The sequence below is a fragment of the Euwallacea similis genome, chromosome 11 (genome assembly GCF_039881205.1).
Source record: "Euwallacea similis isolate ESF13 chromosome 11, ESF131.1, whole genome shotgun sequence".
NCBI classification, from domain to species: Eukaryota; Metazoa; Arthropoda; class Insecta; order Coleoptera; family Curculionidae; genus Euwallacea; species Euwallacea similis.
Genome location: NC_089619.1, coordinates 4,296,493 through 4,363,195, shown reverse-complemented (window position 1 = coordinate 4,363,195; position 66,703 = coordinate 4,296,493). Strand labels below are relative to the sequence as shown.

The following is a 66,703-nucleotide window of genomic DNA, read 5'->3' as shown; positions in this document are numbered from 1 at the left end:
CGACGAGGAGAAATGATATTCTGCAACCCCAATGGTATTTATTTTATTTATTGCTTATTTATTATGAGAAACAAATACACGTCATTCAATAAGTCTCCGGTGTGACACAAATATGGCAACACTGTTGACAGACCCGTTTGATGTATGTCAACATTTCATGACGTTTTGACAATTAGTTTACGGTTGGTGATTTTAGTGATCAAAAAAGACTTTCGTGTGTTGATTAAACATTCTTTTTTATGGGGAAAAATACTGTTGAAGCTGAACAGGGGCGTGATAGGAGTTCTGGAGACCGCACCAGGTAAATATCAACTATTATTGACTGGCATGCTGAATTTCAACGCGGCCGTACAATCACCGATGGTGTCAAACGCTCTGGTCCCCTAAAATCGACAGTTAGTCCGGAAAACATAAAAAAACCATAAAGTGAAGTTGCGTGAGATAACTGCCACTTTAAAGATATCAGAAGGATGTGTCTCTACAATTTCACACGAAAATTCGATCATTCGTAAGTTGCTTTCGAAGCGAGTGCCGCGTTTGCTCACGCCGGACAAAAAACATCAACGCGTCGACGATTCAGAGCGCTGTTCGGCCGAGATAAAAAAGGATTTCTTTCGATTATCACTCTTCTTTCGAGTATCACTTTTGACGCAGACTGTGTTGATCAATAAAGTCGAATTTCTAAAAAAAAAAATGGTTTTTCTTAGTTAGACCCGGGACTTACCAAACGACGTGTTACGGAGTAAAACAAAACGCAATGTTAAAACTTGTGCGCCTTACAACTTGTTTACGTTACGCTGACCTTACGTTACGCCGTGAATCTATTAACCCGGCTTCGGTATTCGCACGGAATCGTTCGTGATTATTTAAGTTCTCACTGGAATTGAACGTCAAACTTACAGGGGGCCTGTTTGAAGACTTTCTCCAGCGTAATTACATGCGCTACAAAGCGCTGCGGCACTTTGCATGAAGCGCGCCTTCGTATCTTAAGGCAAATATCTCAAAAACCGCCAGAGATAAAGGTGAAATAACGAAAATTATTGGCAATCGGGAACTTCTAATGTGCCCTTGTATAATATAAAAGATGTCCTGGAAATTTTCAAACATTTTTTGTGAGAAAAATGACAGGGCCTGTTGCTTATCATTTGGAAAAATCGATGCATTGCAGTGAACTTGAAAGACATGAGATAAATATAACGCGGATGGCTATTATTATTTATGTCTTACTGTTCGGATAGATCTGTTCACCCTGCGTTGTACTGTGCTGATTTGCGACCGATAATTCGAACGTTGCAGTACCTTACACTGTAAAGTTGTTATCAACTGAGGTTTTAACCGGGTTCTAATTAGGGACCTATCGTTTGAAAAATTGAACTCGCCTCCACGACTGTTCTCTAATTTCATTTAAACATTTGCCTTCTGTGACCTTACAGTACTCCTTGGTATTTTCTAGCCTCAATTCTTTTATTTTCTTCTTAAGTCCTTAAGACCTCACCTCAGATCACCTACACGATTTGTGACGTAAATGAGTAGAATATATTACACACATAGTTATTATGTAAAAAGATTAGGTAGGTCAGAAATTAAACGGACATTTTGTGGAATTAATCTGATCTAATAAATAAAAGAGACAACTATTTTATATTTTTAAAACACCGATAAAAAACTTGTTCGCAATTATACTGTAACATAAAAGCTCACTTCCTTTTTTGATATGTCTGGCATACCAATCGGAAACTTTACGGGTGTTCGTAAAACGTTGTATTATACTAAAGGTGCTTAGTATATCAAAATTTGTAGATCTCACTCGCTATATGACGGCACGAGATCTGCCACTGAAGTGGATGCGTGCTGGCCATGATGCTTTTGGCCACTGCAAGTTAAATTCAATCAACACTTTTCAAGCTGGGGGACATCAAATTTAAATAAGTGTTAATCATTTTGAAACTTATAGTGCTAGTTTTAACTTAAACAATGCCACTATTAATGATTTTGTTTTCAAAATGAAACCCTCCATTTCTAGTGCATTTACCTGACCCCTTTACTCTGCCCTCCCTACTCTCCCCCCTTAGCCAATATTTCAAAAATGATGAAACTTTGTATGAGAATAAATATGGTCATACAAATTCAAAATGATCTCATCTATCTCCAAATGAAAATTTTTCTCGCTCTATCAAACACCCTGTATATTTCCACAAATAAAATGTGTTATTATTTAAATTAAATAAAACAATTAAAACTTTTTTTAAGTAATAAATTAGAATTTTTATGTGTATATATAAATAAGAAAATAGTTTTTAATGAAGAAACAGCAGCTATTTGCACATAGACTTTGAAAAATTTGTAAATTATAAAAATACTATTAAAGCTAGTTAATTTTCTGTTCTATTTTTCCTCTCAATCTGAACAGTATGAGGGTTGTAATTGTAAAGCGCACTCTTAGTTCTTATTGTTACTTATTGAATTTTAAGTAAGCGCAAATGAATACATTCTTTAAGGTCCAAACTATTAAAGTGTTTAATTAAAATTAAAATTAAATTAATTAAAAATTAAATTTGAATATCAAGCTAGAAACCAAGAATTTGATCAATATTTAGACACTATTTTAACGAAGTTTCTATGAAAATTGGCCTGTTAACAGGAGGCAGATAACAGTCAAATATTCTATTCCTACAAGTAATACTGATTTTGACCTACTTATCAAAAAATACTGCGGTTTCAAATGTTGCTATATTGGATACATAAACTAAAATGTTCGAAATGAGTGATCAATATGATTCTGTGAATTGCCAGGAGATGATATGCCCCTGAGAGAGGACCAAAAAAAAATTTTTGTCGATAGATAAGTAAGTAAGTATCACAAGTGAGATGAAAGTAGGTATGGAAAATTTTAAAAAATCATAACAGTCGCGTTATTCTAGTAAAATAGTCAGTATAGTCCTTTAACAAAACTTGAACGAAAATTTAAAAATCGGTTTAAACTTCAAAGGTCGCTTTTTTATAGCCAATTTTGACTGAGGCCGATAAATAGAAAAATCTTTCAAATAGATCGCGAATAAACGTCAGTGGGGATAATTTGACATTAGCCACAAAATATTTGACACTGACACATGCCAATTTGTTTTATGTGTTGTCAAACTCTCTACGGCACACGTGCGGTTCACAACAGATGCTTTGACAATAGCATTTTCACTTTACTGTTCGCTTGTAGCGAAATGTCACAATGATTAATTTAGGATGCACGCAGACAAAGTACTACTCTAGTAACCTGAATGATCGGATATCACCTGAACTAACCCATCTGTATAAGTCACCAGAGAGTTATAAATTCCACAAAAAAAAAAACTTATCGAAGAACTAAGGCATCATCGAACAATACGAAATTTTAAATGAGTTATTGTTTTTGAGGTTCTTAGTTGAAGGAGAAAACGAAGTGGATCTTCATCTGGGTGGTCTCGGAATTGATTGACAACGTGACAGGTGAAATTCAATATGTACTCAATATGAATAGTAACTTGGTTGATTTAAGATTCAATATAATTTTGCATAACAAATAAGTGGCTAATTGATGTTATTTAATAACACATCTTATTTTATTGTCGTTTTCACCGAATAGTCATTTCATTTTTATTCGATTTGCCATCTGCAAAATTATCCATAATTTCAATAATAAAGGTGTCCACCAGATGTAAACAAAATTATTGACATTTATAACATAAAACTTGTAAATGACCACAACGAATGGCGACATTTAAATTGTTGATTCGAGAGCCGAAGAGCTGTAAAATAAAAAATTGAATTAGTCGCATATGAATTTCGCGTTATACGGCCAGGTTGAAAGTCATGAATGGAATCAAGAAATTTATTAGACGTTTATCTTCAGTATATTTTACTTCACGACTATTCCGGAGGGCCGTTTTAGAGTGGTCTTTGTTGCTGAAAGAGAAATTGTCGTAAAACTTATGTGTAATGAAAATATTGATATAGGTTTTAAATTAAATAACCTCAGATAGACATAGAAATACTTATTGCTGATGGAGTATTCCACACCATTGGCTGTTTTGAGAATTCGATAGGGGGCAAAATTTTGGATGCGAAAAAGGAAGAACTAAGCATTGCGGTTAACCTTGTTATTTTTCATGCAAAGCCGCACAAAAGCTCCAAACGCAAGAACAAATTGCTTTAAGAAGTAAAATGGACGACTCTTAAAAAGATAATACTAAGAGTAGTGTATACTTGTGAATTTCAGATCTGCTAGCTACTGAAATCAGATTTCGCTTATATATTCTAACTTCCTTTTTCTCTGCATAAATAGTGAGCGGAGCATGTCAGTGGTAAAATTCGACAAGCGAATTGATGATAAATCGCAACTTACCCCAATATTTCAATCAGTCAAAAATTTATTTAGCACATGTTCATGAAAATTTCACATTTGCTAAATTTCTAATATTATCAATTTGCCAAAGGCCTTTGTTACTGTAATTTATTTCTACAGTGGAAAATGCTTTGTATTCACTACTGTTGCAGTTGAGTTTTTTAATAAATCGAAATAATAAGTATGTAACGGCCGTAAATAAACAATTTGTTCTGTCTTATTAAGATTGTTTATTAAAACGTTCCTATGGAGGTATAGAATAGAATGTGGTTTCAACATAACGCTACACCTGCACATTTTGCCAGTACTGTACAGGATCACTTAAACCAACTTTTTATGGACAATGGATCGGAAGAAGCGGACCTATCCGATGGCCAGCGCGAAGTCCCAATTTAAACCCATTGGATTTTTTACTCTGGGGTTACATCAAGTCGTTGCTGTGTAAAACGTTCGTAGCCACCCAAGAGGAACTGTTGGGAATGGTGATGGTAGCCTCTCTTTCCGTGCAGTAAGATCTTCACATCTTACAACGGGTGCGCGTTTCAATGATTCAAAGAAGAAATTTATGTCATCAGGTTGGGGGTGGTCATTGTGAACATTTATTATATATTTTTTGCGTTACCTTTAATAAAAACGAATTAAATTGCGAAGTCTCTTGGTGCGAACCATCTAACATTACGCTTTTCAACAAAACTGTCTCTGAAGCCAAAACGACGCATTTTCCACTAGGGGTTTCTACGGAAAAATTGTGCACCCCAATGTCCCCTGTAAGTTCCTTAAGTTTGACACAATCTTTTTGAGACGCTCTGTATATCAACTAATAATTACATTTTGATTTGAATAGGTTTATTCTAATCTATAATCGTGTCTACTCGAGCCTGTTTGCCTTCCTGTCAGGGCAAAATTCTACTCTGTAACAATGTTGAATTCATTGCGGTCGCCTTAAGGCTAACCCGTGTAAAAAGATATCAATCGAAGGTCTAATTTAAGCCATTAGGGGTAACAAGTGAAGCCGCATCGCCGATAAGGCCCGTTTCAACAAATTTAAAAAATGGTAGCCGTTACGGAACAGATGAAGATATTCAAATGTCTCTGGCAGTTGCGGCGCACCCACGCGTTGCTTAATTAATCGCAGAACAATGGTACACCTGTTGCTTTTAGACCTTTAGGGAGAAAGTGAACACCTTAACTGTTGGGTGACGTCTCACTATCACGGAATTCTGATGTTTTCAAGGTTTGATGCTCATATGAGATTATGAGAAATGTAAACATAGTTTTCGACCTTTAAACGCGATATTTGAAAATCATACTTTCACTTGCTTTTGCAAAAATCATCCCTGCACTGCAGTTTTACACTTGCAAAATAATCAGCAATATGAAGCAACTTGGCTGGTGATGAACTGCTGAAACTTAAAAAAAACTTTCTCCGCATCCCACTGTTCTTTCGCATACGGTTAAAGCATGTGTCACCACCATCGAGCCTTTACAAAGTGTTCTCCAATGAGTGATGATAACATTTTCTGTCACTAAGGCAACAGTTTCGACGTCGCTTTGTTTGGTGCACCTTTCATTATTATACCAGTACTCACTCGTCGCTGTTCACTTACCCGTCGCTTTAATTAGATGATATCCTCACGATTTCTTTCAAGACCTTCTCCTCACGACGAAGATCCGCAACATGGAGATTCCGACTATGGCTACTCCCGACATCTTGCAGATAGACGAAATGTGCATCCCTTGTAAATCCCCAACAGTGGCACTTCCATTGTTATCAACCTGATCGACTATTTCATGTCCTTCCTCTCATCCTTCCAGGTTGGGTCTCGCTTGAATCCGCGAACTTCCCGAAATATTCCGCTTATTGACATCAACTTGCAGGGTGCTCCGGTAGTTGATAAAGGGATGTTTCAAGAGAATGCCATAGGGGTAATTTAAACACAACTTCTGATATAGAAATACACTCTACACAGTTTCACTCTCTAGAATAGTTTTATAGTATGCATGTGGTCATCAAGAATAATATAAATTTATAATCAAGATAATGAACTTGAAGAATATTGTAAACTATAAACTAATAACAATAATTACTGGACGTGTTTCCGGGTTTCGCGTGAACCCTGCTGCACTACCTGGTTCAGGCATACTGACTGGTCAGTGCCATACTATGCCTCCATAGTATATCAGTTCACACTAATTTAATTTTGTATGCCGCCATTGAAATGCATCAGTATGCTAATAACTAATAATTTTTGTAAAACGTAAACACAAAGGTCAATTTATGTCTCTCATTAAATTCATCATTTTATGTCCCATTGTGTTATAAACCGCTCTTTATGGTACTGTTTTGCTACCATAAACTGATTCATTATGATCCTAGTAGAATAAACAGGCATATGTGTTTATTGTGGAACTGACAATTACTGAATATTAACTTCCGAACATAAATTTCTTTTAACAAGTGATGAAAGTATCTCGTAGATGTTTTAATTTAGGCTCAAATGCTAAATTATTAATAAATTAAACGAAATTGGACATAAAACGTTATGCGGATGTAATGACAATTTATTCAACAATTACTATTCCCAAAATTGGTTTTGTGAAATAAATTTTATGTAATATTGTTTAATGCTACCACTGAAGTGTGCTCAAAAGAGAGCCTTATAAACCTGTTATTGCAAACTTTCCGCCAGTGAGGGCCGGATGCCCTGGACCACGAAGAGATTGCAAATGAGTGAAAGCATTACCTCTATGTCTGAATAAGTCTTTTCTATTTTGTGCACCACTGAATGGAAAGCCATTTCCGTCGACTTCTCCTTATGGTATGCATGTTGATCATGTATACTTTGGTGATGCGGGCCGTCACTTCAGTGTTTCCTCTACTATGGACCTATCAACAACTCTCAAAGCAACGACCTAGGAGAAGTGGACGTACCATTAGTTCTTACAGTCCTGTCTGCTTTTTTTGGTAATATGGTCACGTAGTGGTGACATCAGTGAAAGTGACCTCACTATTTTACATCTTATATATGAAGTGAGTGTGCCGACGTATTACGATCAAAAAGCAAAATGCTGGCAACTCTTCGCTCCATTCAGTCTTTCTGGATCTTGGGTCGGAAGATCATGGCGACGTTGTAGTCGCTTCTTTTCGCTTTCGAGATCAAGATCAGGAACCGATGCTCCCTCGGGACGGGCGGCCTCACCTAAAATTAAGTTAACTTACCGAGTGTGAGGTTCCTTGGGGTCCATCTATTTAAATAAGCGACCCTCGATGATCAGATCAAAATGCGTGGCAAATCTTACTGAATACATAAATTCATGATTAATTGTTCAAACCAAATGTTTACTAAAATCTAAATCGCATGTCGGATCAATGCTATCGTTTGCAAGTTGGGAAGATTTCTAACTTAATATTCAAATATCGAACAATATTTCCTCAATTAAAACCTCGACTATTATTTATGATACAGGCTCGGAATTATAATAACATCTTAAAGTTATGATAAATTTATTCTTTATTAAAATACCATAAAGGTGAAACGCTTTTTAATACCCAAAAACCAGTTGGGTACCGAAATTTGAATAATTTAAAACAAACACGGGCTATTTATTTCTGAAATTTATGAGCTCCCTCTTTTGTAGTAGGTATAATAATCTTGGGGACTAAAAAGGCGATAAAAGATTATGGTCAGTGCTTACGAGGCATGTGAGTCTAATCTTGAATTGTGAATCATTTTTTTAACAATTAATTGACTTTTAGGGCTGAATACATCTATAAATTTCAAGAAAACCGATGAAATGCGAAATATCAATTTGCAAAAATTGTTTAAATTGTAGGGAAGAAGGATCATTTTCTTACATTTATTCAATCAAATAATAAAAGAAAATACTTATTAACACATCACTTAATATATTCTGTTTATTTCTGGTCACTCTCTATAGTTGATATTGTTAACATATGGCTCCATCGTAGGAACAGAATGAGTAGACTGCGAAATGAGGAAGTAAAATCTAGTAATACCACTGAATAGAGTATAATTTTTAAATTTCGCCAGTTCCATTTGCCCAAATACCACTTTTTCCTTGACTACTTTTATTATAAAAGGTGCCTCTGATCATAGTGCCATAAATTCAACCACGTATTCTAGGCTCTAAAATATGCCGAAAACTTCATATAAATATATGTCGAAAGGCATTTTCGATGTACAATATGAAAGGTTGGTTCCTGAGGATGGTTTTCTATTGGTACTTTCGAAATATTTCCAAATAAATTAATGAAACTTTGTATTTCATCATAACTTTTTCTACTTTTTCTGAATCTTTATAAAGAAATTACCACATTTTTCCAAGGCGGGTAATACGGGGGAGTAGTACTTAAAAAGTGCTTAAATTTTTTTGTATTTAACCTTAATGACGACTTTATAGGAAAAATATTAAATTTGAAGATTATTATATAAAAAGATACTCTTATTGAAAGTTGAAATCTCCAACAGTTTTTGAGAAAATTGAGATTAAACAAATCGGTGGATACTTTTATGTTTTATTACTCGGCACATTCTCAAAGTCCCCACCGCTGGCCTGCATACATGTTTGCGGTCTTTTTTTCAAAGAAAACACTGTTCGCGATTGGCCAAATAATTGTTAAAAAGTCTGTTGGACACGATGTCTTAGATCTTTTAGTGTGTCTACTGGAGGACAGTATACATTTGTCCCCAGACAGTAAAACCAAGGGGGTTTAAATCTAGGAGTCTAGGAGGCCAATGAATAGGGGCATCAATTCCCCGACCAATTTATTTGCTACCATTGCATTGGCAAAAAGTTTATTTTAAAAATGGACGTCATTTAAGATAACCCAAATATGCTCTTTCCGATACCGTTATGCAAAATGTCGAAGCATTTCAAATAACAGATCTTTTCGGAATAGAAACGAACTGTGCAAGTGTAAAAATTTCTCAAGCTTTGGGAGCTTCTCACAATTTCCCTATTGGATCGATTTTATTGCCAAGCAATAGACTTTTGTAACCCCCAAGATCTTTGGAGCATCCTAGTTTCGTCGCGATTTATCGACATTTCTGACCTAAATCATAGGACAACTGGTATAAATTTACATATTTAGAATTTTCTAGGTCACTGCTTTCTGACTCTCCCCGTCGGATTGGCTTTACATGGACATCGCGAAAAATCCAAACATTTCTCCTTCGAATGAACTCTTGGGTTATTGCGCAGTTTCATGTATGAATCACATTAGGAAATTAAACTGTGTGCAATCTCGCTAGTTATACAAAACTAGGACTTTCCTAATTGGTTACATAAATGGGTATTTTTCTTATTGTTTTTTATTAATTTAATGAGTTTTATTAATTTATTTTATTAAATTATCACGTCAGCATTTTTCTCATAGCCGTGCTAAATAATTCACTTCCGATTTTTTAACTTTGAGCGGCATATCAGGGAGTACGCTCTACATTCACAACTGTTTGATAAAGAGATTAAGATGCAAAATTATGTTAACCCTATTAGTTTATCGAAGATTATAGCCTTGATCCTATACGCCCAATTCGGTGTACTGGCAGGGTCCCTTCTGAATACAAAACGAATAAAACTGGGTACCCCCTCCCGGTTCGTTCTGCCCCTGCGTTACTCCGACAACTGTTAGCGTTTATACCGAATTTATTACCCAATATTTTCTACCGTATAAGAGGACGGACATTCCAATTTAAAAGCATGATTTAAACAAGCAACAATATCGTTCCTCAACCGAATATTGCACGAAACATTTTGGGCCTCCGCAATCCATCAGACTAATTAGAAACCGAAGCACTTGCCCCCCTGGAGAGTACCCCATGAGGTGGACCTTATTCTGCTTCTATCCACCGACTCAGTTCGTCCGTTTCAACATCACACATGATTCTTTACTGCCGAAATTTATCGGTTTTGCTCTTTCGCAGTAAATGGAGTACTCGGAGCCCTAGTTGATGGATCCTGCCAAGGTGCAGAGTTGAATTCGTTTAATTTCGTTGCTAAACAGCGCAATTTTGGGGTAACTTTTCTTAATTGCGAGGCGTGAATTAAACCATAAGTGGATATAACCGTCATTAAAATGGCTCAATAAATCTCAAAAGAAAACCACACAAGGGGCGAAAAACACATAAACATGGAAATATGAAATTGCCACTTGAAACCTATTATTTATTTTCAAGGGACAATATTTTCCCGGGGGTAAAATATCATGGCGTTGCCACCCCCGCTTAGCGAGCTCAGCGGGTACTAAGTGTGTTTCGAGATCAAAGCTATCGGTTTATGAGTTTTGATTATGGGAACGTGTACACACTTTCCCTTAATTTTCCCCCCTTGTAAGTGCCGTATCAGGAGATCGTTTTATTTTTGTATGGATAGTCTCATGTTTTTTCATGTTCAAGTGTTAATAGCGGTTTAAATTCTGGTTTCGTTCAACAGCTATTTATGTAACTAATTAGAAAATGCATAGTTTTGTGTAATGCGTGGAACTTTGAAGAGGAGCAAAGCACGTTACAGCTATATGCACGAATTGCATAAAATCTTAACTTATCCACCTAACACAAACCCTCAACTTGCTACGAGTCTAGGGTTTCAGGTAGCGAAAATGCCAAATAACCCCATATAGGTGTGCATATATGGGCAGGCTATGTCACTATTTATAGTTTTCGACAAAATTCCCAGGAATTCACAGACGATTAACGAACTCAAGACAATTAAGAATCTTTTTAGAAGTACCTCAGAGTTCCACCCGACGGATCACCTGTGAAACGTGGTACGCCATCAGACGAAATCAAGTATCCAATGCCTTAACTCGGTTGCTCATCAGAATTGCACGAGACCTGCACCATGAGACTTTCAAAAGTGCTACTTGGTTGTACTTGTTGGTGGTCTATGAGGCAGATCAATTTAGGGCAAACAAATGTCGCTCTGGAATATTTCTCCAAGGAGCATTGCTGCAGGTCTCATGTTTCCTGCCTCTCATGCATGCTTGGTGTGAAACCGGGTTCAGTGAAAGGACCTAATACAACTGGTACTCTTAGTAGTCCAAGACGTTGTAAAAGAAGTTCGGGTGTTGTTTCTTTATTGAGTATGTGTTCAATAAAATTTGTTGAGTTGTGTGTCACAAGGCTTGGGAGGTCTCACATCGTCGAATCTTCAAGAGTTGTAACATTATTTTTAAGTTTTATACACGTCACCAAAATACAAAAGTTAATTAAGTTTAATTGATTTATCCATAGAATCTCCTAAAAATCCAGAGAAATTTATTCAAAGAGCCTTTTTGGAGTTGTGCAGTAATGTTTTTATACGATATCGCGCCCCTTTAAAAACACATGTAATGCATTTTATGAAAAATTTTAAACAACAGAAGGGTGGACGTTGGTCATTTTTCCAATTACAACGATTTATAACAGTTTACATTACATTGAATATTAAAAACAAATTATTTTTACCGTTTTGGTAATTGTGCAGTAAGAAATCATAATCTTTACTAAAATATACCGTGTCAAGGAAGTATGTGCGTGGATGATAGGGCCTATTAAGACAGGGTTGTGTTTGTACAAAATTTCCTAACGTTTAAGTAGAAAGAAAAGAATGTTTGGGCAACCCGATGACACGTATTTCTACTTATTGGTTTCATCAGACATGAGTATACGACGTAAGTCCACATCATGGAACATAATATGTATATACCGGAAATTTAATAGTTCATAAGTTTTTTGCATTGCGGTATTAAAGTGAGTAATAAGATAGTGACAGGCAAACTGACAGAGCCATCTAGGGATGAAACACTGTCGAACGAAGTTACTACTACCGCCGCTACTAAATGGCCAAGTGCGGGGAATCACCTTACGGACTAGGGTGTCTTTCCGGAACTGAAAAGGAAAGGGAAGGGGAGAAAATGAGCAATCGATATACAAAGAAGTATAGAAAGGCAAAGGTACGGTTGAGTATCAGTGAGTTAGTTTGTCTTTTTATATATTTTGGTAATAAATTGACGTTCATTAGCTTTAGAGAATGTTCCCGATATTATTCCGGCATCTACATACTATGCAGGAGGCAAAAACGTCGAATTTCCAAGGAGTAGAAGATATTAAATCCGTGAACATTAATGCGAAATCAAAATATTTTAATTGGTAAAAATGGAAATAATACATCAGCTAAAGATGGGCCTGCAAAAAACGCGAGAAATAAATATTTTATCACTTTACCTTTTCTTATTGTTCCTTATTGTCCCTGTCCCTCTAAATACTAACAGCCTCATCAACAAAATGTCGAGATGTTTTTCATGGGCTTCAGGCCCACCTTATGCCAAATAACTCCCATTTAATAGGCCCTCTTTATAAAATATTAAAACGGATTGTTAAAAACTGATACCATTAAATGTTTTACACCGCCTTACCCGCTACCAAGATTGTTACAAATTTAATTTTATCGTCGTTTTGGCTCGCCTCAACCAGAAAAAGAGTAAGCACCTCTCCGAAAATGGACAAGCCACTGCTTGTGGCCCTGTCGCTCCAACTCTCGGCTTTGCAAAGGTATGAGAGTGGCGGTTAAGAGTGTAGGGGGTACTATAAATTTAAGGCTTCATGTTTGCAGATTAATACTCAAAAAAGCAATAAAATCGATCGAAAAAGATACTCTGTTGGACCTGTTGTTTTAAACAGCATTTTCTTGACATTTTAAGTAGGTTCGGCAGATCTTTAATAAGTAGGATACTTTTTTTTATCTTGAGGAAAATCTTGTAAAGACATCCAGTCTGATGTTCTGACCGACTAGTGTGGGATTCACCGGAGCGCTTACTCATTAAAACCTCTGGTTTCCTTTATCTTGCAGTCTACAACGACCCGGATCAGTCGCTGGGGGATAAATCGTCAGTGTCAAGGGGCTTGGTAATTTGGCTATCAGTTGTTTCTAGACCCGGGATCATTTTCTCCCTTGAGTGGTACGCACTCCTTTTTGCTCAACCATCGCAAAAATGGTATTGCTACAATGGTCCCGCTTTGTTTTGCCTTTCCGTTGATGAGGGAAATTGGAGTTAGGTGATCCACGTATTCTTTTAGCACATTTCGCAGCAGTTCGAATAACGGGTATTGGAAAATGCAATATTTTGCTGTATCCACAGTTCTTACAGTCTGGACCCGTTTTCCCTCTTCGGTGGGTCTTGAAGCTACCGTGTCCCCTGAGCGTCTGAGTTTGCACCACGTCCATAGCTCTAGATCAGGGATCAATCGTTTGGTCTACTACCTCCTGTCCATTACTTGTGTCTATCGTGTTTCCTGCTCCTGGATGGTCGTTCGCCTGATCTCCCGCCTATCTGCCTCTGTGGCCCAAGGGAGAGTACTAAGAGTGGTGTGTTCCTCCAGGAGGAGATCGATTGGAGGCAATTCCTGCCAAGACCTGGATTGTCTCTAGGGGTACCATGCGGGCTCGCATCAGGGCTTTCCTTTGAACGCTCCAAAGCATGTGCGTGTACTTTTTAACTGCCACTATACCTCCCCAAATGCGGGCGGATGATGGACTAGATTACCTTGTAGAACATTTGTCGTTTCAAGTAAATCTATCATGGGTATTATCTTCTGAAGCAGGCCTAGCTTTTTTAAGCTACTTTGACAACGATCCATGACGTGCTGGAGAAGGTATACATTTTCTCCGAGTTGAACCCTCAATAAGTAGGAAAGCACAAGATGTTCCTAAGTAACGTAGTGCCTGTCGAAAGGATGATTCTACTGGCAAGCAAAAGACCAAATTTTAATATCGATTAATATTGTGAAATTACTTAGCCAAGAGCCGTCATCGCGAGAACACATTTAGAGAGCCCTCGCACTACAAGGAGAGATAATGATCTTGTTCTACCCAAAGTATCTCTGTAAAAATTTTAATAGGACTGTTATTAGTCTAATGATTGATTAACAGGCAATGGAGGCATTGTTTTAAATGATCACAAACATGCCGAGTAATACTTCATAATTGTTTCGTTCGAAACGAAAAACCATTGTTTTAATCTTCATTTGGGAGATAGGCAAAAACATCTCCATGTTAGTCGGGATAATAATGAAGCAACCGCAAGTCTAGTAGGATGATTATGGACTACATTAAGTCTAGTGTACACATACTAAACCAGATGTTAATGTTTTCCATTGTTAAATATTTTTGTAGCCAGCAGGTGTAAAGACAAGATATGACTACCTTTGCTGACTAATTCAGTGTCCCTTATACACATGCTAATAAGATATGGTGATAAATATGTAACAAAGCAGTATAGTAACCAGGTACCTATATGAATAACAAATATTTATTGTGGTGGGTTATTGAATAAGGCGACAGATTAGTCCTGATGATGTAGTGCAGAAGTCGAGCGCTCTTGTGTTGGCTTTAAAATGCACCCCCACGTCTGCAGAGCTAACTAGAAATAATTTTATTACTGTGAGTTGAAACTTTTTGAATAAAACATGTTGTCATCCCGTGCAAACAGAAATTATGTATACGACAATTATTATCATGGAGAGGATTATTGTTAACATAAACTTACATTTAATAAATATTCAAAAGGGGTCTAGTGGTCAGTTTTTCAAAATTCTATTTTAACACTCGTCGCCCAACGAGAGGGTTAAAATTAATTAGCAAATTATGTTAATGCCGTTCTGTCTGAGCTGAAATTCCGAACATATTTTCCATGTTCGTCATAATTTATTGGGTCCGTTTTAAGGCCGGTGAAACAGGATGATATATCGTTTTGGGTGGTGTGTGTTTGTGTATGTTCTTGGCGATTTTGGATGTAAAAATTATGAGTTTTAGGGCTTATTCATTTTAAACAAAGATGTTATGGGAAATCTTAGTTCGATTAATGTCATTCGTCAGTTAAATATAAATCCTCCTCTAAACCTAAACCAAGCCAAGCTGCTGAAATCTATTTTTTTGGTACTATAATATGTCTTAAGAATGAAAAAAACGATGTAAACAAACCAAAGGCGTCATCGCTAGCTTAATCACCGATGATTGGTCGGTTCTGTCGTCTGAACGATCGATACACCACAAGTGCGACGGCGTTTCACAGGGTTGAACTTGTTCCATTTTGAATGGAGAGTGTTTATTGCGCGCGCATAATCGAATATAAACTAAACTTTTTAACCATTTAATGAACAGGAGGTCGTCATTTTTGAAATACACTAAATACGGCTAAATTCTAGTGCTCATTACCTTAGAATTTGTTTTAAAAAATTTCGGTGTAATATCGGGCTGGCTACGGTCCTGTTCAATACTCTCGTGTTGAACGAATCACGTGCAGGTGACATGTATTTGTTTATATGGATTTTTTATATTCGTAAGACACTCCATATATTGTACATAATGTGTGTGTGTATGTGTAATTATTGCCTCTGTTAACTTCAACATTAAGCTAAAGAATCCGAAACTCTGGGCAATAATCCTCTGAAGAAAACAATCCCTAATGATCTATTCCATTAATGCTGAAAGTCGCAGAATTCCACACGTCAACGGGCGTTTCCCAACTAGGAAGCATCTCAAGAACTTAGTCGTTAAGTTAAAAGTTAAGGCCAACATTTCAATTACCCGATAAGTTTGCCAACAACATAATTTACAGACAAACTCAGAATAGAGTATTGGCCAGTTTCTCCATTTCCTTCGAAACTGTCAATTTTATCAGGACGATATATTGGCTCCTAGAGACTAATGAAGATAACCCAAATGACTGTTTATCCCTTTGCTTTATCATTACTATGTTGTGAATGATATCGTTATACAATTCTTGGAAATAGTTTTATAAGGAGGCAATCCTGACCATTTACTGTGATTCTGCACCAGAAAATGTAATGATATTTTGGCATTCATTTAGTGAATCTTCATTGCACTTAGTGGGATATCTTGTTCACAATTTTGACGATATTCAGAATTTATAAAATGCCAATCGCAATTGTAAATAATGGTACGGAAATATTCATGGCCATGGAGCTTTCCGAAGAACACGCATGGCTGCATTGTTTTATAATTTAGAAACCTTCATCATCGACTTAATTTCCTGAAGACAGTGCTCATAGCTCGCGGAACTTTCTCGAGAAACGCACTCACTTGATTGCCGCCCTCGCTCATGGCTCATGCGGTAAGAGTTCCACTGTTTGCTTGTTGGGTGAATAATTATTACATAACGAGCGAAGAAAGTAACTGTTGACGCATCAGTGAAAACTGTTGCGCGCGAGCTGCAGACGAGAATCACACGAGTGTATTCAGAAATTTTCTTTCAAGCTATATATTTATAATATTTTTCCCATGACCATCGGCCAACACAAACAAAAATTAACATAAAAATGTGTATCTGACCGGAAATTCCACTGGGCTCATGACAGGAGAAATTCGAGACTGCTTAACTTCATGGCTACAGATCTGCGAAGTTTCATAATTATTCATAATATTTGGTTGGACATTACTATATTATTGCCGAATATTAGACTTGAATAAGTTGATTACATGAAAAATTAAATTATTTTTTCAGTTTTTTTATGTTATTTGAACTGATATTACCATCATCAGAAATTAAACATTCTCTGGAAGGAAGATTATGCATAGTTTTAAGTAACTGATAACGATGACTGAACGGCCCTGTACTTAAAAGCAATTTTTTTTAAAACTTGTATGATTATAAAATAATCTAAACTGAATTCCCCTCCAATGTACAGCAAAGGCGCATAAAGGAAAGAACCATATCTGGGATTCAAATCTGCCGAAAAATAATTAAATCTTGTAAAACAGTCAAAGGTGAGCCCAACCGCAGGTGATATATGGCCCAGGTAACCAAATAATGTGCTAAACTCCCAGAAGGACCCAAAAACACCACGGTGGTTTAATTTTACATCAATTTCAACGATTTCGTTCCCAGGTGCGGTCGAAGAAGATACACGTGGCTTCACGATGTTTTCTAAACATTTCTAACATTCCTATCTTGATTGCCATCTACTTAGAACAGTGGGTCGGTTCGAATTTAATTTGGGATGATGCGTTCTGAGACAGCATGTTTTTAAACGTGACAGCTTTTATTGTATCTAGAGGGTGGGTGTTTTAAATGGAAACCATTGATTAACACAACTACTATTATCGATAAAATTAGTTGATTTTATGGCACATCTTGTGTGGTAACAAGAGATTTGACACGGCTATTTCTTATCTCATATGTTTTATTATCCCAGAGCAGAGAGACGAGCTATGGACCAAGAAGATACAGGAGGATGTGACTATCATCTTAGAGCAACTCTTCTTCAGGGTGTTCCAAAAAGGATGTGCCAAACTTAAGGAGGTTATAAGGGACATTGGGGCGAAAAATTTTTGCGTAGAAACCCTTTGCGGAAAATGGGCCGTTTTGGCTCCAGACTCGTTTTTGTTCAAAAACATAATGTCAGCTCGTTGACACCCAAAGACTTCGATATTTAATTCATTTTTACTAAAGATAACGCAAACAAAATTATAATAAAACTTCAAAATGACGGCTCCAATTTTTCAATTCTTTGAATCATTGAATCACTCACCCGTTGTAAAATGTGCGAATCTTGCTGCGCAAAAAGAGAGGTTGCTATTACTCTTCCCAACAATTCCTCTTGGATAACTACAGGAGTTTCATACCCCAACGACTGGATCCAACCCCGGAGGAAAAAATTCATCAGGCTTAAATCGGAACCGCGTGCTGGCCACCTGATAGCTCCGCCCCTTCCGATCCATCTCCCATAAAAACGTGGGTTTAGATGATCTTGCACAATACGGGCAAAATGTGCCGGTGTATCGTCAAATTGGACCACATTCTATTCTGTATCTTCATAGGAACGTTTTAATACGCGTCCTTAATAAAACAGAGGAGCCAAAAAAGTGTTTATTTTGTTTTTTTTAATTTTATTTACTTAAGCCGATTATTGAAGTCTTCTGCACAAAAATGATTCTGAAGCCAAAACGATTCATTTTTGACCAGGAGATTCTATCCATTCATTTCTATGCAAAAATCGTTCACCTCAATGTCCCCTGTAACCTCCTTACGTTTGGCACAATCTTTTTGGGATACTCTATATATTCCCAGCATGAAGCCGAACTCTCTGGAGAATACGCCAAACCCATTTTAATATAGAGACGAATTGGGTTGCCAGAATTGTGAGACTTGAACGATATATCATGTTTATCTTCAAATAATAGTGCAGACAAAATTACAGAAAAAACTTGTTACTCCAATGGGCACTAAATGTAACATTTTTCATTTTGTTTTGAAGTTTTTTTTTATGATGGTTTCCAATAAGTGAACAAAGCTTGGTATTTCCCAGAGCAAATCCATCGGAGGTGGATGAACAATTGTCACCACTGCTGCAGCTGGACTTGTTTGGTATGCTAAGATAAGGTTTAGCGCCAGTCCTATTTACCACCTCTAATAGGTATTTCCTGATGTTTATGACTCTATTCCAGGTTGTCGCTGCAAACAATGTTACTGATTCTATTTAGCTCGCTTTAAATACTTGATGTCCCAATTTTTGGCCATACTCTCATCAGGTCGCTCATTCTTTTTACTGTTTCATTAACGTGGGCTGTCATGCACATATTCCTGTTCGGCAATACTCGCAGAGATTTGCTTCATGATTCGTTTAAGTCCTTGATTGCATTAAATTACATTTATATTTGATTTTTCAATTCTCTACTTAGCTCGCGATTTTTAACTACGACGCATTGAGCCCATTTTATCAACTTTTTCCGAGTAATGTGGAACCCATGCTGAAAAGGTTTTATACTTTGGAACGATTAAAGCAACCAAAATATTCGTCGAGACGTTTCGAATGGAGCCCAAAATAAGACCCACCTCATAAGTTGTATTAATAAATGTATGACGGGGCTCGATTGGAGTAGAGATAGGATGCGTTGGCGCGCGTCTTATGGCTTTAGGCAGACGCCAGACGACATTCCTAAGAACAGGCAATGACCAACGTCATCCCCGTGAAATATGACCTAAAACTCGTCTCAATGGACCTGGTCATAGATCGAAGATTCGTTCACAATCATATGCATTTGTATAAGGCCATAAAGCGAGGGTGCGTAAGTAATAATTTAGTCAATTGCCATGGGATGAATGAATGTAGAGATAGATATAGACATATCTACGTTGTTGGTTTACCAGGTAGTGCGTTAGTATCTAAATTTGCTGGAAGTTTATTTGGTCAACTTGCAAGGCCGCTAGTGGTAACATTAATGTCTTTATTGCTCGATTGTTTCATATTAATTGTCGTTTACCTTTGAAAATGTGCGTAATAAAGGGTGATCACTAAAAAAGCTTCAAGTAAGCATTCAAACATCGGAGGCATGTCTTGGATTAATCCACCTGCTAATCTGTCGTTAGTCAGATATTTGATGGTAAATGGCAAATGACTCAATCAACGCCCTACGTTTGCAGTTCGTCGCCTACTGCGAGGTTTTTTTTCCATAATCACCCGTCATAACCCATCGAAAAACGTCGTAAAACGTCGAAATTTTTAAAATTGATAATTTTTTTATATATTAATGTGGGGACCTTTTTGGCGCCAGACGGCTGCTTCGGCGCCATCTCTCTCTATTCGGGATTTATTTATTGAGCTGCGTCACAATAAAATGAAATCAAATTAATTCGAGTCGAGAGAAGCCTATAAAAAATGTAAGGAATGCTTGTTTTGTCCGTTCCTTATGAGTTTAATGGTTTTTAAAAGGGAGATGTTTTAGAGACTCTTTGACTAATGAAGAATTTGAATTGTGTGCAACTTTCAATGTACTAAGATATGCAGATAGTGGTTAATTCAGTGAATTATTTTTTTACCCAGTTAAGCATAACTTGTTCCTCCACAAACCTCGTAACCCCACGTGTATCAAATAAAAAAATCGAAATTCCGACCACTGCAAAAGGCGCACAGTTTTGGGAGAAAAATTCTACTAGAATTCGTTTTAATATCATATTTATGAATGCCACTTTTCAATCTCAAATTTCGGATTGTGTAGGGTAGAGGTCACCAAACTACGGCCTGCGGGCCAAATTCGGCCCTTAATACTTGGCCATGCGGCTCACGGCAAAAAAAATCACAATTATTCACTATGTTAAGTCTTAATGCCTTATAGAAGAGTATCGAATATTTTAAATCAACAGGCTTTATGTAGAAAAATGGCTGCTTTAACGTATATGATGTCTATCGTCTTTTCTACAGCAAATTTTATAAGAAAACCTGGACTTATCATACATTTTTTTGAACGTATTGAATCTGAGTATGGCGATTTATTGTACCACATTGAATTGCGATGATTGAGCGGCGGAAAAGTTCTAAAGCGCTTGTTTGAGTTACGAAACGAAATTAATATACATATTTATGAAGGAAAAATTAAGGCCAGTTCACGAACTTTCAGGTTCCATATGATCGTGGGATCTAGCATTTTTGACTGACATAACTGAACATCTTCACTAATCATCTAACTCTCTTAATGTAAACTTGCAAAGAACAAGAAAACTCGCGTACGAACTCTTTTTTCGTATTAAATAATTTCAAGCAAAGTTACTTCTTTTCAAGCAACAAGTGCAACAAAATAATTTTTCACGTTTTCAGTGTTGCGAAAACGCACAGAAAATTATATAAAAGACATTTACATTTTCAGCTCAAAGTTGCACTGAAAAATTGTAGTGTTAGTAAATACGCTACATATGCAGTTTAAAAATTTTTGTAAATATGAAAAATCTTCATTTTGTTCTAAAGAGGAAAAATTTGAAGTAGATCCTGATCAGATGGATATGAATATGCAACGAGAATTTATAAACTTGCAATCTAACAATACTCTGAATTCTTTGTTTAAAAATAAAAATTTAATACAGTCTTATTCTTTGTTGCCACAAAATAATTATAGAAATATTAGAAATTTTGCTAGAAAAATTATATCCATCATTGGAACCACTTTCGTCTGTGAACAAAATTTTTTCGGTTTGAAACAAAATCAAAAAATTGACTGGTAGTCATTTCAAAGATTTTTTGCATAGTGGTGCTTCTAAATCGGCACCAAATGTAAATAAAATAATTGAAATATCCACAAAACACACACATCAATCACATTAAATATTTGTCTTTATTTGCATCTTTTTTTTTGTGACAATTTTATATATTTTCATAAATAACAAAAAGTTCATCAAGTCATTTTATCAATATTATTTGCTTATTAAACTTTATATCCGGCCCGCCCACAGTTTTATATATTCACATGCTGCCTTATCTCTAAAAAGTTTGGGGACCCCTGGTCTAGAGGATACTCTTGATTCTCAGCTCCCTAAGGACAATACAGGATAGCGGCTTTAAGGGCGAATATATCAATTCCTTGGCGCGAACATCAACAAGGTAATTTCGTCTTCGTTAAATCGGCTGAAGAGGAATGGAACAATCCAAAGACATTGGGTGCAATTTCATTGTTCCAACAAGTCTTACTAGTATGCATATTATGCATCGTTCTCCAGCCAAATATAAGAAAAAAATTAAGGTCAGGTAATACCAAGCGCGTAATTGGACCTAAATATCGCCAACAATAACAGTAGGTGTTATTAGTGGCGATATCAACATTAAGAAAATAACTTGGTTGGATTATTGGCGAGTCCAATCAAGCAAATTCATACATCATCACTAGAACAATATGTCAATACTGCCAAAAATATTGTTCCTCATCCTAAATCTATGTATGTAAATGTGATCCAGGTAGTTTTTGGTCGAGGTCAGGTCCTACGGGCGCAGGTCACCTCAACGAAAGGAATGCGCCTTATTACCATTATCATTTCATTAACCGATCGCGATCATTTATAACTGGCTGTCACTCCGGAGCAGCATTGTTTCGACTTTCGAGGCCTTCCCGACCTTTTCGTTTTAAATTTGACGCAGAGAAAAACAATCAGTTACACCATGTGAACATGAACGTTTCGTACCGAACAGGTATAATAGAGTTTTTGTCTTTTTAATGCGGCTGCCAGAGTTTGATAAACGGTATGCGAGGCATCCGACGATGGTGACGGATATTTTTAAAACGATATGGACCTGTCACGGAATGAGTTAAATGTGATTAACTATCAATTTCTAGAATACTCCTTTTTGTAACAGGTAGCTAAATCATTTGGTAGGCATGTTTGCCCCACGTAATTTGCTTAGGGCCCGTTTATCGATGTCCTGACAACTCTGCCGAGAAGTTAATTTTCACGGAGATGGAAAAACCTCCAGTGGCTGGCGTTGAACTGGGAATTATCTTGTTGTCAAAGTTGTCACTTTCCTGACAATGAACCTCTCAAAAATTACTTATTTTTGCACCAGAGACGGAAAAGTTAACTTGGCAGCGGAAGGGCACCCATCAGATGAGGGCGTAAAAAGGTCTTATGCCAAAGGCGCAAACCATAATTTTTGCGACGGGGTTCATTAAGTCGGCACAGAATTCCATTATCATTCCCGTTGACCCGTTACATTGACTTTATTTGCTGTTCATTCCAGCACAGTTCTTGTTAAAAAGCTCAACTCCTGGAAGCGTTGTTGGCAAAGATTCAAAAACTGTAGACACCTTCTCGTTGAAAATTTAGCTATAAAGTTGGATTCAGCTTGTAGATCTCTACATGAAACTCATGAATGTGTGCAACTTTACCAACCCGGCATGTTCAATCGTCGTAATCAACGTGTTTGGTCCACTGAAAATCCAGACGAACACTAAAAACGTCGACAACGAACACGTTTCAGCACGAAGGGGATTTGTAATAATGGCGCACTTTACAAGAATACATATGTAAGTTCTTTTTACTGCAGCGAATAAAAACAAAGTTTGCACCAAAGTCCTTCCTACAACTGTATGGCATACAGGGTGTTTCTGAATAGATGGTAAAAATATTAATGGGTAAATCCTGAGCCAAATTTAATAAGACGAAAAGTTCATATAAAGAAATGTTCAAAAATGCTTCATCTTCGATCTATAGAGCGTTAAAAACACTTTTTTTTTCGATTTTTTTAAACGACTTGTTTATGTTTTATCGAAACTTACTGAAAATTTGTACGTATCATGCGCCAAGTGTTTCCTGCAAACGGAAATTTTCGGACTTTGGTTTGATATACGAGGCGATGCAGATTGATGGGTTTTGAGTTCTTATTTATTACATTTTTTTTCATTAGTAGGTGGAGGTTATTTCCAACAGCTGCTATAAAATAAAAACACTATCATATTAAATAAAGTTAACCTCTCGTTTAAGCTTGGTTGATTAACATAATTGCATTTGTAAGAAGCAGTTCCTTATTATCGCGAATATTACCTAAACCATCAATTTAAGCGAAATTTTGCAAGAAACTGAAAAGTGAGAAAACTCAATACATCACCCCGTATATGAAATTAAAGGTCGAAAATTTCCGTATGTAGAAAACACTTGGCGTATGATGTGAACAAATTTTCAGTTTCGATAAAAAAGTAAACAAATAATTGACAAAAAAAAAACGAAAAAAAAGTGTTTTTAACACCCTGTAGATTGACGACGAAGCATTTTTAGACATGTCTTTATATGGACTTTTCGTTTTAAATTTGGTTCAGGTTTCGCCCATTAAAATTTGTACTATCTATTCAGAAATGCCCTGTATATAGAATCGAAGCAGATTTTTTTTCCCGAAACTGGCAAGTATGTTTTATACTTTTGCCTTGGGTATCATCGTAGATGACAAAGAACGAAGAAAGGGATTACACAAATTATAAAATGGAAATAGTGGGTACGAAAGTTTGAGGGAAAAGGACGAAAGTTGTGAACTATGCAACTAATACAAAACCCTCCCGAACAGTAGGTTTAGACAGGTAATTACTGTTTCTACATACATAAAGTAAAATTTACAGTTAGTATTACCACACACATGATCAAAATTGTTGCATATTTATGTATTTCAATTTTGATGTTGTACACTTCTGAATATGGTTACGTTTTCTCGGGCTATTGATGATAGTCGACGATTTTGAACAGCTGTTGTAGCTCTTTTTCGATCTCTTTCCGGACGATCTACAACATCATTTGAGTCGTGATATATATTTTTTTAATTCGCGACACATCACTTTGCGAAACACATACATTTCGAGCAATATCCGTTTGACGACGACTTAGTTGCAAAAAAGTAATTATTTTTATTCTACTAAAATAAGAAATCGCATTTCTGGACATTTTAAAGAACGTTTTTTCATTGGGGTACGCAAACAGTAATTTATAAAATTAAATAAAATTAATAATTTTATTGAATTTTCAAGGAGAGACTAAAACAAGCTTCAACAGCTGCTCAAAATACTCAAGTATCATTAATAACCTGGAAAAACGTAACAATATTCACAAATGCACAAAGTAAAAATTGAAATGCATAAATACGCAACAATTTTGATCAAGCGTGTGTCAGTGTAGCATTAGAAGTTTAACTTAATTTTAAAGGAATTTTTAAATGTAGTTTAAATTATTTACATAATTTATAAGTCAAATTGGGAATGTATGTAGATATGTATTTCATAGAAAGGCCTAATTGATATTATCGTTATAAAGCTATGATAAATACGTATAATATTGAGGAGAAATTTTCATGGCGCGTTGAGATGTGATTTTTTCTTTTGAGTCTTCTGGATTGGTCTTTGGATCTTAGATTTGTGGTTGTAGGTGCTACACTTATCGTTTTATTCACAAATTAGTAGTGAATACATTTACTTGCTCGTACAATAATCTTAACGCTAGGTGACAGCACTTTTTATATATAACCGAGAGTTGTTGATATGGTTTATGTATCATTATTTTTCAAGTGCCAGTATGGCACTTACAGGACCATCTATTTCTTCTCTTAATTAAGACTACCACTGTAATGACATTAATGCAGGTATTATTTGTATTTTGACTGAACACTGAGACTGATACATTCAATTGAAACTAAATAAATACATATTTTTGGTGTGTATTTTTATTATGTAAACTTTTTCAATACTATTAATAAAATTAGTATTCCACATGCTTAGTACTTGGGCTATTTATCGGATTCAACTATACGATTTTAGAGCGGCGGTATACATAAATTTAAAATGGTTACACCCACAAAATGGATAAATGCCCCTAATTAACATATGCATCTTTCTAATACCTGTATCTATTAAGTCGACTCTCTATCAGTTACCTTAATCCGCTAGATTTATTTTCCTAAGGCGAAAGCGTAAATAAAACACTCAAAGTATATCAGTCAAGATTTATTTATTTTTTATTTATAGTAAACTTTTCCCAGTTTGCCAGAAATATACAGAGATCCCTGAAAGTGACAGCTTTATTTACAATAAAATCTTTTTACAATATTTTTTCTTGCAGAACTTCCCTATTTTTAGGTACGAATTTACAAAATTTATAAGTTGTTTATTTTAGTTGTCCGTTGGGGAAATGAACAACGTACGAGGGCCGAATAAGAGGTAAATGTTCGAATAGTTGCCAATCACTTATTGTAATTGAACACTTGCGTCTTATCAGTGCCTTCGTGGGATTTTCGATTTTTAATGCAAGAACATAGAAGCTACATGAAGAAATTCTATTCGATTTTCCAGGCTTTTATCCTATCACCAAAAACACGATAAATAATGCTTCAAATGTTTGGGAACCTACATCTACTAGATCCAAATAATGAAGAATTGAGCTATCACGATAAGTAACACAAAAACTTACGAATTCCAAGCAGCAAAATATGTCTTTGAAGGTCGACAAAGCTTCAAAATAATAACCATTTTTACATTTCTCATACTGATCTAAGGTTTCAATAGAATACCTTTTTTATATAGTTTTTTTTGTTAAATACCTTAATAAATATGTTTTCTATTAAAATACATAATGTTATGCAGGTAGCACTTGCGAGTAAGGTAGTTACTATTATTTTTTAACGTTTGCTTATTTGCCCTTTTATCATTCAATGACAGCTTTGATTGACTGTAATAGGAAGATCTGTTTATCTATAAACAATTTTTGGTGTGGCCTATCGTGATAACTAATTTCTTCATTATTTAAATTTAGTATAGACATGGCGCATGTCCGTATTGCCCACTCCTGCTTAGTAGCCTCGGATGTGTCCAGGCCAACTTGCGTTGTTCACATGCCGCGGCCTGTATCCAGTTCATTTTTATTCTTTCTCTTTTCCTTGAGGGGTTCAGCGTGTGACTGTGATTGATTACTCCGCTTGACCGACTGGTCAGCCCGTTTATTTCCCTCGACTCTCTTGCAACCCGAAACCCAACCTGGAGTTACTTTCTTTGTGTCTATCGGTTCCTGAGGGTGTCATTTGATTTTTGGAGGAGACTCTCGACTCATCCCGTTATCGCGCGTATCTCGTAGGGCCGCAAGACAGTCAGAATAGATGTAAATCTCCCGTTCCATTCCATATCTAACAGTCTTCATGTGGCAACTTCAGGTAGGTATAGCGTAGATTTCGCCTTAGATCTTAGTTATCCGGTCTTCCAAGGGAAAGAATTAGCCCTTTTCACGGCCAGTTCTGTCTACCCCGACTCCCGATGACTGGGTATTAATTCTTTATGATCCCTCAGTACACAAATCTGACTCTCATGCTATGGCAAGTGAAAAAAATCCACTTTCAGTTCTCTTCTCGTATTGCACTTTTTTTTCACGTGGATTTTCCAGGTTAGCATGTGGTCGATGGTCATCTCCCAAATACTTAACGTGAGGCTTCAGTAATAGGAGGTTTCCATATAGTGTTTATTTGCCTGAATTTGGTGCTCGTTTTCCCTTTGGCTATAAAGGACCAACTTTGACTTGTCAGCATTGACAGACAGCCACGTTTCGATACTCCATTGTTCTATTATTGTTCTACAAGTCATTTTCATTCAGTTGTCAGTACTACTGACAAACTTGTCTAGTATGTCATATTCGCGGTGATTAGTCTGGTGACCAGCCACCACTAACAGGGATTTTATTTTGGCGGTCTCCTAGACATGCCGGGATATTAAAGAGCCGATTTGACCTGCTTGGGTGAGGTGTCCCTACTGGAGTAGGGTGCTCCAGTTGGTCGAATAAGTCGGTTGCAGGGCAACTGAAGGCCCCCCCCCCCTCACTCTAGCTGGTCGGATAGGTCAACCAGTGTAAAAACCAAAATTGTGGCATGGCTGTTTAGAGAATTTGAAATAATATATCACTTGACCCATGTTAACTGTTTAAAAAGAGAAGGGGTTGCTACCCTTATGATATTGTCTATTGTGAGAACTTTTTTATTCCCCCTTCATTGTAAGATTGAAGTGCCTCAGCATTTTTAACTTTAGTTTGCGCTTCTGGAAGTCTGAGGTTGGCAAGTTTTAAAAATACACACAGTATAAAACGCTCACTGCAAGTAAATTTCAGAGAGGAGGAAAAGCATCGACAGAAATTTTTTTAAAAATCAGACATTTGCGTGAGAATAAATTCTTAAAAAGAGAATTTGTGCTGAGAAAACCAGAGCGAAAAAAATTGAAGAGGAGAAAAAACCAAATTGAAAGTGTGAGAAAATTTTAGAACGAGAAAGTCGAACAGTATTTTTAATTATGTTTAACTTAATTAAATAACTCACGAATTTATTGAATTAAGAAAACAATATGCACAGCAGAGTAAAGTGACAATATTAATGCTAATCAGATTTAAATACAAAAATTTTTTGAATATGCCAAAAAATTGAATGGTTCCATATCAAAACCTATAAATCCGAATATGTTGTTAATGCTTTGTTATGGGAAAAATATTTTTAAGAAAAACCGTGAAAAAAATCATGTTGATTCTAATATTTTTACATTCGAGAGTTCATGATTCTCAAAGAACCAATTGTCTCAGTAAAATCGAAATGATCTAAGAATAAGTCATCAGGGTTATTACAGATAGAATTTTTTTTCTTCTCTCACACCGCGTCTTACGTCTTCTTAGTTGATTTTAACTCCACTTCACTTGGTATTTCTTTCTGAATCCGCTTGCACGCATTTCCCCAACGACGTTAATACTGAAAATCAATATCGAATAATATCAATAATCGACAAAAAAATCACGACCCGGGTATCACAAATTCAATAATAATTTCCATCTAGTTAAGCAGGACACAATGCAACACATTTAAATTTATATAGAATAAGAAGTGGAGCAACTCTAAAAATGTCTATTTGAACCTAAGATGAATGTTATACAAAATTGTAAGCTATACACTGTACACTCTCCTGAAACTGAACTAAAAAAAGTTTTTTTCACCTCTTCTTTCACTCTCATTTTTGCACAATTACAAGCATAGTTATACGTCAGTAGTTACTTAATAGTAAATACACAGCACCTTATTATCTTGCAACAGCGGAAGCCAGCAAAAGCAAAACATTTAAATTGAACGCGAAAACAAACAATTTCTTCCCTTTCAAATGGACAGAAAAAGTGCTATTGTATTGACGCAAAACAGACAATAAAGTATCTTTTTTATTCACTAGGCGGTAAAGGGCAGGCCAACTAAGAGGAAACATTTACTGCCTTGACTGAGAAAAGTTTTTTCCTTGCCTCCTTAACCGATTCACGTAAGACCTCAGCAGAAATTAAATTTTTCAAAGTGGAAAGCTATGGGCTTTAAATGTACTTGTTCCGACACATTCTGACGCTAAACATTTTACTGACTTCCTTAACGTCCATCCAAATTTACCGCTAACATCACAAATCACATTATAGTACTACAAATTACGGTACTTAAACTCAGTACTAGTACGCCGTCGTTGCCCCGTGGTGCAGACCACCAAAGGGACCGCCTAATCCTCCCAGCGGATCCGTATGGCTATTAGGTCCCGCTGGTTGACACCCAGTATACCAGTCGCTAATTGAGGTAGTACCAGGAACTACTTGTAGTCCACTCGTAGTGTTTTGCGGTATGTGAGGACTGACGGCAACTGTTATTGAGCCAGTGCTTGAGGTGTTACTCTCTTCGCCGTCTGAGTCGTAATGAGGAGGCGACCTTCCACTCATCCCATGGACTTTCATGTGTTTCCGAAGGGATGAGGGGTGAGTGTAGGATTTGTCGCAACCATTTACCCGACAATTGTAGGGTTTGTCGGATGTGTGAACGTGGGAGTGTTTCTTCCTGTCGGAGCTGTTGGCGAACCTCCTATCGCAGCCTTCGAACTCGCATTTGAAGGGTTTTTCACCTGAAATGAGAAGAATACTTGTTAGCGTTCAATAAAAACTACACAAAATAGTGAATTGCTGAACGAGTGACCAATAGTTTTTGTCACTAGAAAAACAGTTTGCCTTCGCCTCGTTTGGCAATGTTCCCGAATTAGATAAAATGATTTTCAACTATACTTTTTCTATCTACGCATGACAAACGGCAACAGCATTTGTACATGCTGTGCTTGGACAATACAAGATTTTATTATTTGGGCAAATTTCGTTGGTAAATAGCCACAGCACCATATTGCTGTGCTACTGACTGGTTATCCAACAGACGCAGCTCATAAAACATTCAGTTCTTGTTATCTTTCATTTTACCTCATGTCATGCAATGACGTTCACGTCAATCACTGTCACCGGGTTTCATTTTTTGAAATATGCCAATCGCATACTGACAACAACACTCCCCTGAATGAAGGGGGGTGCGTTCACACGCCACAGTCAAATTTTCATCTCTAGAGACTGCTACTAACGTTAAGAGATATTCTCTCTCTGGAGATGAAAACTGTGAGATTATGAAATAGCAGGATGGTCAGCGTTTTAAGTATCCTATTCATCATAGTTCAGAATATAAGTAGTTTTATTAGTCAGTACTTTGATCGCGCGGTGATGTGCGAAATCACGGCACAACGAGAACGAGCCATGCCGGCCAGCAGTTGAAGCTGAGGAAACAAAGCGCTCGAGAAATGTTTGGAAATGTTGTTTTTTTTCGATTCTCACGTTTTCTAGAATTAAAGCGATTAGGGCATACAGAGCTTGTAAAATTATCCGGTATGACTCAGCCATCGAACCTCTCACTGGCTGTTTTTTTAAAGGTATTTCTTATTCCGCTCCATCTTTTACTTTTTCCGCCAAGTGCAACGTTGCCAGTTGTACGAGAGATCAGTGGCAACGTGAGAATTGAAAATTGAAAATGCAGTATCACTTTGCACATTTGGATTTGGCGAATTGGGAAACAAACATAGAATGCAAACTCTAGCGCCTAGATAAATCCAGATAAATCGCTTTGTTTATTCTTGTTTTTTCTGAGACATCCTATATGTTCGCAGACATTTGGGTCGGTACAAAATATGTAGTGCAGGACGTTCCGGCAGGCCAGACCTCGTATAGTGAAACCATTGAGTTGAAGGTTAATGATCACTTTTAAGTGAGGAGTTAATAGCAGAGATCCTTTGGCAAACATTATTGATATTCTAGGTAGCAACTTCATTAAAGTTGATCAAATAACTATTTTAATGAAGTTTATTTGATATTTACTTTCTTCCAGATCCCTCAAACTATTAAAAGTAGGCACGAAACTCGCGTGTTTTCCAGGTGTTGCGTGATTGAATAAAGTATTTAGACTTGTTTATTTTTGTTTCACTGCGTGCCAGTGCAGCTTAAATAAAACAGAACCTTTTTCCTAGTTGTTTATTAGAACATCCTACTCTTATGCAAATAAAATTAGCGTATGACATCGGTTTTGACAAATTGTTTCTTTTTACCGCAGTTCTTTGTCCACGGTCGAATTTCATTACATTACGAATGTAAACGAACGCGATGTTCTAACGAAAGACATTTTGCTAAAATGAAAGCAAAAAAGGACAGCCGAGCTAAGTAAGAGGTCAGTGGATGCACCATCCCCCTAATAGGAAATGTGAAACAAGACATCAATCAATAACGAAGCATAAAATCCAAATTACGATGGCTTTTCTAAACTAATTGAAGCATACAAGGGAGAACTGCCCAAAAAATGAATCAGCAGTTATTACCTTTAATTACTGCTTAGCCAAAAAGGTGATAAAAGGAATCGAATAGTCACCCAGGTTTCATTAAAGCTTTATTTGATGTTGGTTTAGTTGAAATTAAGGAAATGTTAATTTCATTTCTCTTTCCTTTTAATGAAAATGGCAAAATTTAAGGTTTGTTTTGCAATAGCATTTAGTGTTACAATAGAATATAGCAGTATAGTTGCTTTTGCAATAGAATATAAGAAGCAGGTGAGGCCTCACAAAAGGTATTCTCAGATGCATATACCATCGGGGTTTTCAAGATTAATGATCCCTTGAATCCTTGGGCGAACTTTAAATGGTTCTTTTATCATCGGTTAAAGAGCTCATAATGGAGAAAATTGCATTGTATTTAAGGTGGTTCGGATCTATTTTCAAATTTCTTTTATTATTGATTGAATGATTAATTATTATTGATGCGAAGTCTAGGCAGCAATGTAAGTAAATCAAATTTTGAAAATTAAACAAATGACAATTATGCTGAAGTTTGACGTGACAATTTTGACGTGAACAATTGTTTAAAAAAAAATGCAAAATATAGAAGACAATGGGGATTTCATTGCCATCGCACACTTTTGCCGATAATAATCATGCTGATACTGAAAATAAGTAGTTCTCGCACAAACCGTTAATAGCTGCCTGATTTATACAGGTTGCTGCAAAATTTCTGTCGCATTTTTGAAGAAAACTGAAACTGCGATAATTTTGAAAATAATTTTAATTAAGAATCGACATATTGTCCATTATTATCAATAACTTGCCTCCACTTAATGGGCAGCTTATCGGTCTCGGGTGCAAAAAAAACTCATTTTTCGGCGGAAAAATTCTATCAATGCATAATTAACATCATCTACAGTATAAGTTTTTTTCCCATCTAGAAAATTTCGTAGTGATAAAAACAAGTGATAGTCTGATGGCACCATATCTGGAGAGTAAGGTGGGTGTGAAAAAACTTCATCGCCTAGTTGGTCTAGTTTCTATTTGGTCTTTGGTGATATCCACATCTTTGCAATTGGCCAATGCTAGTAGTATTTCCTTAATTTTTGAATCTAGTCCTGCTAATTGATCACAGCAAACATCAGCAGTAATGATTTGACCAGGCTGCAGAAATTCATAGAATATAAGTCATTTTTTGTCCCATTAGATACAGAGCATTCGTATTTGCTGTATTTAAGAACTGCTGGATCCTTCTGATTTGAAAAACATTTTGCCTTTTTTCTAACTGGGTTATCATATGTGATCCACTTTTTGTCTCCAGTAACTAACCGATCCAAAATAGCTCAAAATTATTCCGTGCGAGCAATGCAGAACATGTAGTGATATGAGGGTTGCCAGGTTGGCTTTGCTTCATGCGATACCCAACGTCCAAGACTTTCAACATATCCCAATTTTGCGAACCATCTTTGAACAGTCCTAACGTCTACAATGCTCTCCCTTAAGGTGCTACAAAAATTTTTGTAGCCATAGTTGTATTGCAGACCTTTTGACACTCGTGGAGTCGGCAGTGTCTCAAATGATCCATGTTTTCATATATCTATGTTTGAGCCCTCAAGTCTCAAAAATTACTGAGTATACTTTGAGCAATACGTGGTCTTAGAGAGACAACTAAAGACATCATACAAAAAAATTAGCAGCTAAAAGTTACCTAATAGAAGTTATTGCACATCCAAAATTTCCGTATGAAATGTGCTACAACCTTATATATCATTTAGTGCGTTTTCAAGGATTGACGTCATTTTCAAGCTTATTTTTGTCAAAAATAAGCTTCCTGGAACTTAGATTCTGGAGTAAACACTAACTAAAAACCTCAAACGTATAGAACTATTTATAAAAAAACGCATGGACCTCCTCCTATTCGTTTTTACTATACTTTTTGCGAGGAACATTACTTTGAGAATCGTAAAAATGGTTTAAAATCTGATACATAGGCGTAGCATAAGGGTAATTCAAATCTCTCGAAAATTTGAAATTAATATAAATTACCGGAAGAAAACGGACTTTTTGGCTCGCAAATGGATGCCACAAAATGTATTGGTCTTGATCAACGATGGGATTAAGAAACTTTTACTTAGTTCGGAAACCCAAAGGCACGATATTGAAACTTTGGACATTTGCGTCTTTACCCGGCAGATTCTTCAAACGTCGGAAAAAATATTTACGGGAATTTTGTATGATGCAAGCTTGTGAGGAATTGTCAACGACTCTAGTGACAGGGACCGTCTCTAGAGTCCTTCTACGGTGTGACAGGGTAGTGGCAGGGACCGTAGAAGGACTCTAGAGACGGTCCCTGTCACTAGAGTCCGAACCACTGGGACTGTCTCTAGAGTCCTCCTATGGTCCCTGTTACTGGAGCCCGGACTCTATTGACGGCCCTTGTCACTAGAGTAGAACAATTGTTCCTATTTCGACATAAATAATCAATACATGACATATATTTCCAATCTCTCGAACTGTCACTGATGGAGAGCTAAACAGAACTAAACAACTGACTCATAAGCCGAAAAAAGAAGACATAAAACCTGTAACCAGCAAGCTCGTTTCAAGCCTGCTTGTCAGGCCGATCCGAATGAAAATTTATTGGCATTCGCCCTATAAATAATAATAAATCAGAAAGGAATACCATTGACGAAGCGTTCATAAATCATTCAGTTTACACAGGAAGACTGAAGAAGCTTTTTGGGGGCAAGTTTGAAATTATGGTCCGAAGCCGGAAATGCCGAACTTATTATAATTTCCGGAAATTAACTGTATATTGACCATAAAATAATCAAAATAAAGATATTAAGTAAAAATGGGCATTAAAAACATACAGGGCAGAAATTAAAACTACTTCAACTTTATACGTGTGCTCCATCGCATCGTCGGATGTGGGATGCACAGAACGCCGACTTAGGCGCAAATGCGAACTACTTCTTTTACCCTTTAAGAAACAAGGAAAGGAAGAATGTTAAGCCTGAATCACTTTCAAGACTGTCACTGTGTTGCCTGTCAGTACAATGAATAGTCGATATTATTCCTCGTCAAACGTCTTTCGATAGGGTCCTAAATTCAATTCACCCATCGTAATTTAAACGGATTTTTAGATGGCCATCTCTCGCTTCTGGCAACGACATACACACAACAGACAACTTAGGGGTCAATCCGGCCGGGTCACAGGTCTCTCCAGCATCCCTCCCGATCCCCTCTTCCGCCCACACCGATCGGAATGCGCGACCAACTTGGCTGGCCCGAAATCCCATGTGAAATTCCCAAGCACATCATTCATATGGAGAACTGTTTCGGTAATGTGCCTTTACAGAGATTTACAAATATGCATCTGAGAAGGCCGAGGTTGCATTGTGAAATATGAGAATAATTTGCTGGCTATAGATTTTATTCCTTTTTCTATTTTATATTGCTCTCGTGGCCTGGCTGCTCTTTGCTAAATTCGGTGGTCTTATTTCAAGTATTTGCGTATTAAATAGATAGAATAATATAGAGGGTGATTGAGAATTATGGGATCAAGATTCTAAGGATAATTCAGTGCAATAATAGACGACGTTTAATTATGAGAACCCATGCCCGGAAATGTCTCTCTAAGGCGCTACGGCCTTATGATGCTTTAAAACAGTTATGTGCAAAAAATACGTTTTGTCGAGTTTTATTAAGTTTTATTTTAATTTGATTGTATAAAATAACACTACAGTAATTGCTCAAAATATCGTTCTTGAACTTGAATGCACCTGTTTAAATGACGTACATGGTTTCTGCGGACTTGGCTGAACATTCGATAATGGTTTTGAACGACTTGAAATGCCGCAGTAGTTCGTGCAGTCTGTTTCTACTGGCGTTTCATAAACCAGCGACTTTACTTGTTCCCACAGAAAGAAATCTAAAGGTGTTAGATCGGGTGACTTAAGGGGCCACGTATCTGGACCACTTCTGCCGATCCAATGTTGCCCGAATTGACGAATTTTAAGGATGACATTTTAAATAAATATTGTAGTTTTATTTTGTAGAAATTAAAATAAAACGTACTAAAACTCGGCAAAAGACATTTTTGCATGTAACTGTCTGAAAGCATCATAAGGCCGTAGCGCCTTAGGAAGATATTTCCGGACATGGGTCCTTATACTCAAATGTCTTCTATTGTTAGACTGAATAATTTCCAGAAGTTTGATCCCATAGCTCTGAATCACTCTGTATAGAAAGCGAATGTATTACATAGAATACTCGAAAAAACTAAGTATTGTAAAAATTTGCTCAAAGGTCGTTTCTAGTTGCTAAGTTAAGCACGGGCAAATTTTTCTTAGCATGAGAATTAAGGCTTGCTACTGCTCCTTTTCCGTCAAAATTATGTCCCTTCTAAAGCTACCAGTACTTCAATAACGTAATCTTAACGTGCCACCCTTTAAAAAGCATGTTTATACTACTCGAAACCTAAGAGAAGTGGGTAACTCTATAGTCAACAATGTAGTTAAACTCTAGGTAAATAAGTAGAAAATTCGGAATACCTTATGACATACTGGGTGCACTACTTGAAAAAGTAGAGATTTAGGGTCTTAATTATAGTTAAAATTGCATTTTAAAATTTTGATTTCAAGGTAACATGAACGCTTAAATTAATTGAAAATCGATAAAGTGAGCTAATAGACTCAATAAGTCTTAATAGTTCATTTTTCTTCCAAGGGGAAAACGTCTCAATTTACTTCCGCAGAGGTGTCGCGTGGAAGACAGAGCTACGAAGAAAGCTCAAGAACAAATTTGCATTTTGAAAGAGTTTGACAATGACACCTGAGCAGTCAAAGTCAAGTCAAGTAAGCAGTCAAAAAAAGTTAAAACCCGATTTCACTGACAGAACCATGACAGGAAGCAGAGAGACATATGACAAAAGCTGAATGTTTTATGACCTACCTCTGTCTGTTGAGTAAGCGTCAAGTAGGACGACATTACCGTGTCGATTTTGTGTATATTTGGCGGCCTATAATAAAATTGTGCATTAAAATAAACCAGTTGAAAAATTGAACGTTAAAGTATATCATTAATGACCGATTTTGTATATATTAAACAAACGTGTTACTGGTAATTAATAGTGTATATTTTTTAGTTAAATCATCACGCCGAGAGCATGTTGTTATCATGCACTCAATTTAATTGCAATTTCACAACAGAGTGCCTACTGATGTTTTTTGGTGGATTTAAAAATGGTTAAAATTTAAATATTCATGTCGAATACTCAGTCAAATCCGAACCTGGTGACATTAGACCTTTGAATTTATTTTGCAATATTTTAATAGGAACGTAGCAGCCATTTCACTCTCTGACTTACGCAGCTCGATTCCTCACTAAATAAATAAAAAAAAGAAAATGAAATTTGGTCGCCCTACATGCAAACTTTGTAAAATTTGAAGACGAATTGAAAAATCCAATAAGGTGCAAATAAATAATTTCGATCATTTCGGTCCGCCCACCCTCTGTGGCGCTCATTCTAGAAACTATTTTTAATAAATTCCTCATGGTCAATTCTGTTAATATTCGTTTTTCCAATAGCCTACGACGAATAGTTTTCCAGATACGGCCAAGATTTGTTACTAGAACACCCGTTACATCTCAATTATCTCCACCAACTCGACCGTTACGTTGAGTTGTTCCCTCGGTTTTCGTTTCCATTTATTAAAATCACTTTATCGGGAATTGCGCCTAAATTAAACGTTCAATCTCCCACGCAACCATTCTTATCTGACAATTCCATCTCGAAGAAATACGTTAAGTCGGGGTTACGGCTAGTGAAATGCACAAGGAGCCAGGTGAGCTTAAATTTCACCCGTAACTTGATACCTCTGGCTACTTGTATAATGGCCCGAGGAACGCCCACGATTTTTACAATATCTCGAGAACGCAGGGGTAGAATTATCATCGGTGGTTTCGAGGTAACCGATATCGGTTTTACTGTTGTCTTTTGTTGCAAGCAAGGCATCAGTTTTAAGGCAATTGGTAACTCAAGAATGCCTCAATTTTGGCTTTAAATTCTCGGCTGCAAATCAGCGTTGTTATGACTTAAAATTTGCAGATATTATCCACTCGAGGTTTCCAACCTCTAATTTTCCGAAAATGGTGACTTGAGGAAATAACTTTTTTCGAAATCTTGCTCAACTGCCTGATTTAAGTTGGAAGATCATAATTAGTACCATTGCCTTGAGGGGGCTCAAACAGGGTATCCAAACGTTCAGCGTTCCTTAGACCGAGTTGTTGAATCATGACTTAAGTTCGGTTCCGCTATATCTGACCGTAGCGTAGTTCGTAAACACATACGGAATTTATTCATATCAGATTGCGGTTATTGTGACAGCAGTGCATTTCGTATGATCGTGCACATCTAAGCCAAGCTTAAGCCATGATTCAGCAACTCGTCCTTAGCTTCTCTGATCGCTTTCAGCACTCTCCTGGGGCTTCCATTATATTTTTTATATAAATGTTTTTGGAATTGGCTTTCTTCTTCCCTAAGTGTTAGGATGTTCTCTATGATTCATTCCTGTTTTTTCATCGGCTATTTGGTTTCTGCTTTTATCACGCCTCACAGGTGCTCTATTTCTTACTGAACGCTTCCTCAGCAGGTAATTTTCAGTAAGATGTGTGTGCTTCATTTTCTCTTTACTGAATTGAACGTTATGGACGATGTTAAGTGAGATGAGCAGAAGCAAATCGACTCCCTGTATTCCATGATCATCAAAAATTGTTCATTAATAATTACACTAAGCCAATTGCTTTCAATATAAATACGAACCTACATTTATCAATGGACATTGCATTTGCTGAAGATATTTTGACGACTAAGTGAATAAGAGTTTCTCGCTGGAAAGTGCGAAAAAGGAGAAAAATGACAAGTGGTAAAAGGTATAAGACCAACATAAATCGAAAAGTTTTGCTGTTCTTCAAACTCACCCTAAACCATATCAGCATGGCAGGGATTAAACTCTTGAAATTAAAGTGGAATTTTCAGTAATGGGTACACCACATCTTAGAACGATTTATTTGGACATAACATTGACGTATTCTCCTACTGATTAATAGGAAAAAATAATAAAATAATTTTTGGTTTCCGTGTCCTCGAGGAAATCAAAGATTCGGCCAACTCATGACCCTCGTTACGTTCCGGTCTACGATACTAGTACATTCCCCAGCAAATTCATTTAATGGTTCAGTAATAATCGAATGTATCGAAACTGACCAGTCTGATCAAATCATTGAAGAAGTTATAAGGTATCTTCTCACCTCCTCCGCCAACAGATGCCATTTCAACCCTATTAAAGTTCCAAGTATCGGAGGAGGGACATCCGCTCGGATCACAAAATTAATTATGTGCAGGAGGAAAATCGTTGGAAGGCCAGAAAATTTATTTCTGGACTAACTCTGGATGAACCAAACTTTTACCAACTAATTGCCAGCACTAAAATAGTTTTCTTCATCATTGAATCCATGGAATCTAATTGTTTTGATCAAGCCACTAAAGAAATTATGAAGATATGTATGTTCTTCTACGAGAGTGGAGGTGAATGTGTAATAGTCGCAGCTAAGGAAAATTGATCACCTGAAAAGAGAAATTGGGATGAGTTACATTTAATCTTTAAGATTATGAAATCATCGAAAGGTGAGCGGTCTAGAGGTATTCGTGGCACTCGCACATAAGGGCTTCCCCGTGCCAACATAAATGTAAGTTCCAGGTGGAAATTGATCAGGAATATCAAAAGTTTACAACTTTCTAGTGATTTGTAAGGAAAAGCTGGAAACACTAATAGGCAAAATGCATAAAACAGAACCGGTTCTGACTTGCTTATGCGGCACATTTGCATAGATAAACCGAATAAACAAAATACTTGACTCTCGCTCTCGTATTTATTTCTATTTAAGTTTGGTGTAGTGACAATTGGCATGGCTTCACATCCAGATTGTTCGAATATAAAGGCCCTATAAAGAATGTGCCCAAATAAAATATAAAACCTGTCAAAGAACACAATACTTGATAAATAGCCAAGTATTTAGAGCTGAGAGATATGGGGTGGCTGCGTTTAAAAAGGCGAAGAAGGGAGACTTTGGGATGAATACGAATATATGAATTAATGGCAAATAATCGCAAAAAATGATAAACTTGAAAAGCTGCTTTTCCTTCGCATTACAAATTTCGTTCTCAATTTATCCATTTTACTCTCGAGGAACATAAAGCAGCTGCATAAGGGCAATTATTCAGCTCAGCCTCTCTTCCAAGGACAAACTATTTATCAGCCTGTAATTCCCTAAACACCTTCAGACCTCATTTATCAAACACATCCGATACAAATCTGACTTTGAGATAATCTCCCTTTTGTTACCAATTTTTTTTTCCTGAAATGGACCATACGGTCCGCATATCGAGATCTGATCTAATAAAGATATATATCTCTTTTTATGGCAGGGAATTAAAGAAGAATGGTAGGATTCCATTTACAAAAGAGATTGATGTCAAAAGGTGTTTAGTAACAAACTGAAACGTGTTGGGGCCCAACCAGAAAGGTCAAGATGTTCTTTACTGATATACGGCTTGATATGCTGTGGACCTTTATTAAAAATAAAAGGATTGGGTGGTTATTTAAAATTGCTTTTGCACAATATCAGGTTGCAGAGGTGATGTCAGACAACTAAAGGCTCATTTAATAAATTAAAGGGTCGCTAAGGGACCTGTAAGTTGGTAGCGAAATGGTAAGTACAGCCACAGCAATCTACACAGACTGTTGGGAGGTATACATGTCTAGCATGGGGATCTCGTAAACGGCAAGAGATGCGGGATTGGATAAATTAGGAAGATGTTGCGTAATTTGAAGGTCAATAAACTGCCACTTTGAAATTTATATATTCAGTTTCGACCATATTCGCTTAACAGAGATGTCCGAAGTATTCCAATTTTCGTTTTTAATAAATATTTTAACAACTACTCATCGTAGAGACCCAAAATAACAGATTACAAAACGTTTTAATAATAACTGAAAATCTGAAAATTTGTGTTTTTATTAATCTTTCCAATAAGGGATTCTGTGGTATTTAAAAAACGAAGAACTCGTTTATAGGCCTTATCTTGGACTCGTGCTATACTTATGTATATACACCTTTTTGAATTAGTTGATGTGAGTAGTGTTTTAGATTAAACTTTTAATTACATCGTAATGACGATTAAAATGATGAGAACCCTTATTAGAAAATAATGATGCCTAGTATGATCGGAGGATAAAAACAACGAATCGATGGGAAACAGGAAGTTCAACCCCAACAATTAGCAGTGTTTATGATGACTTATGATATCCGACAAATAAATCAACACAACACTTATGATCTCGATTATATTGAGTTGAGCGTTTGGTATCACCTCTTTTCCAAAATTCGCCAGTCACTTTCTTTTATTGAAAACGAAATGTGGTAAATCACAAATTTAATATATTGATGCAATTCGTTTAATTTTAAAAATTACATCTAAACTCATAATATTGTTTACATGATTTATCAAGAACATATGGTTGAAATCGATAGAGAATAGCAGTCTAATTACTTCACGGATATTCTCTGGGGAAAATCTTTTGCTGGGAGACATATTGGGATGGGAGTGGGTGGATGATATGATAATAACGGCTTTGACCACAGCAGTTTGCCTGCAAGTTGGATGCAGCGAGAATGAAATAAACGGCTGATGCGGTCACCGCAGGTGCGTCCATTCCATATTCCAGGGGCAGTATTCAGTCAAAATTAATTAAATCAAAAATTTCCGACAAATCTAAGAGAACAATTTTCTCTTGAAATTCCTTCATGAGGTTCAGACCATCGCACACCAAAATTGATCCAAATTTGGACGTAAGGTAATCACAGTTCCATTCAGAGCACCCGTGGAGAAGTAGTGACATTATCGGGTATAATGGGGTTAGGCGAATGATAAATTAATAGAAGAGCCTCCTTTTTCCCCGTTATCATTAAAGGCATTTTGATGCACTCAAGCCAGATCTTCGTAGAGAGTAAAAGATAAAAATTAATAATAAAATTTATAAATATGTATTTTTGAATTTTGAATGTACTAATAAATAACTAAAGAACTGGAAATCTCAATAAGAAAAAAATCGTTTCATATCACCAGTGGCGCACTCATTCATTGCCAACTACTCGCAGGTACTTTGCTCCTAATTTTTCCAATCTGGGGCTGGCACGGCAATGTTCTGTAGTGCCTGGTAAAACTTGCATTTTACTTAGTATCAAAATGTATGTTTTTTCATTTCCTATTTTGCTTCAGTATACGTTTCCACTCTGCAAATTACATTTATCAATATTCAACCAGTTGTCGGAATATAAACTTGTTTCGATGCGTCAAAATCCATATTCGATAGTCCAATGGTAATCGTCTGCTAAATAAAGCATCAAATCAATAAAAAGGACTAAAAAGGAAATACTCGAGAGTCGGGTTGTGCGATTTATCGGCAGCAAAAAGAGTACATTTGTAAAACGTTATCGAAAAACGACAAACCAGTCCGTCGGTTTAGAGATCTCAGCTCTGATAAGGCCTTCTGTGACTGTTTTAAAAATTCTTGCAGAAATATTTATTTGTCTTCCTTGCGAGCAGATAGCGGTCCTTACCAGTTGTAATACGGAATATTAATGCTCGTATACTATGAGATATTTATAAAATAACGAAATAATTTAATGATTAAAAACAAATATCAAGGCTGAATGGAACATGACAAATGACATTTTTGGCGAGCAGGAGGCAGGTCAGCAGGAAAAGATAGTAATACATGTTTACACAGACATAGATAACATTAGTACCGTTTTGAAAGGAAGTTATTAATGACGGCTCATTACGAACAACGTAAAGGAATATTATAAATGGGGGCCAACTGCTTAGATCACATAAATCGATGCAAAATGCATTTGTTGGCTCTAATGAGTATGTCGAACCTAACAAACCTCTTTTAAAAACAACTACCAATAATAATGTTAATAAGCAGTTTAGCAATATAATTGTTGCCTAATATCTACCCGTTAATAATTATTGTTGCAAAAAATAGTACCATTTAACAGGTTGATTATCAACGATAGAACTAATATAGAAATAACAGGTATTGCATCACAAATTTAGTCATAGGAATGCCAAGTGCCCACAGAAATCTATTTTTAGATACGACATATAGCATGTTTTAATTATTTTCTTCAAATGCGCATTTTTTTACGAATGTCAGAATATTTCAAATCATATCGGAAAACACTCGATTTTCATGTATTTTCATTTCCTACGGGTCGCGGGCGCAACCTTAAAAAAATAAGCTTCGTCCAGTATCCACACCACCGAGGTCACTTTTTGAGGCGAATTTTGAAGTTTTGAGCATGAAATCCCTTTTGTTCTTTTACAAATTGTTGTAGTTCGTGACAATGACCATGAGTTACTGCACTTGTCTGCTGCTTAAGTGTAAAACAAATTGACCCATTTATCGATCATTCTCTGTGACGAAAAGGAAAATTGAAATAATGAGATGTGATTCAACCGTTTTGGAACAAGCAAAAACATCCATGAAGAATACATTTTTCTCGTAAAATGAAAAATAAGAAACTTCCTCCTCTTGCCAACCCCATCTGGAGACATATTATAGAAAGACGAACTAACGAATTTATTACTACCCGACCATACTTCTGCTCTTCTATATCTCGACTACCCATTTTCTCCCCTTTCCTTTTCAGTTCTGGGGAGATACTGGGTATGTATATAAAGCAGGGAGGTTGCCACAAACTAATAAAGTTTTTAATATGATTATCAGTCAATATATCATCAGGCAGTTAATATCAACAGCATTTATGAGTACCTTCCAATTGGCACCGTGTAGAATAACACATATTTGCGCATAATAAACCGTACAAAAAGGAATCTGAACAATCAATCCATGGATTGAACCGCATTGCCTTCTAGCCCAGTAATACGATACATTGAGAAAATGCGGTTAAACATTCCTCCCTCGAGAGATCTTCATTCATACAAGAACAAAGCCTTTTTTTATTATAGAGAAACACACTGTATCCTATATTGGCCTCTTTATTCCTTACAAAATGTCTGCATCCGCTCTTTTTCAGTTGGCTCTGCCCAATAAATACAGATATCATTCACGGTTTTATAGATCGTCAACTGTCATCGGAGTGCATGAGCCGATTGTCAAACGTTTATTGTCACTACTGCTTACTCTTTTTAGAGATTAAGGTTTAGAGGCCCATTGTTAGTGATGGGGTAGTGGAGCGGGTATAATGGCGGATTAGAGTTTCGGTGTATACATAATCGCTTTATTTTATAAATGAATGAAGAGATAGCTTGGGAACAATAGGGTGGGTAAGAGTAACATCTGCGTGATTGGACGCCATTTTAGTTACGACCCGCCGAATAGAGGCAACAGGGAGAGGGTGGTGTTAGCTCGTATTAAGAATAATAATAATCACGAGGTATATTACTTACCACTAAAGCATAAAGAATATAAATAAGAAAGAACTCTTATTTACGGCGACCATACAGTGAGTTCGACCTTTAGTACAACGGTCGGCCATTGTTTTGTAAGGCGAAGTCGTGCAAGCTGCGGAACGGAGCGACCGGGGCCTCCACAGGTTATTTATTTAATTAAAAAGAAACAAAAGAACGATTCACGAACAGCAATAAAATAAATGAAACATTTGCCGCGCGATTAATAACCTAGGCATGCCACGATTTGTCTGAATTGTCGAACTTCGTCACGATTGGTCACGAGTTCCGGATGACGAGGCATAACCAAAGGAGTTAATGTTTGACTTGTGGAATAGTGTCTGATTCTCGTTGATCTCATGTTTCTATACCTTGATGTGTTTCCGATGCCGTGACAATTTTAAGTTAGCTTATGGACATTGATATTTCCATAAGTTTTCTTAAGAAAATTTACAATAAGCATATGCATATATAGTGTGATCCAAATTGGCGTATTGAATGCTGTAAAAGATACAGAAGCCATTATATGAACACATTCTTAGAGAATTTTATAAAAAAGACCATATCAGGTTTAAATATTGCTTTCATTTTTAGCTTTCCCCAAAAATGGGAAAATCTTTGAAAAATTGGAAAACTGAATTTTAAACTTTGCTCAATAGTTCTTAAACTCAGTCGGAAGTGATTTTGAAAATAAAATATTATTATTAGGACATTTTTTGCATAAAATGCCATGACGTATCAGGAAATTACTTATCGTCACTTGATTCCGCGTTATTTGTGGTAAATTGGTAAATTCTCATGATGCTGGCATCTCGTTTTTTTGAATTGTCAGAGAGGGCTTAAAAAACGTTTTCCAATTTAAAAATTCCACATTGTAGATGACATAAATACGTCGCTAAAAAAGGTTTCTAAGTCCTTTTCAAAAATTCAAAAAAACGAGATGAGGCCACCACAAAAATTTACGAAGCAACACAAGTAACTCACACAAAATTCGGAAACCGGTAACCATAAATTGACTTGATACCTCATCGCATTATACGCAAAAAGTGCGCATTAATGTTTTATTTTCAAAATCACGTTCGAATTAACACCCTGTATTAAGAACTATTGAGCACAGTTGAAAATGAAGAGTTCCCATTTTTCGACATATTTTCTCATTTTTACGGAAAACGATAAAAGATACAGTAACCGGAAATTAGTTTTCTATTAAATTCTCTAAAACTTTGCCCACTTAACCGTCTCTAATGAAGTCCACAGCTGTAGAAAGAGGAGAAATTTCTAGAGGAGAACAATTTGTGTTGTGAAAAGAGAAAGGAGTAACTAAGAATTTAAAAAAATGAAATTTGATAGGTTAATTCATATCATATCCATGGCAGTTATGTACTTAGCACCTTACAGTTAAAGGAAATAGAGATTTATTATCAAATAACCTAGTTGAAGGTAGAAGATAATTGAGTTGATTTGTAGATTAGACACTCATCAGTTATTACGTACCTATTATGGCAGTAATTCTCATGTATTCATATTATAACGGGTGATCATTAAAAAAACCATCGCATGAAGCTGTGAACCGTAAACGAAGGGCGTTGCGTAAGCCATTTGCTATTTACCATCAAACATCCGACTGACAACTGATAACAGATGATTTTATCCAAGACATGCCTCTCATATTTCAACGCTTCCATGAGGTTTTTTTAACGATTATCCTTTATTGCTTTAACAAAACCATTAGAATATTATCTAATGTAGCGAGCGTTCGAGTCTAGTATAAAAGATCACACCTATGATAATATGATAATCTTTTTCAAGTTCAGAACATCAAGATATTCATTCATGCATTATATGGATTTAGGAGTAGTGTGGCCTTCAACTAGAGAAATTTGATGCTTGTATCTTTTATAAAGACCTAGCGGACCAATAGTGAGGATAGACTAGCCGCCAGATATTATTTTGAGGACAGTGAAAGCAGTAAGAAAATTTTAAGTAAAGATTCATATAATGCTTCCAGTTCTTCTCTGTTACAGGAGAAACGGAGTTAGCCGACTATCTCGAAAAATAAATGGTTGAATGGATTGTGTAGCGGGTTGTCGAGGTTCCGTATGTTTGTGATAAGTCTTAGTGCAATCTGTTCTGCTTTTTGGGATGATTTATGATATATCTTTAATTATTCATACAACTCTATCATTAGTTGTAAATCAAGTCAATATTACCAATAGATTTCAGCGTGTAAGGGATTTGTCAAATCCACGAATTTAGCGAGGAAAATGCACCATCAACATCCAACCGCAAATCCAAAGGTGTCTGCAAGATGAAAAATTAATTCACAGAATAAATTTAAAAAAAAAACGTATAACGCTTAGGTACAGGATGTACAATGATGCACTGTGTCTTTGGAGGGTCTAGAACTTAACTTTTGCTAATAGCATAATAGCATGACGTAGTATGGCGCCCTATCACGAGTTTTTTTTTTTTTTCATTAGTGAAGAGACAATGAACTGCGAAAAAAGTTGTTCCAACGGGTTGAAAAAAATACCATTTCTGAAAAAACAGGTGCCTATATTAATGCGTTGTAAATAACTATATCCCAACCACAGTAAATCAGACGGTTCGTATTTTTGTCGCCTGAAATAGAGAACAAATTAACTGAAACCTTTTCAAACTATCCATCTCATCTGGGACGTATTTAAATAGCAGCGAAACTGACAGCTGCCAATCTTGTGTAGACAATAAGCAATAAGCCTCCTGAAATCCAATCTCGCTCGTATTATTTTAACCTACAGGCTCATATTGCTTGTCGTTGCCGTTTCCTACTAATGAAAATAATATAATGTGTTCAGCTGTAAGTAAGTCAGTTCGTAAAAATGACTATAAATGTTACTGTGCTTTTAAACGCATCCGTACGTTTACTGCCCACATTGATTAACCTAACTAACCGAAACCCCACAACGCCACCCCAAATGGACCCCAAGGAAAACAAAAACGAAACGGTAGATAATAAATTGCTTTCCTATCAGAGGAGGCCTAATTCGAGCCCAGTGAGCAATGAACGTAAACAAATTAGCGTCGGTGACAACAACGGGATGAAGACAAATGAATTGGCATTAAATTAATATAGCAGGGGCGCCCGAAAAGTAAGACGAAGGGCTGTAGCGTCTAGACTGACATGGTGACAGCGGCGACTTGATTTAAAATATCATTAATTTTAGAATTTTAAATAAGCAAATGTTCTACTTGCTAGCTCTCCTTTTTGCATCTAATAAATTTAAAGACGTAAGATACAATTATCATAGTCTATTGTATTCAACAATCTTCTAATCCGCTCTTAACTGATAAATCCCGGAAAATACTGCTTTCTGAGTTTAGCAGACTGGCAACCTAAAACAAATCCGCAACTACAATCAGCTCGAAGCTTTTAGAGGTAAAAGACCTAAATGGTGTCTACTTTATTTATGCTGCTGTACTGCTCATGACGGTATGGTGGGTATCCATGGGATTAGTTTATGTACGTTCTGTATAAGAGGGCAGTTATTTTTATCGTATTTTTATTGTGATATGTTATTTTGACAGCAAATTTATCAGCGAATTAAATTTCGATCCTACGGATAAAAAATATTATTTCAGGTTTGCTCGTATGGCAACTTCAAATGGATCAGAGCCGCATGAAGATAGGAGATGGAGAGCACGATATTTTGGACTTAGCTCGTATGCCAAGCCGGAAGAACGGTAATAATCATTTAAGCGATTTTAGCAGAAATAGTTTTGTATCAATTCGGAAAAAAACAGAGAAGACAGATACCTACTGCCATGACAATAGTTTCAAATTGGCGGGGGAAAATCTATGAAGTGCTTACAGGATTTTTACTGAATAAATAACTATACGAAAGAACGATAATTCATCATGCGCTAAAGTTTTTATGCCAGTTTGCTTGCAAATATGATATTTTCGACCACGAAGTGCAGAATTGAACAAGGCGAAAAATGGGCATAAATAGCTGGACCTTTAGCCATTATAACATGATCTAGAGCGACCGATACTATTCCACTTATAACATGAATGAAAAAAGCTACTACTTGAAACTGGCAAGACCTAATCCCCCCAACACGCAAAGGTAGCCAAATATTAGGAAGGTGCGTAAAAGCACCCAAACAATAATCACTGGGCTACACTTCGAGAGTGCCATGAAAAAGCAATGAAAAAGCTTTAAGCTTACTCTAATCCAGTCCGAATAGTTGCTCCATTCATCTGTTCAGGTAAATGTTTGCCGGTAGGCCGTGCTTTCGAGTGTGTTTTGTCTGATGAACAAACGAATAGCGTCGGCAAACATGGCCAACTCGGTATAATGTGGAATAATACGTTCATTATGCCGGAGTTCCAATGCGGAAATAAGAGTCTATTGAAATATATTACATTTGTGAGCGAGAGGGGATGCATCTTTGCGGTTTTTGAGAGGTTGTAAAGCTCACTTAACCGTAAACTCTCACACCAACATATTTTTCAACGAGGCGGCTGTGATTGATGTTTGTGTATTCTGTTTGTATAGTTAACACTTTTTATTGATGTAACAATACTTATATGTTTTTTCAGAATCTAATAAATGTATGACCACGCCCAAGTGTCTGAATACTTAATCTTCAAAGATCGTCGTTCGATTATGTGGCGATTCAGCCCGTTCAAACAATGTCGAAAACATTTATTATGACCTATCAAAAGCAGAGCTTGGGAGATTAACGGGGCCGAAATCCTTATACAGGGGGTTTCTAGGACAACGCCCTCCCTTCGCAATGATGAGTATCTTTACACAATCGCGACATCCACGACGGCCGCCATTTTGGCTGCTGACGGAGACATGTGACGATCGATGCGAACAACGAGGATTAAGGGAGAACGTGCAGAGTCGGGGAGCTCCCAAATTTCACCAGTTAGATAGGTATGATAAGACGGACTGTAATGTGTAATGTAATTATTATAATCAGTTCAAAAATAACAAAATGTAGTAAGCTAATAAATAAATATTTTCTCCATGATTTTCGATTTTATTGATGGATTGAAATGAAATTTAATGAATACATCGTATGCCATAGAAGCCGTCAGATTTACTCGTTGACTTACGTCAACTCATGACATTTTGTCAATACACATTTCAAAATATTGAAAAAGATACATTAAGGAAATAATGTAGAGATATTGCTGGGTCTCAAAACATTGTCATATGTTGAATACTGAATGTATAGTTAGCCCTATAAAGGTTCCCTGTAATTAAAAAAAACTGCTTTTCAAGAAAATAAAAATAGGTTCCTAGAGAAAAACAACTTTTAAGAAAGAACGAAGGACAAGAAAAAATTCGTAGCCGAAAAGTGAAATAATTCAAAATATTAGAGAAGAAGTCATTGTTTATCATTGAAAATTTCGAATTGAAATTTTGTAAAAGATTTGAGAAAAAAAGTACTGATCGAATCAAGTGTTTTCCGATAACAATCTGATTTGATAGGGAACATATACATATTCATCCATGAAACATAATTTCCATAGGACTGTTACTTTCCTTCAGCACGGAAAATTCGAAGGTAATGTTTAAGAGGCCTCTTTAAATAGGCCATACAAGAGAAGAACATGATGTGTCAAATAAAAATATTCTTGATATTTAGTGCCGAATCTAGAAATGTAATCTCGCTTGATACTTATCATATATACATCCGGTGCGAACACAGTGACACCACTTTGAATAGTTATTTACTTGAAAAGTGTTGACCACTTACAGTTGACCAAACGCCGTGAGTTCCGTCAGTAATGGAGTGCGGCAAAGATACTTCCGCACGCGTTAGATACTATAATTTTAATATAGTACATTTTTTCTATAAGAACGCATGTATTAACTTTATTATCATCGGAAAATTCAATTAAATATTGTCGTACGGTAAAATATATACATTCACACATACAGTAAAATGTTTTACCGCACATTTATCAATGTCAAATTCGCACCACAAATTTTTTGATCCTCAAAAACTTTTTACAGCTCTCGTACGGTAAAATGCTACTTTCAGCTCGTACCAAGCCACTTTACCGCAAGCTTTTAGAAAAAAATTGCCGTATTGATTCTATAGGATATTACCACATAGCGTACTTTCGAATTGAATAAAGCAGGATGCAGAATTGTACCTATGACGTTTGGCATGTAAATTTCTTAATACCCTATACAATATATATTCAACATTTTTTCAATAAATCATATGATGCGATTAAGGACCAAAAAAACAATAATTCCTTTCAAGGCGAAAATTTATTCGGAAATCTGTGCTTTCCCACCCTAAGCGAAGAGGGAAACATCGAGCAAAACGCATGAAAAGAGGGGTTAACCGAGAGAAGACGGGCAGCAGATGGACCCATGTATTTTATCCCTCTTGGTGTTTATGAATGTAAATTAAACGACCCTCATCGCTGAACGAGGCGACGATGCTCTGTTTGTTGTTTAAATTCACCTTTCAGAGCAAGGGATGCTGCTTTTTTCGGAGTTTTGGATCATGAACGAGGGATTTATTCATTAAATCTCGCGTTGATTTCCAGGAAATGGACTAAAGTAGCAGTTTGCAATTTTAATGCACATAATTATGGTTGTGAAAGAAAGTAAATAATCATCACTCAACAATCTTCACAACTTGTTGATAATTGTATTTGTTACTGACAAACTAATCTTTTAGGGTGCTAAAGAAGATGCTCTCGGGGGCAAATCCGAAAACCCCTTAAGGCTTTTAGTAGTACCGTTTTAAATCTCGGTTAAACATCCTATATATCCTGCTTTCAACCCCTAGATAAAGACCTATAATTAATCCTCTTAATCTTTTTAAAAGGTAGACCCGGCGATTAGGGAACCTATAATTAAGGAATTGAAATATTTGTTTTTCGTAGAACTTTGCAGTTTGAAAAAGGCGGATGTAAAAGGTCTACGCTATGGAAAACTTTGCACCCGGCTTAATTTGAATTATGATGAAAATATTAGAAATGGCTGCGACTCGTCAATTTTGTTTTCGAGGAAGACACATTTCAGCATTAAATGTAGATTAACCAACACAACCCTCTTCGTGGGGGTACATTCAACTTTAAAATCTCAAATGGCACTATAGGTGGAGTGACACCTCCTTTGAAAGGGTCTTTAATTCCGATTGTTAACATGTAATTTTTTGTCAATTTTAGATACAATGAAATACTTCGAAATTTGATGAATATACATTGAAAATAATTGAAATTTTTGGAATTTTTTCTTCAAACTGAATTACTGCTAAATAAACCTGAAAATATGGGTGAGCACGGGTGCAAATTTGATAAATTGAAAGTGGGAAGATTTTACACTTAGCCACCTCGAACCTCATTGCAATTTGTCCAGCCTGTGTTACTTTAAAATTAGTGAATTATGTTGGTTTATTCTCTAAAAAGTGATCTAAAATTTAAAATGAATTGCGCGCTGACAATCAGAAATAAAAATCCTTTCAAATGAGGCGTCCCTCGTCCATAGTGCCGTCTGAGATTCCAAATGCACCTCCTCAAAGGGGATTATTTTGGAGAATCTACATTTAACGCCAAAATGGGGCCCCTCAAAAACAAAATCGACGTGTCGCGGTTGTTTCAATATTTTGATCGTAGTTCAAAATAAACCGAGCGCAAAGTTTTCGGTGGTGCGCCCTGTACGTATTTGCCACCACAACCTCAGATTAGATTTTTTGAAATTCATTACGCACATTAAATCAAACGCAAATACTATTCAATTAAGGTATAACGAGGACAACGTGGGTGAATAATGACGTTTCGGTGTACACAAACACAACAATTAAGGGCTCTCGAATAAACTTATTGAGTGTAATGTTTCCAACTTAATGGAGACATTCTCCCTCTCCCACTTCATTAGTGACAGTTAATGCTGCTAGGGGAAATAGGAAAATTGCGGGCGATAGCGATCAGAAGCTGATTGGGTTTATTCTTTGCGCCCTGATTGTGGATATAAATTGATTGCTATTCATAAGTGCTGCGCATTTTCCAGATTACAAGCAACAATGGAACACGAAATTAACACCTTCAAAGTAAGCTGTTCCCTTGAAAAATACCTTCCCTCGACTGCCCCACCCTACACACAACGCCCCGAAAACTAATCGTTCTTTACACGCGAAACCGTCGACCGGTCCATTTTTTAGACAAATTGAATCCATCAATTTCTTCGACGTATAACAACTCCGATGATCGATTCCATATTTAAAGATGGCGTCCCCGCACACACACACACAGAACAGAACAGAATAGAGATCCCAGATTATAATCGCACCTGTATGATGAATGGTATGGAAATGAGTCAGCAAGATGTTCCTCGATGGTTATATTGGACCCTGTATGAGCAGATGAACAGGCCCTCGGTTGTATGTGTATGTAGTAATAATCATCATTTTTCCTTAAGCGTCACTGCTAATTCGACTACTTCAAATTGACCAAAAATTCCTAAACGTTTGGTAACTCTAAAAAAGCGAAAAGCAAAATTCTTTGTAGTCCGAAATGCAAGCCCTCCGGTTTCACAGCAGACCTTTTCTAGGAACAAGAACAGATTTAAAACTGAATAGACACTTTCCACGAAGAAGTAAACCGTCATAAAGGCTTTTAAATCTTTCGAAGGCCTTTGTGTCAATAATACCGGAGATATCTGTTTGGCGGCCCCGCCCACAAACTTTAAAAGTCATTTGAAAGATGTTTCTTTCGGGCATGTAAATTGCCCATTTTTGAGAATTCCAGCGAACAGGTATAGGTGTTTGTTCGTTAACTATGATAATTGGATTTTATCGGGGTATGATGACTTTGGATGTATATTAGAAACGCGGTTTTTTTTAATTCGTGTGTGTCTTTGGCTTTATAACTTGTTTGGAACTCAATTTTTGGAATTAGGAGTCTATAAAAACTATTCCGGGTTTCCCCATCTTACTGATAACATTTCGGAGTATATTAGGCCATCCTAAAGGCAAACAATATAAACGTACACGATATCAAAAAACTTGCTTTTAATGGACTGAGGTATCGCCTAGGCCTTTCATGGCGTTTAATTAAATATAATTTCATTCTTATCGATCCCTATTCTAACCAATAATCATCGAGACTCGGGAAATTTGTTCAATATCTGCTCGAAAAGCTCACTAGTGACCAATACTACAAAATTTGTGCATGAACATAAAAGGATTACATAATGAAGATTTAAACCAGATCGAAATTTCACCCAAATTTGATGTATTTTGATTATTTGTCACATATGACACATCTGTCAAATAAGTCAAATATGCCAAACATGTCACATATGTGTACGAAAATATTCAACTCATAACCTGACATGTGTCCAATAGAAACATAGACTTTAAAGTGAGCATACTACTACAAAATAAAGACTTTCGCCAGTTTAAAACTCGAAAAATTCATTATAGCCAAATGACATGATACCCCATTGTGGTCTTCAGAAGCTGATGGCGTGAGGACAGAAAAGCGATAGATATAACAAAGTCAAAATTTGAAAAATTAGTTACAGTTAATAGACTTGACTTTTAAATACATTCTATATAAATGGTGATGACTTGAATAGTTTTCTTTAAAATCTGAAGATTTCTGACAATTTGCCTGTGACAAATCTGGGACGTAGAGGCAATTTCAATGGAATTCAAATAAAAATTTAAAAAACTTTTTAAATCCCAATTCTTAAAAATTCAACAAGATAAAAAACGCAAGATACGCCACTGTACTATACTAAGTATGCGTCATGCTGAATTTTGTTGTAACGTAAAATTTCGAATTTTACTATTCAAGAATTATAGGCGGAGAAAAAGGGGTTCTGACTTAATCAAAAGAAATTCTTAGACCTAAATTTTGGAAAATTAGTCAAGGTCAAATACAAAAGATGGGTCACTGTCCTTTTGTTGTTCAAAATAAGATGACATGAAGTGCCTTTTGCACGTGTTAAGTACAATGTTTTTCCCTATAAGCACATGTGCGTTAGCTTTATCGATTTCTGTGAACGTAGTAAAATGTGTGTGTCATGTAAAAAGTTTAACCACATTCGTAGTAATGGCAATGCCTTGATATTGCCCAAAAAGATATTTGTTATTGACACGTGCCATTTACTTAAAAATATTAAAGTAGAAAGTTTTTTTACGCGGTAAAATGCTACTTTCAGCATTCAATTGTCCTCGATAAAACCACTTTACCGCACGCTCCTAGGATTTTTTAAAATAGGATTTCTGAATACAAACCAAACAAACGTTATATCTGAAGAAGAGCCTATTCAGTTTTTGCTCTCCTGATAGCTGATTTAAGAACACAAAACCGGCGTTTTTATGTTTGGTCGCCTCAGAATGCAAAAATTGAACTCCAAAAATTGTTTCTTCTAATGTGATTTTTTTCGGACCTTTTTCTAAGTTATTTATTAGACATATAAAAGTCAGAAATGTGATGAAACACTTTTTCACCACAGGTAAACAAGAACTCGGGAGCCATCTTTGGAAGGATATCATATTTGTCAAAATTTTCCAGGCACGTTTCTTCTTACAAAACGCGATTGAAGGTAAATCAAACGATCATGCATTAGCGTTTAAAAGTAAGGACAATTAGACTAACGATCTTTTTATTGAGCACAGTTGCATTTAAAGTCAGTAAGGTGATTCAATTTTCTAGTCACGTTGCTGTGTCACATTTCCTTCGGATAGGTCGGATATAAATAACGCAGGCGGCGATAAAACCAAACTCAATTATTGTCCAACTATCGCAAATGCCAACCGGGACAGCGATATAGCGAAAAATGTAAATTAACAGCCGCCATATAAGTGCACATAAGTTAAAAGTTTCGCGTGAGTCGAATGAAAACTGGCAAATTAAAACGGACAAGTGATATATCGCGCCACGGACCGACATATGTTTATTTATTTGTGAAATTATGCACCACCACTGGTGTATTATACGACGATTGCGTGAGGATTGTTTTGTTCCGAAGAGAAAATTCCACGATGCAAATGCAACTCTTTGGCGCGAAGGTTATCATCGAAGATCGCGGAAAGCAGTAAAGAACGTAACTAATAACTTACGGATATCGCATCCATTGAATGACATAGTCATGTCACCGATCATTTACGCACCAGATGTCACATCAATGATAGTTTGTTATATACAGGGTGTCCCTTTGAGAACCTTGCACCCCGCTTGTTTGAACTACGGTCCAAGTTTTTGAAATTTTGTTCGGTATTCTTCTAGCACCTTTCACGAATCTACGGCAATGCGTCTCTCGAATCCTCCAGAGTTCAAATTCGGTAAACTCATAAAACAAGTTCCTTTTGCTGGTTATTTCGCAGCGGAGAAACGCCCTCTCAAAACTCAAAAAGTTACAGTGAAACGACTTTCCTCGCTGCTGTTAAAATACGGCGGCCTGCGTAACCTCCACCAGTCTTTCTGGCAAAATTTCAGCGGATAAAAAAATCTTGACCCCGCAAATCCGAATCCGATTAACCACCCCGAAAATCCCCTTGAGAAGCATAAAATCGCATTTAGTTCTGCTCTCGTTACCACATTATCATCATCACTCAAAACAGGCATTTAGTCGCCTTTATTTTCGAGTGCTTTGGAACAAGACTGCGCCCCAGCCCCTCGATCATGGACGTTTCACGGGGTGCTTAGTTTTCTATCAACCCCTATTGAAAATCCAATGTTGCCGTTGTTCGAGTGTCCTCCAGAGGCCAATCAACAAGCCTTCTTGAGCTTTGATGACAACGCAAGCGGCTGTCGGTCGAGTTTTTCGGGTAGACCCCTCCGCAAAAGTTATTCTTTTGTTAAATCTATGCACAGTTGGGCATTCTTTGGTCTGTCAAAATACATGGAGGTATTTATTATTGCTTCTGGCTGGTAGCTATGGCCAAGAAAGATCATTTTAGAGTTAACTCATTTTCGCCTCGCTTATCTCTTCCACGCTTATTTCTTTATTTTTTTCTCATACATTTATTTTTCCCGCGTTTTTTCCTTCCGGCAAAATGCCTCAAACGTCGTTGGTTTAACATTGAGAAATATTTACAAGTGCGGAAAAAATAGTCATAACTAGTATAAACTGGGTCAAGAGGGTATAGGTATGTTCTAACACAGAGTTTCGGGTTTTCAAAAATAAATAATATAATATAAAATAACATAAATTTACTATTCATTCCTGTGGAGGACCTGATTGAACACGCAGCATTGAATCCGTATCCGAATTCGCTTACCCTGTAGCAGGGGTGCTTAGCATTCTAGACCCGAGTGTTTTATCAAACGTTACAAAAAGAAAGTGAGGGTAAAACGGCGAATTAGCTGTATCAAAGAATTTTAAGTTTTTTAGGGTTCCGTATTGAAACTAATCGTGTAGCAGAGCCTTCATTACTATCTACATATATTCTTGAGGCGAATTGTTAATTTTTTGGAAATAACGATTTACACTTCAGTAAGGGTAGTTCGAGCAATGAAATTGGGCGAGATGGATAGAAGAAAAGTAATGATGATGAAAATATTTTAAACGCTAAGGAGATCCTTTACTGGTGCATGGATTTGAGACGGATTGCTCATTTTTTCTCTTATTTTGTTTGCGAATAATGCCTCACACACAAGTACGCGTTGTTGAAGTGATGAAACTGCTAATCATTCTCAATTACAACTGAGACTGCATTCTCCCCTACATTCACCCTTTACTAAGAACTTCAACGAAAACCCTTATGGACGGCTAAAACCACAAAACAACAATTAACAGAACTAAAGTGTATGAAATTTCAGAAATTAAAATATGTGAAACATTTTGAAAATTCCTCGTCTCAATCGCTCAGGAATGACAATGTGAAAAATAAAAAAAAAAGATCAATTACGCACATTCAACAACAATTTACTTTGCTGCGCTCAATACGTCAGTCGTAAATCTGCGGCTCACTACATATGGAATCAAACTGCCTACATGTCCATTTCTAATTATGTCGTTTCAATTTAATTAAGCGTTGCTAGAAGAAGAAATTAATTTAATACAAATAAAAGTACTGAACAAAGTGTTCGGAAGCTCGCACAAAAGCTACAATGCAAAATATGAATGGTAACGGTTGTAATGCTACAAACACCGTCTGTGGGATCTTGAAAAAACGTATTTATTGATCAAAAATCTCGCCTTCGAGGCGCAATGCCAATCATCAACGACCCAGAAACCTTTCCTATCTATAAAACCAGGCGTAACTCAAATGACCGTGATAATGGGTCTGTCGACCCACCGCCGCCCTTTTCTGATAGCACTAATTCAAAATTAAGGGCGTTACTAGAGCAGTGTGTCCTCGAGTGTAGCACTTAACGTACGTATGAATACAAGATCGACACAAGATACATTATGGTTTCAGAACATTATCCTACCTGAAAAACCAGCTATGAACTATAAGTAATGGTGATGAGCCTCTAGGCGACATAAAAAAAAAACACGCTCAAAACTTAATTAAGTGTTACTATACAAAAGCTAGTTACCACCACTCTTCGTAGTATTCGCAACGGGTACTCTGCTTTCATGGTTATCACTCCCGAATTTCGCGGTCACTAACGCGAGCGAATCGAGCGTACCACTAGTGGTAGCATTCGCAACGGGTACTCTGCTTTCATTATCACTCCCGAATTTCACGATCAGGTTAAACTGTGGTCCAGTCCGGGCCGGTCTACCATCTCCATAGCCAGCGATGGTACTACCTCTGGTACCCCTCAATCGCCTTCATTGGGACGATGCTTTGAATGAGTCGCAACAATTCTAACCTGGCTGGAGCGATCAGATTAATTCCCTTTTCCAAACATCTATTGAAAGATGCAGTAATATTTTCTGCCTTTCTCCAGCACCATCGTACCTTCGCAAACCAAAGCCAGAGCTGTGGACTTCAGTATATATTTTTTCTGGGATCTTGCATGGATCAATGACCTAACCGTTTTCACGACCAATAATTTTTTTATCATCACTTTCAAGATTTGCAGGAAAACATGAACTCAGGTCTGATTGGTTAAAGTCGAATTGTAGTACTACTTTTCAGATTTGTGTTATTTACTGTCTTTAAAATATTATTATGAAATTTTACATAAGCGAACTGGGACACATCAAGGAAACATGTCCCTCACCTCAAATCATGTATTTGGAGCTAGGAGGAGTGGCCAACTTGCATTTGATGACATATTTTTAAGTATTTGGAGAATGCTCCCCTATTTACAATATCTTTTCTGGCTTCCAAGGTAATTTTCTTCGCTCTTTCTCGCTGGGAATTAATTAACTCTTCAGCAGTAGGTGTAAAACATCGCTGGTTCTTGCCCGAGTCGCTCTCTTCACATTTCCTCCTCAGCTGCCAGCATTTTTTAATTTTGCCAATTAAATCCTTTACTGTTTTTCATTCTCTACTTAAATTCGAAAACATTTTATTAATGTTCTTGCTGGTTCTTCAGGGTGATACTGCCATCAACTGACATCTGGTTCACTCTGAGACTCCTTCGTCTGTATCGAAGTACCATCTTCATTTACACCGTTAATCACTCCTCTGGAAGGCATGATTCTATTATTAGAAACAGTGTCACAGAATATTTGTCTGATTTGGTGCCCTGGGTCTCAAATACTTGCACTTAATTTTGTCCCACTATTAACATGTAGACTCCACTCCAGCTTTCAACATGGTATTTTTCAAGATGAATTTGAGAAGCTCTCATATGTACACCTTTATCGGAAAGTCATCTCTCTAAAACCAGACTGCAAAATGTTAACAATCTTGGCATAATTTTCACCTGTGGCAGGAAAGCGCAGCCCTAACTCTACTACCTGGTACTGTCGATTGCATTAAATGATCAATCTTGTCAGCTAGATCAATCTGTGTGCCGTCGTGAATCTTACGAAATTGTATATTAAATGTTCCGTACATTTGACATATTGTCAGTGTATGGTTGTTGTTGATCGGAGTTGAGATTATTGTAAATTGAATAATTTTTGGTCTTTTAAAATGGAACATTATTCTATCGCTGAGGTGACACGCTTCTAGCACCTGTATTCTATGAGGTAAATGGACATATGAGTATCAGAGTCTATCGTAGCAAATATCCAAATCGCAATATTCCGAATCATCAAGCATTCGCGAGTATTGAAAAGCAACTGAGGGAATCGGATAGTTTTATAATCCACATAATGTTAATCAAGGATGTTGATATGAAAAGACACCAAAAATTGAGAAGAAAACAGTATGGTGCCATCCCGATCTATTGGTAGAATATCTATGTGTCTAGAGGGTACCAAAAAACCCGTAACGTAATTGAGTTCCCAATTATTGCCAATGTAGAAATAAATAGTAAAAAAGCCTTCAGGAGGTCGGTTGAGAGCTAGAACTCTGTTTATATATTTATTGAAAATATTGAAATAGTTGCCTGCAAAAGTTAGAGACAAAAATTACAAATTCTGAACAATTTGATGGAGGAGGAGATGCCACTGTAGGATCGCGACACGGCGCTTATGGCTATTGTTGATAAGAGAATTAAATTTATTAGATCACACATAAAATGTTAAGGTTGATAGTGGCTTTATCTTTATTATATACCCATCTATATTAATTATGAACATGACGTATTTAATAGCGTATGAAATTCTAAATTAATATTGTTCTCAGAACATCTCAGGCCTCTTTTTTGATCAAATTCTCGTTGCCATAGGAAATGTATTTTTTATTCCGTCGGAATATATTTGCATAATAAAACTGCTGTCTTGAATTCGCAACTTTTCTTCCATTTTAGTAAATCTAGAAATGTCGCACGTATCGTTTCCAAGACCGATGAGCTGTACCTTTACAAAAGGCAGATTATAAATTTTTTGTATGTTTTCGTATCGATATCACTTCGTAGATGATTTCATTCGAACGTTAGTGCGGCGATGAACAAGATAGTAATGTGCGCTACGCCAAGAAGTGGGATAATCGGGATTTCTTTTATTGTAAAAACTCGTGAGGTACGCCGTTAGTGCATCCATGACTTAGTGAGTGAAAGTAGGCATTATTTAACTGTTGTTCTGTGAGTGAAAGTGGATGTTGCTGACGAGATTCTGGCTCACGCTTTTGGTGCTCGGGGGTGAGCCTTGATTGTTTTTTCTTATGGTTTACAGTTAAGTTTTGTCAGGTCAACGAGAACGACATAATTAGAATTTTGGTTGAAAATCGAAATTACTTGCCCATTTTGGCTCTTCTAAAAGGTAATTAGGGCCATCTTTGGACGCGACCCAAGAATGATGTCTTAACTTGGACTGCTTTGAAAATTTTTAAAACTTTTTTCAGGCATTAATACTGTTTTTTTCGTGATTCAGGTTTCAACGGTGTACGCCTCTCTTTCAGATCGAAATTAATTCGAAACTCTAACCGTTTTGAAGATTTTTTTTTCACTCATAAATATTGAATTTTTTTCTTAACTAATATCGATTTTCTTTCGGGAACTAATATTAAATTCCTTGCAGGAATTAAAATTGATTTTTTTATGTTTCAAGTCTCAACTGTGTATCCTTCCTCTTAAAACCGAAAATAATTCGAAACTAACCGTTTTGAAGATTTTTTTCAGCAGTTAATATTGAATTTTTTTATGTTTTAGGTTTCAACAGTGTACGCCTCTACTTCGAGTAGAAATTAATTCAAAACTCGAATTGTTTCGAAGATATAACATTTTTTTTAAAGAAGTAAAATTTAATTTTTTTTAAAGAATTAATATTAATTTTTTTGTTTTGTTTTATTTATTGGACCAGTTATAATGCTAAATCGGTTAAATGGAGATAACTATTTACTCTTTTTGCAAAACACTTTACCCGATTTATTGGAGGATCTTCCATTACAACTTCGTGACGAAATGTGGTTTATGCACCGCGGGGCGCCACCCCACTTTACTGTAAACGTTCGTAGATTTTTAAATGAAACATATCCTAACAGCTGGATCGGAAGAGGCAACGATACACTTGGTAACAAAAATATAAACCTTTATTTACGAACAACGCGTCATTTTTAATATTTTCACGCATTAAAAAAAGATCAGAACAACACGCCAATTTATGTAGTAACTGTTAGTTCCAAAATTAGTGAAAATCCATAAAACTATTTAGCAATTACTCGAGAACTTTGGCGCCCTGTAGTGGTAAAACGAAGCCTCATTGAATATAGGTAAGTTTGCCTAAAACTCTTTATTTTTGGTTAAGCGTTGTACAGCCGTTCCAGAGACACCCTGTATAATAACAGTTTGACTATTTGGTAGGTCTTAAATTAATGTTAATTATTTATTATATTGAGATTGATTCTTGGGTTGTGGTCCTTTGTATAATGAGCAACAGGATTCTTCAAAATTTTTGCAATACATAAGTTACGACGCTAAACACTAAGAAGTAAACGTATAATAATTAAAATAAAACTAACTTTTCACGTAGTATTAACAAGGTTTAGAGGAACTCTGTTTCTCCGTGCAGAAGGACTACAACGTTTATATGTAGCAAGTGTATGTTAATTATTTATTGATTTAAAGCCAAATTGGTTGAAAATTCTACTTAAATGAATTATGTGTAAATCAGTGAAGCCCTAGAACTAAACCAGGAGGCGAAAAAATGCTTGAAAAATCCAAGAAAGTTGATTTACTTGCCGCGTGTTTATAAATCGAGAATTAGTTTTGGTGTTAAAAGAGAAACAGCAAAGATTTCTCATAACAGTTGTTTAGCTAATTATTGGGTTTTTAGCTAATTTGTGGAAAGTACGGATGTTTATCGGTAGATATAGTATTGTATTCGCATATAATGGCCATCATCCGCGATGGAGAAATTTGAATTAAAAGGAAAACAAGTGGCGCAATTTATTATAGCAGCTTTGATCATAAGCTATTGCAATAAAATACTATTTTCTAATCACGTGCGAGAAATCATTCTTTCCCGTGCGTGTTTTCAGTGTGAAAAGTTATGCTTTTCCGCACATATGCATGTCAGAAGATTCAGCGCTATTTTCTCACAAAAGTGACATTGGCAGTTACTTTCGAGCACAGATTATCTAAAAATTATTGTTACATCTATTCATCAAGCAAAGCATCTGATCACAATATGCTTGAAAGAAAAACATTGTTCCTAACTCTTGCGGAAAGTCTTTCTTGCACTTGACTGCTTGTCCGAACCCTGCTTCTTGTCATTTATGCAACGGCAGCCGTGTGCAAGAAAATGTCATTTTTTATACTTGTTAGGAAAATAACTGTTTTTTATATCTCCAGTATCCATTGTTTGTGTAGAATATATGAATCTATATGATACTATTTAAACCTTCATAAGTAGGTATATGTATGTTCTTACAGACCAAATGAGCGAGCCGTTGAACATTTGTTCAATGGCTAATTAACTAGGAAAGAGATTATTAAATTCCTTGTTACAGCTCAACTTTTTCAATTTTATCCTATTTGCGAATAAAAAGACACAGATAAAAATATAAGCCGGAAAATATTTCATGGTGTTTTACACTCAAAGTGACATTATCTCATAATAACAATAGTTTTATTGAAACATTGACGATTGAACTTTGTTTTCAGCACATCGTCAAATGGCTAAAAATACAAATTGAGCCTTCAAGGAAAAAATTGAACCGGCATTGAAATTTTTGCGTCCCGAATTTTGGCAACGAAACGGTTGCCGATTCAGGTTTCTGTATCTCTTATTAGAAGCCGGTTTTTTCGGGACACCCTGTATAAATGGACCCGTAGATTTTCTGCAATAATAATTATTGTTTTGTTGTTGATTATTAAACCGCGAAACAAAACATCCATTCTGTTGATAAACGAATTTTTGACACAATTGTATAATTTATGACTTATAGAGATTGATAGAAATTTCATGGCGATAAAATTTCCTAACAGAAAATCAACATTTTCCATTACCGTGGCTACAATTGTTACTTAATGATGAAATGCTTTATTCTTAGTACAAAATAAGTGGTGAATGGAATTTTCGCAATAAATAACTCGGTATATTGGTAGCTATAAAATCGAAATATAATACACGACATAATTTATACAGGGTGGTTATTAATCTACCTCGTTGTACGGGTAACATAAATTGGCAAAGTTGCGTCGAGTTTGTATAACTTGATGGAGAATTGATTACTACTTTCAGATTGAAGAAATTTTAAGATTACTCAAATGTGCAGAAAAAAGTGGTAATGGATAAATATTTCAAAGTGAAATATCTTGTTAACTATTTATCGTAACAAAGAAAATGAGCACTATGCTTGATAGATGTTTTTATGCACAGATTACCTACGACGGTATTCTTAAAGTATACTATTTTTCGTTGTCAAGATTTAATACAAAACTAATTTTTTCATGTAAATTATGCTTGAACGTTAATAACTCGGTAGAATTTTTTTTTCAAACGATGCGTAATTGCATACCTAACTTTCGTTATTTTGAATTTCGCCGTATTTTAACAAAAATCGGATTTCTCACAAAGTTAGAAGTGACTTATTCAGGGAAACTGTGAAAGTAACTGCACCACGTTTTAATTCGATACATTTACTAAGAATCAATCAATAAATCGCATATGCAGTCGAGTCATTAACGAGCGAGTCCATGGTCAACTGGGTAAAGTTTCCATTTAAAAAAAAGTTTGTGACATATCTCCGGAGCCCACGACAATTTTTGCAAAAAAATTCTTCATATTCTATGCAAAAATATCTATCAAAAACTATCATGCAAGACTTAAGTAAATTAAGATTTTTTCAACAACTTAAAAGTGATCCAAAACGAAATTCTACTCATCAAAAAAACTACCCATAAAACAAGGTAAATAATCCGACTTGCATACGTACACAAGCAAATTGACATACCTGTATGTGTCCTTTTGTGAATTTTCAAATTCTCACTCCTAGCGAACACTTTACCACAGCCTGGAAAAGGACAATGAAACGGTTTTTCCCCAGTATGTACGCGAATATGGTTCACTAACTTATATTTCGCCTTAAATGGTCTACCGTTCCGCGAACAGTTCTGCCAATAACAAGCGTGATTTGTTATTTCCGGCCCACCAACATGTTCAACTCCTAAGTGTCCCACAATCTCCGACATGGTAGTGAAATGCTTCCCGCAAATCTTCTTCGGCGGAGGTTGGTCTGGATCGACCCACAAACATTGCATTTCTTGCTTGATGGGCCTCATGTACTTGAAGAACCCTCCATGCAAATTGCCAGGATGATGGGGCATCGCCATGGTGTGATGATTGATGTACTGATGGTTGGGTTGAGCATGATAAGCCGCATGGTGATCAGTCCGCGAATAGAGCATCTGATGATGCGGAGGTAGATGGAGATTGTGATGAGGAGCCATTTCTGAGTGGTGATGAAAAAGCATGGAATCGTTCGGAGCCGTTTGAGCCGTCGGAAAGTCATGATGCTCTCGCCTCAGAAGAAAATCCCGAGCGGCGTAGCCTGGGTGGGGATTGAGGTGTCCCATATGTCCGTAGTTGGGCTGAAAATGGTGATTTTGTGCTCCAGGACCCATATCTGGAGCTGTCATAGCAGCTGCTGGGTTCTGATGGGGAGATGGTAAGGCGGCGGCTCCTCCGTTATGAGGTGGTGACATCTTCAAGCCATACGCACTAAGATGGTGATGTCCCCCATCCATAAACGCGTTGATCATTGTTGAACACTGCCTAGTATCCAAACGTCACTGAACACGACAATTTAGGGCATTTTAAAGTCTGCGAATTTTGTTTAGAAAAACGTTTGGTCGCGTTTTCACCCTTGTTAACCCCAAAAATAACGTTATACACTCGAGAACAGATATTTCGTGCTGGGGATTCGCAGCATGACTGAGTATACTCAGGCTGCGTGAGCAGGCGCATGCTGTGAACCCCAAGGAAAGCATTTATTTTGTGCGCGCCATTGGACGATATATAGATCGTCAGGATTGGCGCGCAAGGAAATATGAGTTCTTAACTGAACGCGATTGGTCGGAGCTGGACCTATAAGAAACAAGGGTGTGTGATAATATCACGTTTTTCCTGAAGACTTGTTGATTTTTCAACGCGAACTGAAGATAAGAGAGAAAAATTGACTACTTGGATAATTAGTAAAGAGAGAACGCAAGTTGGTCTGGTAATGAGATGAACGCTTTTAAAGATTGTTTTAAGAGCTGTATCATTAACGAATTCCTTTCCATTTGGTTGCAAAATTAAGCATATTTTCGAATTGAATTTTAATTGAATATTTCATCCTACATAGATAACTTTAGTTATTAATTGATAATTAAAGTGGTTTCACAGTTGGCCAGTTGCGACAGGAGAACGTGTTTCAATGTTTTTCTTTGTGATTGTTGATGAGTAATTAATATTTTGCATGCGAATAATTTTCCTGAAACTTAAGGGGCAATGTCATTGCGAAGGTCTGAGATATAACTTGAAGAGAGTCTAAGAGGAACCTTTTCATCGCCAGTCGATTGTTTTACAGACTATAATTGTTATTGTGGGGGAACCCCACAGATCTCCCCTGGTAGAACATAAATACCTTTCTATAGAAAACCGCTTTGAAGAATATTAGCTAAATTTTTCTAATGAATTTAGTAGCTCATGAATTGCAGGTTGTTACTTACGACTGGTTTTCTTTTCTGGGTTATAGTTCACCTGAGGACTTGGTGATGAATGGGTGACTATTAGACAGCTATGTATGTTCTCTCATGGCACAGACAGGTTTTCCTCTCACTGTGGCGTCTTGCTATTGACGTGAATCACAAATGGTAAGGTGATTGTAGTTGTATCCTGACGCTGTCTCATCGCAGGAATCTTGATCTGTTGATACCAGATTATTGACAACAAAAATCTGATTAATGTCTTCTCTCGACCTATTGAATTGAGAGTTTATATTCTCCTAGAAAAGCTTACCTTAAAGATTTGTAAAAATTCTTCAAACAGGACTGTACATATTGCTGCTGTTGCTTTGATGTCATCTATTCATGCAACATGGATTTGCAGAAAGGCAGCATGTATCGTCTCAGCCCGAACAATATTTTCCTAACACCTGAGTGCTCTTTTCAGTTGCCTATGCAGATATTCAACCATACTATTAGCTGCAGGATATCTATTCTTACTGGCATAATGAGAACTTGCAACCCGACTATAAGTAAAAACCAAATAGAGAAAAATCCATATATACGAGGTCAAAAGAAGCCGGTTAAGCCATTTCTAATGTGTTAAACCGGCACTAAATTTAATATTATTAGTGGAGAGATTAAACGTACCGAAATTGTGCATCTGCATATCGAAGTTTGTGATCTGTGTCTAGGGTCCTGTTTCTGCTCCCCCTGATATCTCATGTAGTAGAGAGTAAAGATTTTCTTCTCAACTTTCTAGTGAAGGAAAGTATTAATTTTAGGATGTTGACTCCTACTTTGTGGTCTTAAAAAGAAACAAGCGAGGTTGCCAAGCCTATAAAAAATCATACGATCTCAAGAATTTTAGGTAAAACATCGAGTAAAATATTGTTACTTTTAGTAATCTGCTAGATCAACTAGTCCCGAACATGTTACTATTATAATCATCTTCGATTTTTATTTAATGGAAAGCGCTTTAACCATTTATAACCGGCAACAATTTGCCACAGTTTCATAGTTTCTTCATTTTTTTATTAAACTACAAAAACATAGAGATGTCTAAGTACTAAATCAGTAAGTTTTTCTAACATAATAGAGTCTAATTTGGACATAAAATTACTCCCTGCAAATGAATTTACCTTATTTAGTATATCGGGGATGGATTAGGTTTAACAGAATAATGTTTTTTTCACCCGGTATGGCAGGCATAATTTTTTTAGTT

The 66,703-nt window shown here is 36.4% G+C and overlaps 1 protein-coding gene across 1 annotated transcript; it reads right to left on the bottom strand.

Moving 5' to 3' along the window:
• Nucleotides 1-29,021: 29,021 nt before the first annotated feature.
• Nucleotides 29,022-64,785, bottom strand: LOC136412243 (zinc finger protein ZIC 4-like). Its single transcript, XM_066395253.1, has 2 exons — nt 63,726-64,785; nt 29,022-29,569 (listed from the first exon to the last, which is right to left on the bottom strand). The coding sequence occupies exons 1-2, from the start codon at nt 64,531-64,533 to the stop codon at nt 29,130-29,132; spliced, it is 1,248 nt and encodes a 415-aa protein (XP_066251350.1). The 5' UTR covers nt 64,534-64,785; the 3' UTR covers nt 29,022-29,129.
• Nucleotides 64,786-66,703: the final 1,918 nt, after the last annotated feature.

Excerpts from the sequence above, each read along its gene's own strand:
- LOC136412243 (XM_066395253.1), bottom strand. The coding sequence starts at position 64,533 with ATGATCAACGCGTTTATGGATGGGGGACATCACCATCTTAGTGCGTAT. Across the intron at positions 29,570-63,725 it reads TCACAAAAGGACACATACAG|GTGAAAAACCCTTCAAATGC; the intron begins GTATGTCAATTT and ends TTCTCATTTCAG.